Source organism: Pinus tabuliformis, chromosome Q (assembly GCF_031772625.1).
Source record: "Pinus tabuliformis cultivar Carrire ecotype Pingquan chromosome Q, CPIR1, whole genome shotgun sequence".
Lineage (NCBI taxonomy): Eukaryota > Viridiplantae > Streptophyta > Pinopsida > Pinales > Pinaceae > Pinus > Pinus tabuliformis.
In genome coordinates, this window is record NC_142296.1 from 1181856320 (window position 1) to 1181928408 (window position 72089).

Consider the following 72089-nt stretch of genomic DNA (forward strand, 5'->3'; position numbering starts at 1 on the left):
ATCATATCTTCCTCTATGAGCATCAAATTTGAATTTGTAAAAATTGAATAAATGTGCATGGAATTCGTTATCTTGTATATTGTTTTCAGGGCTAAAGGCTGAAACAATGACACGTGGCACTCCGTACAAGCTCGCTCTACTGATCCAGTCCATTTTCAGGTCATTGTGGGAGATTGGACATACCTTTACCTTGACGAATCCAAATTTAGTATTACTTTCAGAATTAGAAATAAGACCTAGAGGGCTATCACAAGACCGAATTTTAGACCTCATAGATCTGAAATTACATAGATACAATAATTTCAATATTGAGCTCCTAAAAACCAAGGAAAAGGTGTGTATTTTTTATTTTTTCATACCTTTTCTTTCAAAAATCAGTTTGAAGTGATTCAAAGGGAATATTGATGCATAGATATCAATATTTGGTTCTAATGTTAGAATATTCTGACACATAGGAAGTAGTTAAGTATAACTTGGTCTAGTGTAGAGTTAGGTAAAGTATGTTTCTTTACTATGTACTTTTGTAATTTACAATTTGACGGTCATGATATGTAGTGATCTGCCAGTTCATTCTCTCCTCGGTATTACCGACACTTGATCTGTGGCTTAACACTCGATTGGTCCATGATCTCTATTTAAAGAGCATGGAGGGTCATTTGTAGGGTAACCGTTCATGAGAGAATCTTATGTAAATTTTCATTCTTTTATTAATAAATTGCCTGAAGTGGCTACGTTGGCTCAGACTGTGGACTGTTTCCCTCTTTGAGGGTTTTAACCATGTCAACAATACTGGTGTATTGATCTGTGATCTATTTGTGAGCGGTGTCCTTTGGTGTTCTGTCTGAGGAACTTACCCTGTACATGCCTACATGGTATCAGAGCAATTTGAGGGCCGCATCCATTGGTGATCCAAATCTGAAGCCGGTAGAACTGCATCCGACTGCTGTTTCATAGATCTACTTTTTTTGACCGCTTTTAGGCCGAGAGGACTGCTCTATTGTGTTAGGAGCATCTGTTCCAATGAGGAACCCCTTTCATTTCACGCGAAAAGGTTTCCGGTAGCCCTAGCTACGTCATTTTTAAGATCTGGAGGTATACAATGTTTATTTGCAGTTTTTAGTTATTTTCTCTCTGTTCATTTTGGTTTATTTAGCTCTTTTTTTGTTCATTACCGGATCTATAACTTTCATTTCTACGTATTCTCTTTTCCCCATGACTCTGTGCGATCTGGGCAAATCAGAAATAGAAAGGAAGGATTTTTCTCATGCGTATACTCTTTTCCGCCGTGCCTTAGTGTGATCTTGGAAAATCAGAAACATTGAGGAAAATATTTAGTTTCGGGCTAAAGCTAACTTCAAGCCGTAAGGTTTGTTTTTTTTGTATGTTCGTGTTGGGTTTTGTGTTTTTTGTTTTGTAGGCAAAGAGAAAGCTTTTTCAAGTAAGCACACACCCCAAAGCTTCAGTGACCTAAAAAAAAAAAAAACAACCCTTCCTCTTTTCCAAAAATTACTAACCTTTTAATCTAGCTCACTTGGTCCAAAGCTACTTTATGAGAATAAAGGTCTTCAGTTCAAGTCTTTCTTGGTCCAAAGCTACTTTATTAGATTAATTTTGCAAAGGGGGTGGATTTTTTTTTTAAATATAAAATTATCATTCATTTCTGCACATTCCCGCACTTCGTCGGCATCTTCAACAAATTTTCTTCAAAAAGCCATAACTTCTTCATCCGAAAGCCGTTTTTTTCAATCAGCCTATTTTTTCGAGATCTTTCCATTGGAACACTTATTTTCAACATATAAAACTTCAGTTTCTGTTAAAATGGAAAGTCCATGCCAAGTTATTCTTGACAGCACCAACTCCTTCCAATGGTGGTCCTACATTGTGGATTTACTTAGAAGTAAAGGTCTTTACAGAATAGCCTCAGGCCAAGAAACCAAATTGAAAGATGAAGATAAGGTAGCCAAATGGGAAAATAGGAAAGATCAAGCACGTGGGTTGATAGGGATGTCTATTTCTGCAGACCTTAGATTCCATATCGCAAAACTTGATACTCCTAATGAAGCAATGGAACAGATCACAAAAGTTTTTGGAATTAAAAATGAACTTAGATCCCATAAACTAAAAAATGAGTTGCTTACATTCGACCCCAATAATTTTTCTTCCATTGAAGATTTTCTGTCCAAGTTCAAGACCCTTAGACTTCTCTTGGAAGGTATTAAGGTTAAGAAAGAAGATGGTAACCTTATCTATTCCATTCTTACTAAGTTGGGACTAACCTAATCTGTGTTTGTTTCCACCTTCCATTCTACAAGAGAAGCCTTCATTTCTCAAGGACAAGACTACAAGTCCCCTTCCTTTGATTCCTTTTGTGATTCTTTAATAAGAGAACAAGAAAAACTCTTACACCTTGGTCTTCTTAATCTTGGAAACTCTTCTAAGAAAGCCTTAGCCGCCCAGCAACAAACAAATTCAAAGAATCCTACGAAGACGTATCCTAAAAGGAATGGTCCTAAACCAAACAAGGGTCCTAAGCAATTTCGGCCTCAAAATGACAAATCATTTCAACAAAATGATAAGACAAATAAAAACAAAGGGAAGAAGACTGATCAACATTTCCACTTTTGTAATCGAGATGGCCACTTAGAATCCAAATTCTTTAAGAAGATGGAAGCCTTAGAAGCAGCAATGAAGAAGCATAACATACAATAGGTGATCTTGCCGGTGATCCTACAGATCAGCGATGTACACATTCTCAGTTCGATAGAGCCTCTTCTTTACTGGCTCAAGCTTCAACGAATTATGATCCTGACACCTTTGCAGAAGCTTCAGGCCATCCATATTGGGACGCAGCTATGAATGAAGAATATTGTTCATTATTGGAAAATGATACATGGGATCTTGTTCCTCTAACAAAGGGACGAAAACTTGTTAGATGCAATTGGGTTTACATAACCAAGTATGGACCAGATGGAAAAGTTGATAAACATTAAGCTCGTCTTGTTGCTAAGGGTTTTTCACAAGTTGAAGCCATTGACTACACTGGAACCTTCTCCCCTGTTGCCAAAATGAACTCTATCCGCCCTGTGCTTTCCCTTCCTGCCTCTTTCAAATGGGAAGTCCATCAGATGGATGTTAAATCTGCCTTCTTACATGGGGACTTGCATGAAGAAATCTATATGGAACAACCTACTGGCTTTATACAAACAAACTCCAACCTTATATGTCGGCTTAAGAAATCCCTTTATGGTCTCAAGCAAGCTCCCCGGGCTTGGTATGCCAAAATGGATAATTTTCTTTTAGAAACTGGCTTTTCTAGGTGTCATTCTGACAATACTGTCTACACCAAGAAAGTGGGAAAGTCTCTTATCATTCTTGTTATTTATGTTGATGATCTTATCCTTACTGGTAGTGCTCCCAACCTATAAACCATGTGAAGTCTAGCCTTAAAAAGAAGTTTGAAATGATAGACTTAGGACATTTGCATTATTTTCTTGGTCTTCAAGTCTTGCAATCCAAGGAAGGTATTTCCCTTTCCCAGTCCAAGTATGCCTATGATCTTCTACGCCATTTTCACATGGAAGAATGTAAGCCAACCCCTTCTCCCTTTCAGTCTGGAGCCAAACTTTCAGTCACTTTTACTTCCCCTGAAGTTGATGCTACCTTATACCATCAACTTGTAGGAAAACTTTTGTATCTGACCCATACTCATCCTGACCTTTCCTTTGTTGTTGGCCTTATTGCTCGGTTTATGCAAAACCCACATGAAAGTCATTGGAAAGTAGCTAAAAGAATACTTCGTTATGTTCAAGGCACAGTTCAGTTTGGGATTCATTATAGTGCAGAAGCATCTCCTCTATTGGTTGGTTTCACTGATTCTGATTGGGCTGGTGACCCTGATGATCGAAAGTCTACTGCAGGTTATGTGTTCACTCTTGGTTCAGGACCTATTACATGGGCTTGCAAGAAACAAAGTGCCATTTCTCTTTCTTCAGCAGAAGTAGAGTATCATGGTGCCGTAGAAGCTAGTAAGGAAGCCCTGTGGCTTCGTCAGATCCTGTCAGAGTTTGGCTTTCAACAGTAGCATCCGACTACACTTTGGTGTGATAATCAAAGTGCCATTCAACTATGCAAAGATCCAGTACAACATCAGCGCAACAAACACATTGAACTGCACATGCAATTCATCAGAAAGCTCATTCATGACCATGTTCTTGAAGTGCAATATTGTTCAACAGATGATCAAGTTGTAGACATCTTTACAAAGGTTCTCACAGAGGCGAATTTTACTAAACTTCGATTTATGGTTGGAGTTCAGGAAGTTGTCACTAAGGGGGGATAGGCTCTAATGCCTCCTTCCTTCTCCTATTGTGTCATATTTGTACATCCTTCAATCCTATCCCAAGTTGTTCTTAAGGGGGGATGTTAGGATATTCCGACACATAGGAAGTAGTTAAGTATAACTTGGTCTAGTGTAGAGTTAGATAAAGTGTGTTTCTTTACTATGTACTTTTGTAACTTACAATCCGACGGTCATAATATGTAGTGATCTGACGATTCATTCTCTCCTCGGTATTACCGACACTTGATCCATGGCTTAACACCTGATTGGTCCATGATCTCTATTTAAAGAGCATGGAGGGTCATTTGTAGGGTAACCGTTCATGAGAGAATCTTATGTAAATTTTCATTCTTTTATTAATAAATTTCCTGAAGTGGCCGCGTTGGCTCAGGCCGTGGACTGTTTCCCTCTTTGAGGGTTTTAACCACGTCAACAATACTGGTTTATTGATCTGTGATCTGTTTGTGAGCGGTGTCCTTTGGTGTTCTGTCTGAGGAACTTACCCTGTACATTCCTACATCTAAAATTCCCCAACAAAAATAATTCTTCACCCATTAAGCCCTTAGAAATATCTACTATGACACATGAAGAGAAAGAATTGCAGCATGATATATCAAAATTACGGGACTAAGTTCAAAAAATTTTACTCTCACAAAAAGGAACAAGAGATGAACTAAAAGGAGACATCGATGGCTTAAAAGTAGACATGGATCGTATAAAAGGAAACATGGAGGTTTTTAAATTAGATATGGATGCAATGAATGTCAAGTAGGAAGGGTTGACAAAGTTTTTGCAAGAAAGGCTTCCCGATGATGACAAGGTAATCCATGAAAATTATGATGAGGATAAAAGGAATTTGAATTATGATTTTAGAGACTTATATGTGGGGTTTAAGAACCACCGCATTCAAAATATAGATATGAGGTAGTTTGATGGCAAGGATCTGGTAACATGAATACTATAGATGGATCAATATTTTGATTTACACAAAGTGAAACCTTCGCAAACCCAATCAGTTTGTATGGTATAGATGAATTTTTTCTCATAAACCACTTGTCACTTGGTCAATTTTTATGGAGGAAATGCTAACACATTATGGAGATACAAATAGCAACACCTTCTTTAGCCAATTTATAAATATCAAACAAAATGGTTATATGGCGGAGCACATCGAAGACTTCCAAAAATTGAATGTTAGGGTAACTAATATTCTAGAGGAGAATAGGAATGATGTCTTCATAGGGAATTTAAAAAGTAAAATCCAACATGAAGGTTTATCTTTGGGAACTTGCTTCATTGGAGAAGGCATTTAGGGTGGCAAGAAAAGTTGAAAGAAAAATTATGGAAACAAGGAAGTCTACCACTCACAATTATAAAGATGGAAGTGTTGTTTCTCCTTGTCTTCCACAACCTACAAGGTTGAAACCACAACAATTGGAGGAAAAAAGAGAAAAATGGCTTCGATATAGTTGTGATAGAAAATACACTAAAGGTCACAAGTTTGATGAGAAGAAATTATTCTACTTAGATTGTGCAGATGAGGAAGAAAAGGAAAAAGAAAAATCAAACGAGGAGGATATACACCAAGAACCAACCCCAGACAAAGAAGAAATGAATCCAACCATATCCTGTAATGCATTGGTAGGAATTACCACTCCTCAAACTCTCAGGAGAGAAGGATATATCAAGAAGAAAAAGGCAATAGTACTGATTGATTCGGTAGTACCCATAATTTTATTAATTGTAAGATAGCCAAGAAATTGAATTGCTTCCTATATCCAACACCAGTGTCAAGTGATGGTTGAAAATGGAGGAACTATAAATTGCTTGGGAAAGTGCCATAATATCAAGCTAACCATGGGGGAATATGTATTTAATATTCCAATGCTTTCCATTCCAATAGGTGGTGTTAATGTTGTATTAGGAGTCCAATGGTTACAATATTTGGGGACGATAACTTTCAATTTTCAAGAACTTTTTTTGAATTTTTTTTGGTAAGGAAGGGAAATTGAATTAATGGGTATCTTAGGGAAACCAAGAAATATAATCAGCTCTAATGGCGTGAAAATGATTCTGAAGAAAGAACAACTTGGCATAATTGCACAATTCTGTTCATTAGAGGTTCAAACATCAAAATCATCTATTTCTCCAAATCTCCAAAAAGTATTGGACAATCATTCCAAGGTGTTTGAGACTCCCAAAGGCCTCCCACCTATTCATGATCATGATCATTCTATTCATTTGATTCCAGGAAGTGTTCCTCCAAACATCAGGTGTTACAAATACCCTTATGCCAAAAAGAGTGAAATTGAACGTATGCTTGCAGAAATGCTAGAGGCATGTATATTTCAAACTAGTCAAAGTTATTTCTCTGCTCCAGTAGCATTGGTGCACAAGAAGGATGGATTATGGTGTATGTGTCCAGATTGTAGGGAGCTCAGCAAGCTTGCTATTAAAGATAAATTTCCCATTCCTATCATTGATGAATTTTTGGATGAATTACATAGAGAAATTTAATTCACCACGTTGGATCTTTGTTCGGGATATCATAAAATTAGAATGAAGACTGAAGACATTCTGAAAACAACATTCATAACTCATGAGGGTCATTATGAATTTTCGGTCATGCCTTTTGGCCTTACTACTGAACCTTCCACATTTCAAGGTTTGATGAATTCCATTTTCAAAGCCTTCCTTAGAAAATTTGTGTTAGTATTTTTTGATGATATACTAATCTACATCAAGTCATGGAAGGATCATGTTCAACATGTTGACAGGGCACTCAAACTATTGGAGGAGAAATAATTATATGAATAAACCTCCAAATGTTTCTTTGGAGTACAAGAGGTGGAATATTTGGGTCATATTGTATCTCATGAGGGTGTTATGGTAGGCCCTAAAACAATTAAAGCCCTTAAGGAATGGAAAATCACCACAAACATAGAGCATATTTAAGGATTTCTTGGGTTGACAGGGTATTATCGCAAGTTTTTAAGGAAGTATGGGAGAATAACGATACCTCTAACATCATTACTAAAGAAAAATGCATTTTCTTGGACTCCAGAAACAACTAAGGCCTTTGAACATATTAAAGAGGCAATGTGCCAAGCACCGATCTTAGCTGTGCCAGAATTCACAAAAATGGAATTGGTGCTGTTTTAATGCAAGAATGAAGACCCATTGCTTTTGAAAGTCATCCAATAAAAGGAAGTATCTACACAAACCTATTTATGAGAAGGAAATGTTGGCAATACTACATGCACTAAAGCAATGGCGACCTTACCTAATGGGAAGACACTTTAAGGTAAAAGTAGATCATGATAGTCTTAAATAGTTTTTGGAACAAAGATTATCTTCTGAAGAGTAACAAAAATGGGTGAAAAAGATGTTGGGTTATTACTTTGAAATCATCTACAAAAAAGGTAAGAAAAATATTTTTGCAGATTCACTCTCAAGAAAGGATGAGGACATGGAAGCATTTTTTTGTGCCATTTGTATTATCCAACATGAGTGGCTAACCGAAGCAAGGGACGAATGGAAGAATTATGAAGAGGTGTGGACAATCATCCAAAATTTGCAACAAGATCCCAGTACATCTGATATATTTAGTTGGAAAAATGGTTCATTATGGTACAAAGATCACTTATATCTTTGTAAGAATTCCTAACTCAAAAAAATATTCTTTTGGAATTGCACACCTCTACTTTAGGAGGGCACTTAGGATTTTTAAAAACTTACCATAGGGTCAAGAAGAATTTTTTTGGGATGGAATTAAATAAGATATTTATAAGTTTTTGGTAGAATGATTGGTTTTCCAACAGAATAAAGTTGAGACAATTAAGACCCTAGGTTTGTTACAACCTTTAGCCATTCCAAGGCAACGTTGGGAGGAGGTATGAATGGATTTTATTGCTGGTGTAACCAAGTATGACAGTGTCATCATGGCGGTAGTTGATATAATTACCAAGTATGCACACTTTTGTGCATTATCTTATCTTTTTAAATCTAATACAATTGCTATTGTATTTATGGAAACAATTCAAAAACTTCATGGAAACCCAAAGATTATAGTAAGTGACAAAGATCCCATTTTCACTTGAAACTTTTGGATAAAATTATTTTCTTGTCTTGGTACTCAATTAGCTCATAGCTCATCTTCTCATCCTCAATATGATGGTAAAACTGAGATACTGAATAAATTTTTTGAAGGATATTTTCATTTCTTTGTATTTGATAAACACACATAAAGGGTCAAGTGGTTACCTCTAGCTGAATGGTGGTATAACACTTCCTTCCATACTGTAGCAAAAATGAACCCATTTATGGCACTTTATGGAAATCATCCACCATCCATCACATCATATTTATGAGAAAATTCTAAGGTTCAAATAGTGGAAGATCACATCGAGAATCAACAACAAGTTCTCCAACTCTTAAAGGATAACCTCACTCTGGTGCAGAATTGAATGAAACAACATGTATATTAGCGTCAAAGTGAAATATTCTTTGATGTAGGTGACTGGGTATTATTATGGCTACAACTATACAAACAAATGTCTCTCAAGCAAGCTAAGAAGGATAATAAACTATCACCCAAGTACTATGGTCCTTACAAGGTGTTGAAAAAGATTGGTACTATGGAATACAAGTTGGAGTTGCCTGCATCTTCCTGAGTATACCTAGTTTTCCATGTTTCATGCTTAAAGAATCTTATCGGTGACAAGCTTCTAGTTCAAACAGTGTTGCTAGAACTTGAGGAAGAAGGAAAACTCATATTTGAACCTCAAGCAGTCATGGAAACAAGAACTCAAAAACTACGAAAGCAATCCATTTCAGAGTACCTCATTAAGTGGAAGAACTTTCCTGTTGAATATTCCACATGGGAGGAATATAATTTTATACAGAAGCATCCATAACTACTCAAGCATTGAGGACAATTATTTTTTGAAGGAGAGGGGCATAATAGGTCCCTATAATACTAGTGTAGCCACCTTATTGTTATTGTTAGTTTAGCCCCCTTATTGTTATTGTTGTGCCCATGTAGCCCCCATATTTCTATTGTTGTGCCCCATATAAGCCCACTATTTTTATTTTTTCACCCTTACATTAATAATGTTATGTAGGCTCTGATTATATTATGACCCGTTAGACTCTTATATATAGAAAGGAGGTCTTGTCATTTGTATCATTCAAAGATTTTTTCATTTATGTAATGTAGAGGAGGTTTCCCCCTTGAAGAGGATAATTTTTAAGCCATTGATATATCTTTTCTATGAGTTGGTTGCATAATATTTGGTATCAGAGCTTTGGATTCTAGGGTTTTGCTGCTGCAAACAGGTCATCATGTAATTTTCACTATATTTCTTTTTCTACGAAGGTTCAAAAGCTGAAATGTTTATCACAAGGAGCCTAAATATCGATGAACTTCATGTTAATGCCTAATTACATATCTATTCATTATATTAATTCAAGCAAACATTAGGGTTTTTATCATATTGCTTTCCCTAGGAAAAATAATGTGTGCATGTGTGTTATTTCTTATTGCATGTCTGGATTTTTTGTTCTAAATTGTGAATAAATTTCAATAGAGTAGTAGATTAGGTTTGTGTCTTGTGATTATGATTAAAACTTCATGATCAGTTGCAAATATACACCATAATTTCTTCACTTACTACTCCTTCAAATAGGTTAAACACATACCCACTTTAAACCTAGGTCTCCAACTTAGTTTGCATCAACAAAGCCACATATTTCCAACACTCTGTCCAATCTTGGACTTCCTTGGTAGCAAAAACCATAATCACTAGTGCCACACAAATACCTAAAAACCCGCTTCACTTCTATCCAATGATCCTTCCTTGGCTTTGACATAAACCTACTCAATACTCCCACTGCATGTGCAATGTATGGTTTGATACAAACCATTGCATACATTAGGCTTCCAACTGAACTTGCATATGGAACATAGGACATGACTTCTTCCTCTTCCTATGTCTTGGGACACTGTTTAGCAGATATGTTCCTGCATATTAAACCTGTACAATATTGTCTTAACATACTTCCTTTGGTTTAACCATAATTTCCTCTTTTCTCGATCTCGTTTAATTTCCATGCCCAAAATATAGTTTGCAACACCAAGACCCTTCACGTCAAATTTAGAGGACAATTGGGTCTTCAAATCCTAGATAATTTCTTTTTCATTTCGAATAAAAAAAATGTCATCCATATACAAGACCAAATAAATAACACGATCACCAATTAATTTAAAATATACATAGTGATCTACTTTTCTCCTTTTGAAGCCAAGTTCCCATATATATATATATATCAAAATTTTGATACCACATCCTTGGTGACTACTTTAACCCATACAAGGACTTTTTTTAACCTGCATACTAATTATTTCTTATCCTTCACTACAAATCCCTCTAGTTTGTTCATGTATATATCTTCTTCTATATCCCCATGAAGAAATTTTGTCTTCATATCCATCTATTCTACCTCAAAATCAAAAGAATCAACAACAAATACAAGTAATATAATATAAACTAACTTGGCAATAGGTGAAAAATATCACAAAAATCAATTCCCAACACATGGGAATAACCTTTTTCTACTAACCGAGCTTTGTATTTATCCACCTTGCCTTCTACATTTGTCTTCTTCTTAAAAACCCATTTTATGCCAATGGGTTTCCTTCTAGTTGGAAACTCCATCAGAGCCCAACCCTCATTTTTGTCCAAGGATTCCATTTCTTCAACCATGGCCTTTTTCTAAAGTTTGGCATCCTCTGAATCTACTGTCTCCCTAACAGTTCTGGGATCATCATCACTAATAGATAAAAAAAAATTTGAACAAAAGACAAATGGATTATACCTCTCCAGCTACCTTCTCTCTCCAACTAATCTTCTCAAAATAGGAGTGTGGAACTCTTCCTCTTCTAATTCTTGTTCTTCTATAGAGTCTGATTCTTCCTCCTTAATTTCAAACTTTATCTTCTTTGGTTCCTTTTCCTTTGGTAGGACTTCATGTTTAATAACATATTTCACTTCTCTAAACACCACATCTCGACTGTAGACAACCTTCCTTATTTATAGGTTCCAATTCTTGTAACCCTTTAAACCATCATTATACCCAATAAAGATACGCCTTTCATATTTACTATCCAGCTTGGTTCTTTTATCCTTTGGAACATGTACATATACATCACAACCAAATACCCTGAGATGTGAGAGAGAGGGTTTATTACTAGTCCATACCTCATGTGGAGTCTTATCTTCCAACACTGATGAAGGTGATCTATTAAACATGTAACATGCAATATCCACTACATCTGCCCAAAATTCCTGTCCTAATCCAGCATCATTGAGCATGTTTATTTATTTTTTCCATCAACGTCTTGATCATTATTTCTACAAATCCATTTTACTGAGGTGTGTATGGAGTACTATTCTTCCATGCTATACCACACTTCTTACAATACTCTTCAAATTCCTTCTTGTAGAAATCTCCACCATTATCTATCCTTAAAACCTTAATCTTCTTCTCTGTTTGATATTCCACTAGAGCCTTAAATTCTTTAAACCTGTCAAAGACTTCAAATTTCTTCTTGAGGAAATATATCCATGTATTACTCAAGAAGTCATCTATAAATGAGAAATAATACACAAAATTACCGAGTGATGGAATTGACATAGGTTCACACACATCACTGTGCACAAGCTCTAATGTCCCTTTCATCCTCTTAGTACTAGAGGGGAAACTCACTCGATACTTCTTCCCATATAAAAAATGTTCACAAAAATAAAAATCCAGAGAGAAAGTAGACATAGCTTCTACCATACCATTACCATGCAGTATTCCAAGGCCCTTCTCTCCAATATATCCAAGTGTTTGATGTCACAACATGGTATTTTCTCTAGAGACCACTATATTTTTTGCTCCACTCTCAAGAACCATAAAATTGTTGCACACATCAATAACAATGATACCTAGAAGCTTGTAGAGAGTTCAAAACCTAACTCCCCACATCAATACTAGTGCTCCCCAAACCATCTTGCAACAATCTTTCTCAAACAATGTTTTTACACCTGCATCATCCATCTTGCTTATAGAAATTAGATTTTTGTCCAATATAGGAATGTGTAGAACACCAAGAAGTCTTCTAATCCTTTCACCTTGCAACTTTATCTTGAATTTTCCACGTCCAATGATTTTGGCCTTCTTGTCATCCCTTAGGAAGACATCACCACCATTATATTTCTCGTACTCACAGAACCACTCCTTATGGGGAGTCATATAAAAGGATGTGTTCGAGCCAATCAACCATGCCTCATGATATACATGTGTACTTGAAGAAGAATATAAGTACACATCCTCACCTTCATATGAGGTGGTTTTCACCTCTGTAGAAGGAGCATCATCAAAGGCTTGTCCTTTTTCATGAGTTTTAGATCTACTGTCCTTTTTGTAGTGCCCTTCTTTTTCGCATTTCCAACATACCTTTAAAATTTTTCCTGGATATTTATATCTCCGTCTAGATTTAGATATCCCACTTGAGGACTTATTTCTATTTCTATTTTTGGGTCTGTCCTCTTATAGATAAGGTATCTCCATTTTTTCTCTCCATATTTTTACGTCTCATCTCCTCCAACAATAAGGATGATACTATTTCATCAAAATTCAAGGTAGTTGTATTTCTACCTATAGCAACAACCATACTATGCCATGAGTCTGGTAGAGAACAAAACGAGTGTGGAAAGAATATAACACATACCTAACATTTCTCGCCTTCAATTGAAAGAAAATGAGCTCACTCATGACATTCATTTGTACCTAATTTTTTTTCATTTTTAGGGAAAATACCAACACCTTAGTATTACTTGTGTTCACATTCATTCCTACCTATTTGCATAACCATCCCAAAAAATTTCAAACCTACATTATTGCAAATGAAGCATTCCAGATCCAATACACAATCCCTTGCCTCATGTCCAACATTTACACTAACATAAAAAACACATCCATGCCACTCAATGCAAGACACATGAACTATAAAATCATATACTTGCTTTCCATGTCTTTAAGGAACACTATTGGGGCTTCTCTGCCCCTTAGGTGCTTCACACTACAAGATTTCTACTCTACTAAAAACACAGTTGGGACAATTATTTGATCTAAAAGAGAAACTAACTAACACACATTAAACTGTCAATCCAAGGTTTCGTCTTTCTATTTCTAGGTTGTATGCAAAGTTTATGCAAGAGGAAGTGCTACTAGCTAACTAAAGTAGTAACCAAAGGAACATCATTAAAGAAATCATTTCTGAAAACACACATTCAAGGATCTAACTCACAAGAAACTAGTACTTCCTAGAAATCATCTGCAAATATTAAATTCTAAATACTATCTGACAAGAAACAACAAATAAATCGATCTAATACTAAGCTGCTAATTTAGGAAAAAAAATCTATAAATTGAAGAAACAACACCACGAAACTTTATTCTAAGTAATGGAAAGAAACAAATAACATGAAGAGATATTATACTACTGCAAGAATATCAATGATCTAACAATAACCCGTAAGGAACAATAAGAAAGAAATAGTGAATGGAAACTAAATTATCAAACATCAATCTCTATAAACTAATATCACGATTATCAAGTAAACATTCAATTTCAAAATTAATCTAATAGGAAAATATAATCAATAGCAAAATGCAAAACTAATGATACAACTGAAAACATATCCTCTTCCATAAGTGGGCTCGAACCACTGGAGTCAGACTGCCTTGAAAGAGAGATTAGAACAATTAGCTAACCTTTGATGACAAAAACTTTCATTCTATTTAGAAGAGAATGATTACAATGCTGAATGAGTTCTTCAGAGTATGTCTCAAAAAAATTACATTCACCAAGCATCTATTCGGGACATAAGTCCTTATCTTTATACTAGAATCATAAACGACAAAAAAAACAATTCTTCTCAAACAATCAATCAGAATCATCTAGAATCTAAATAGAAATAAAATTCACTGATATTTCTAAATTTAGCAGGGACATCATCGCGTTGTCCGATTATGCTGGGAACATGTCAAGAAAAAAACAGCGAATTCCAAGTCACATAATCCCTGTTTTCAGTAACAATCAAGACGTGAGAAAATAAGTTCTTTTATAACTGAATCAATGTATCAAAGAAACGAAATGATAAAAATAAATTAATTACTTCAAAAGTCTATATTATGCATATCGATATATTAAAACATACGAAAAAGATAGAAAAATAATATTAGAATTAAGAAATAGGACAAGAAAATTATGGTATTTATGAGGCCCAACACCACCCCTGGCTGAACTTTTTGCATGTCCCGATGAAAACAAATTATTAACATGCAAATGAATCAAGGAGTAGGCTACATATGGATCTTCTCCTCTGAGCCTAAATCCATTCCTACTTTTTATTTCTTAGAAGGCCACATACTTAGCTGCTTCTGACAGTTCATAATCAGATTGGTGATAGGACCGAGGGCACCAAATCATTGGCCACCTTTTCTTCCATCCCATCCAATTAACCCGTACTTGCCTTATAATGCTGATATAAAATTTCACTCTAGTCATAACTTGCTAGAAGTTATACAAGCCAAAAGGCTCCCTATTTTTGATCTCCCTAGATGTCACTTGCCATCTCATCTTGGCTCCACGGATAGCCTCATCCCTTATATCCTCCACTTGTTCCCACCCTGAGTGCAATACCTCATTGTGAATGTGACTAAGTGAGGAAGCAACATTGGGTTTTTCTACAAAAGAGTTATGATGTAGAAGTGTGGTGAAGTGATTTTCTGGTTCACCCCTAACCTAAAAGGTAGATATTATGTTCCCTTCTTTGAAAAGTATGATATGCTTTTTACCATTTAATATGATTTAATAAGAATGATATGAAGGCCTAAAACTAAATGTCCCCAATAAATGGGACAACATTCTCATTCACTTGTTATTCCTGGAAAAAAATGTGCACATAAGGCTCACACATAAGGTATCTAGTGTGCTCATCTTGCCTATGGAAAGCATTTATGAAATACAAGACAATGTTAAACTCATGTGGCTGACCATATTGCATGGCCATAGCTTTGAGAAAAATGTATTTTTCAAGTAAGAACAAGGCATAGTTTCTAGCTAGAGACCTACATGAGGAATCATCGTGAATAGAATAAATTGTATCTCTGTTTGGAGGTTTCCGTGGATGCGTTTGAGGATTTGAGAGTCGGAGATGAATCCACAATATGCATTTTTAATCTACGTTTCGGGTCACAATCAGGACCTGTCTACTCTATGATTTTACAAATATGTTCTTTTAAAGCCTGGATCCTCTTTTTAGCTTCCCTTAAGTTTGCATAAGTATCGTCCTCTCTTGTAGATGATTCTTGAAACCATTAAACTAGCTTATGATATTTCACTTTGGGTACTACTTCCCTTCGATATCTCGCTATGGTCTCCTTATCCTATGACATAGTTTTGTTTATTACCTTTATTGTAACATCCATGATCATTGGAGTATAAGGAGGCACAAGATCCATTTGTGTTCCTTTTTCAATAGGCACAAGTGGAGAGTTTGTTTGAGTTTTAGCTTTTGCGAAAGTAGGAGGAGGATAAATCTAGATTTCTTCTTCAATAAGAATTGGTACAAAATCGGTTTGAGTTTCTACCTCAGTAGAAGTGAGGGAAAACTCAGTTTGGATACCTAGTTCCATAAGCACAGTTTCAGTTTCAGTTTCTGCATCTTGGACTTCTTCATTCCTATCAATAATCCCTTGTTTCTCTATAGCTTTCTTTCCCTGGGATTTAAGGAATTGTCTATTAATCTGCAACCATCTTCTCATCATTTTCACTTTTCAATGTAGCCAGTTATTTTATCTCCTTAGTATAAGGACTTAATCAAGAAGTTTTCTTTTCACCTTACCTCTCATGGTTTTGACACCTCTAGTTTTTCCGGCAAGGTCTCTAACCAACACTATTGAAGGAATAAGGGAAGGAGCAAAAGATGTCCTTCCTTCGGTAATAGTCCCTGAGATAGAGCCACCTATCAAGGAATTAGTAGGTGAATTATCAACTTCCATTGGAATTCCACCACCCATAGGTTTTGATGATTTGTTAAAAATAATGTTAACCTATAACCCATTCGAGGGAACACCATCATATTCTCAGTTCTCGTCAATCAGGTTTCCATAAGGAGATTGTGGGACTATGTTTTTTGGAGAAGAAGGCTCCAATTCAGTAGCAATAGAGTCCCTTGACTATTCTTGAGTAACAACATGTTTAGAGTCATATGAGGATTCTAGGATAACAATGGCTATGGATTCAAGAGAAAGAGACAAAGTCAGAGAATTAGGAAAGATATTATGAGTGGAACTGAGAGGACTGTCTAAATGAGTTGCATACTCTTCCATTACTATTTCCACTAAATAGTCCAACCCTTCTAATACCCAAACCATTTCAATTCTCTATTCCTCCATACTTACATTTGTTTTCTCAGGAATTGATGAATTTTGAGCTGAATTCTCCTCGAGGGTTCTTTGTTATGTTTCTTTCTCACGAATTAATTCCTGAATCAAATTTTCAATTTCTGACTACTTGAGGGGTTTTGAGGAACTCTGTTAGTGCTGCATTCAATCAATCTAGTTGACCTTCTCCTTTTATTAGGTAAAGAGGCCAAGAAATATGCTACCCGCTTTTATGACCGATTAGGTTTGTGAGTTGTATTCTTGGGTTGCATGGGTCCTTGTGAAGTGTCTCCTATCGTTGGGGTTCCATCTTGATTAGTATCAGTGTTTCTTCCTTCATGTCCATCATCAGATGAAGGATTTCCATATGTTCCTGTAGTTGCTTCGAGTTTTTCTTGTTCACCCCTAAGGTCTCCCAAGAATTCACCCCAATTCTATTGAATTTGACTCAAATGGCTTACTACTAACAATTTGATAGTGCATGGTGGCTAACAACTGAGGCTTTACCTTTAGACTTCCTGAGCCTACCAGTGGTTTCATGTAGTAGCTAATGCAAGAAATAGGGAAGGTTTAGAGCTACCTTTTGTCTCAGGGATGCCATTAGTTTGAGATGACAACATCGCACCACATTTTACCTTCCATCGCAGGTGATATACTACTAAGTGTTTGGAACGGGATCCCCCAAGGACAGTTTTGGGGCTAAAAGCCCATGTTTTGGGTCGAATTCTGTAATAAAATTGTAAAGTCTCCACATTTTGTGGTTGTGGAGTGCGAAGGTGTCATGAGTCATAAAGGGTTTTCTGCCCTTATTTTGTAAAATAAAGTTGGCTGTAAAAGATCTACCCATGGTCCACGGACCATGAGATTGTATAAAAGAGCTAAGTAAGCTCGCTCTAAGTAGTTTTAGGGAGTCAGATAGTCATAGATTTGAAGTGAGAAGTCTAAGTTTCGAGTCATAGTGTAGGTAGAGGCTCTGCAGTTGATCGAAGTGCACAAAGGCCTAGGGTGGAAGTCCTCAACTGAGCGCGAGGACCCCTGCAGCTGTGTGCGCAGGGAGAATAGAGTCTGTAATCGTCTGAAGATATCAATAAAGAGAAGTATTCTACAAATTCTATGTCATTGTTTCCTATTAATGCATCTTGTCATATTATGTATGAATTTCATTTATAATACTTATTTGATGCGCGAATGTATGTAATTATGTTGGATAATTGAACGCAAGTAAGAATCTTTGTTTACGTGACGCTAACTGTGATTTTTTAGTAAGATAAGTAAAAAATTAAGGATAACTTGGAAACCTATTCTATATGCTGCTTTAGCAGTGCGAAAGTACCTGGACGCAAGTTAGCGCTGTGCGAAGGTCAATCGTACATTTTTGCGGAGGTACTGTAGGGCAGAATAAAGGGCTAGTCTGGTAAAGCCCTAGAACTAAGTGACCTGCGCAAAGCAGGAATAGAAGGAATAAACAGACATCACGAACATCTCAGGGTGCGGAAACTTGGTTCCAACATCCTCCCATACTGCTTTGAGTGAGACTTTGGTCTGCACTCCACGGGCTGATGCCGAAAGGGCCAGTAGTGTAGGGATTTGTTTGGCTAACTAACGTTGAACCTGGGTCAGGACCCTCCAAGCCAACAAATGGTTTCGTAGCTGCGACCAGAATCTGAATAAGAGATGTGTGATGTCGTATCACTGGAATCCAACTAAAAAAGAGATCAGAGACTGGTTGGATAGGAAGATCCATGAATTCGCGGTGTAGGAGAACAGAAACCCACAACTAACAAAGGAATCGTGGCTGGAAAAGTACCTATATACAGTGATCCATGAGATCTTTTTCTGTTCCTTTCTAGTTGAGCTATATGAGTGGATCGCAAAGCTAACAAATAGCCAAGGAAGGTGGAGACTTGACGGTCCTATTGTTTGGACCCCAAAGCTAGTACAAATATTGGAAGCATATGAGTATACGATCGCCTGTGCTGTCAATCATTGGCTCAATCGCATCATAGGAGGATTTGTGATTGAATTCGCGGTCGATACCTCAGTCAGCTACAGTGAGGCAGAGAGACGCTTTTCCAAAGGACTGCGAGGTAAGTACTTGAAGTCTTTGAATACCTGGATTAAGATGTTATTGTGCAAAAAATAGGTTATGCATCTACCTTGATGTTTGGAGCTACGCGAAGCGGAAAAACTTACAGGAACAAAGGAATAAAGGGTCCTGAATATAGCCCATTGATTTCACCTCCATTGGATTACGAAGAGGGAGTAGCGCAAACTTCTCCGCAAAGTGCTATTTAGTTAATAGGACAAGGATTCCCACGATTGCCACCTCCAACTTCACCACCATCACTTGCGACTTCATCCGTACCACCTCCGCCTCCACTGCAGTTCAGTATGGAAAATTCGGTGAAGCTGCCTTTGTTCAAAGGCTTGGGAAATGAGGATCCGGACCAGTTTTGGTTCGTTGTGAAAGCTGTATGGGAAGCTTAGGGTGTTACAAATGATCACATGAAGAAGGAAATGCTAGTTAGTGCTATGCAGGATCCCACGCTAACCTGGTACATCAAGTACTCTAATGATAACCCAAATGCTAGAGTGGCGGACATCCAAACCACGCTGAACAAAGAATTCAGTAGGCCTAAATCTGAGTTATAGTCAATTTTTGGGTTCAAGGAAATCGCGATGCAACCAGGCGAGACACCTTGGGAACTAGATTAGAGGTTGAAGTGTAAAATCCGTGAAGCTAATATGAACTTAACAGACGGACAACACCACAAATGGTTTGTGGCTTTTCTCCTGCCACACCTAAGGGTTGTGCTGTCACAACAAAAGATAACGACTCAGGCAGAGGCCTTGGAGATTGCAATGAGACTGCATGAAACATCGATGCAAGATCCAAATCTGGGGGTTCAACAGATCCATGCGCAGTTGAAAAATCTTTGCCTTGAGATGCAAATTTTGAAGCAGGACAAAACAGTTCGACCAGAGGTGCGCGAAGAGGTATGGTGCCTGAAATGCAAGGGTCAGGGGCATGACAAAGACCATTGCCCGGTCTTCATGAACTGCATGGCAGGAGGAGGACCAATTCCCTTGAGGGTGGAAGCTCAAGCAGAACCAACCGCGGGGCCTGCATTGTGGTGTGCTATATGTCAGGTAGCAGGAAAACATGCCACGATAACTGTCATTTGTTGCAAAATTTTGTATAGACACCACAAAAACTATTCTGCAACTTCTGTAGGTCGATAGGGCATGATGAGCGTGATTGCAAAAGCTATGAATTGATGATGGATATAACTCCTACCTATAGGGTTCAGGCAGAAACACGACCCCCTGAACAAAGCGCAGGGATGGCGCGAACAAGCTTTAAGGGGCGCGGACGAGGCTGAAGTGGAGGAGGACCTAGCAGAGGTCGAGGATAGCTGATATGCTACAATTGCGGAGGACCAAGACACTATGCCTGTGATTTCACTAACCCAACACATCCATCATGCAAATATTGCACTTTGTTTGATCATGAAATAGAGGACTGTCCTACGGTGATAGTGAGGATATGTGACAAGGGGGCGCTACCACCTCAACCAACTCAGAACTTGTAGTTGATGAGGTCTGAGCCTCGTGAAGAGGACCCAAACGTGAATATAGTACTTTGAAGTGGAATCACAACAAGAGATGACAAGGGGAAACAACCCAAAGACATCACATGGGTTCGCAAAGCTTCGGTGAAGGAGGTTGAATTCGATTTGGAGCGTGCATGTGAAACATTCATGGAAGCAAAGAAGAGCTTCACTGAGGCCTCCACCTTAGGGAGCAAGGATAAGCTTGATTAGGAGATGGACCCTTCTATTCTTACAACCTTCCTGGAGACCTGCATGAAGTTACTGCATGATAGAAAGGCTGTGAAGGGCTTACAGGAGCTTATAAATAGATGCGCTGGAAACACTCTGGGTGAACCCCGTGTAGTACAAAGGATTGGTAAGAATAAAATAAGAACATGACGAGAGATGAGGCTAACTGCACAGATAGGAGAGTATGAAATGGATCAGGTCATTTTGGATCTAGGGTTAGACGCGAACGTCTTACCAAAGCAGACTTGGGAGTGGGTGGGAAGACCTACGCTACAGTGGTCTATGATTCAGTTAAGGATGGAAAATTAGTAGAAGATCATTCCCATGGGGCGGATGCAAGGGGTAACTTTAGGTATTGAAGGTGTGAGTGCACTGGCTGACTTTGAAGTAATAGAAATTGTGGATGATAGAAACCCCTACCCTGTGCTCCTTAGAATTGATTGGGATACTGATATGAATGGGGTAATAAACCTAAAGAAGCAAAATATGATATTTGAGAAGAAATCACTCCGCATAATAGTACCCCTAGATCCTGCTAAAGGATCGTGCTATACTGAACCAATCCGCGATTATGAGAGCGATGACGATCTGGACTATATCTATAAGATAACAACGCGAGACCAAGATTGGGTGAATCCAACAATGGATGGATGAATTACATGGGATCACGAGAGTTCCTGCACCTTGGACTCTGATGAAGAATTAGAGCGCTGGCAGAATCGGTTACATGAAGTAACCACACTGAGCTGTAACATGATGACCTGGTCGCTGCGCTGTGTGTCATTAGAGGTAAGAAATCTACCCACTTATGATGGATTGAATGATGTAGATATATTCTTGGATGCATTTGAGAGGGAGGTACCAAAGAAGCAGCGCTTCCAAGCTTTGGAATAGGCACTGCGTGCTACGCCCACAAGATGGTGGGGTACACACAAGGGTAGTTTTGATGATTGGTGCAAGTGTAGAAGGATGATGAGAACACGCTTTGGGAAGTCGAAGGTATGAATCACGGACAAATATGATGGGCAGGATGACCCGCATGCGCACTTGGCCAAATGGGCTCAGGCTTATGGAGAGAAGCCCCAACCTGAATGGGTGCAGTTATTCTGTCACACCCTGGATGTCATCCTGATGAACTACTAATTAGAAAAAAATCTTTGCCATGGTACAGGTTAATGGGATATTCTGCGCGAGGGATTCATAATGAGAATCAGCTTTGAAAACAGGTTTGACTGTATCGATGAGGTGCTACAAGAAGTAAAAGCAACAATCTTTAGGATACCGTAGGATCCTTTGGACCTGATTCAGCCTCATTGGTCTACTTAGCTGAGTCACGCGTTGGAATGCTATAACATAACCGTTGAAGAAGAGGATGATGAGGATTCGTGAAAGATTAACATCCCTGAAATAGAAGGTCACTGCGAGGTTGAAGGACCGCATATTGAGAATCCTGATATAACCACGCCACTGAAAACAAAACAAGTAAATATTGGTACAGAGGTAGAGCCCAAATTCGCAAAGATTGGAGATTACTGGGATGACACGACGGTGGATAAGGTCACTGAATTGCTCCACAAATACCAGGATTTATTCCCTGCCAAGTTTATAGATTTAAAAGGGATAATCGAGGACCTAGGTGTTATAAAGACCACATTGAAGCTTGACGCAAAGTCGGTTAAGCAAAGAAATTGCCATCTCAATCCGAAGTATAAGGAGAAGGTCCACTTAGAGCTAGACAAGATGCTCGCGGCAGGCGTCATTGAGGCTGTGGAAGAATTTGACGGGGTAAGCCCAATAGTGGTACAGGAGAAGAAGCAGAAGGATGAAATAAGGATATGCGTGGATCTCAGAAAGTTGAATGACGCTTGCATACATGATCCTTTCCCGACTCCGTTCACTGATGAAGTGTTGGAAAATGTAGGTGGCCAGGAAGCATATTCCTTCACTGATGGGTTCTCTGGGTACCATCAGATCAAAATCGCGTCGGAGGATAGGAGCAAGATGACCTTTGCGACTAAGTGGGGGTGTTTTCAGTACACTGTAATGCCGTTCGGATTAAAGAATGTGCCTGTGATTTTCTCACGCGTAGTCATTGCGATGTTCACGAAATTTATTCATAAGTTCCTAGAAGTATACTTTGATGACTGGACTGTGTTTGGGCTGGTGAAACGCCATGTCGCTAGTTTATGCCTGATGCTAGATACTTGTCGAAGATACCAGATCATGCTCAATATGAAGAAGTGCCTATTTTGTGTTCCTTTTGGGACCCTGCTGGGTCATGTGGTTTGTAGACAAGGACTGATGGTAGATCCCGCGAAGATCGTGGTGATACTGAACTTGGAAGCGCCAAGGAGTGTGAAACAACTGCGCGCTACCCTAGGACATACTAGATATTACAAAAATTTTATCAAAGGCTATGCCCAGATCACCGCACCTATGGAGAAGTTGTTGAAAAAGGATGTCATATTCTGCTGGAACGAGGATTGTAAGAGAAGCTTGGATGTATTGAAAGAAAAGATGGTCACCGCGCCAATTCTAGTGTTCCCGGTTTAGAAGAAGGAATTTCATGTACATGTCGACGCATCGTCTATAGCATTGGGAGCAGTACTAACGCAGGCTGGAGAAGAACACTTGGACCATCCCATAGGGTTTGCGAGCAGAAGGTTATCCAAGGCGGAGAAGAACTATTCCACCACCAAGCGCGAAGGGTTAGCCATGGTATACGCGCTCCAGAATTTTAGACACTATTTGCTGGGTGGCCATTTTAAGATGTATATAGATCATTCCGTGTTGAAATACCTGGTCAATAAGCCTGTGTTGGGGGGAGAATCTGCAGGTGGTTTTTATTGTTCCAGGAGTATGATTTTGAAGTTATTGTGAAGCCTGGACGACTGAACGTGGGACCAGACCATTTGTTGCGCATCGAAACAGGGAAGAGACCACTAATTTGGAGGAGGGATATGTGACATGCAACTATTTGCAATGCACGTTGCGGATGGTCATTTTGAAAATATCATACACTTCCTAACAACAAGAACTGCCTCGGAAGGATACACCATCCAACAGAAGAAGGATTTAGTGGTGCGCGCGGAAGATTTTTCTGTTATTGTTGGGCATCTATACAAAATGGGGTCTGATGAGATATTGCGACGATATGTACCAGAGTTTGAAAGGAGTAGCATCCTTGCAGACACTCATGGGGGTGCTGTGGCAGGACATTATGCAGGGAGAGCGACTGTGCAGAAGATTCTACGCGCAGGGTTGTGGTGGCCAACCCTCCATCAGGATTCAAAAGTGTATTGAAAAGCGTGTGATGTGTGTCAGAGGATTGGAAGGCCATCGTGGGGGGACGAGATGCCTCTGAATCCACAGATGACGTTACAACCCTTTGAGAAATGGGAAATAGATTTTGTGGGACCCATTTAGCCCCAAGGGAAGAAGACAGGAGTGAGGTACATTATCACCGCGACAGAGTATTTGACTCGATGGGTAGAGGCACAGCCTGTGAAGGATTGCACAGGCGCGACTGCTGCAAAGTTCGTCTTTGAGTATGTATTGACGCGATTTGGGTGTCCAAATATTTTGATGAGTGATCACAATGCGCACTTTCTGAATGAGACGATCAGTGCGATGACGGAGGAATTTTAGGTATATCACCAAAAGAGCATGCCTTATCACCTGCAGCCTAACGGGACGGTGGAAGCCTTCAATAAAGTGTTAGAGAATGCGTTGACCAAGGTTTGAAATGCTCAACGAAGTGATTGGGACCTACGCATACTTGCAGTACTATGGGTCTATCGAACAACATGCAAGAAGTTGATTGGAAAAACTCCCTTTAGGCTTGTCTATGGTGTTGAAGCGGTAATTCCTATGGAATACATTGTGCCTAGTATGCGCATAGCGGCATTCACGGGTATGACAGATTGCAGAGCCCTGGAGGAAAGGCTCGCACAACTGGCTGAGCTTAAGGAAGAGATATTTCTAGCTGGATTTCACCAACAGGTCCAAAAGCAGCGTGAAAAAGCATGGCATGATCGGCACATTAAGCTATGTACCTTTAAGGTAAATGACCTAGTTTTGTTATATGACAACAAGTTTGATAAATTTCCAAGGAAATTCAGAATGCACTGGTTAGGCCCCTATGTCATTAAGGATATTACCAACGGAGGAGCGGTACAACTGGTCAAATTAAATGGAGATCCCTTCCCAGGAAAGGTGAATGGCAGTCGATTGAAGCCATACACCAGCGGTCCGGCCATGTGACTATATGAAGGTAGCATAGTCTTAGCGCTCTAGGAAACTGAAAGGAGGTGCGAGACTATAAACTACACTGCCCGGGTTGGGAGTTGCTATGCTTGGTGCATGATGGGTGTTTGTGGCTGGAGGAGCCAATACCCATCACTGACAGGTTGATCCACAGGATCACGTGATTGCCTTACACAGGAGAGAATCCGACCATGATATTTGGTGGAAAAGGTGGTGATCAGGCCCTCGCGGAGGCCATGAAAGAGAAGTTTAAGTTGGTAAAGAAGCTGCATGGATATGCCATATCCATCATCTGTGACCCTGCTGTAAAGCTAACTACGCAGATTATAACAGGGAAGGTGATGAGGAAGTGTTGCACCGATGAGGTGCCGGCTCCTGTCGTCGCGCTAGCATCCAAATGCGACAAAGGTGTTCAGTTTAATTGGGCGGACTATATATGCAGTGAGTTCCTTACGAATTGCCGCGAAGCACACAAGCTCAGCGAGACTTTCCACCACGCATGGCTCTTGCTGTCGATTGTGCTAGTAGGGTGGGAGCTACGAGAGGATAGCCAATTCCCTTCGGTCACGCCAGACCTACTAGAAGCAGTGAAATACTCTTCGCTGTGGGAGACCAAGGATTTGCAGCGCGTCAAGGACAACAAGATCTTTTGGATCCATCAGGGCACGAAAGGATCTTGAGCAGAAATGGTATGAATTGCTTTACCTAGAAAGGGATGACGCCATTGATGCAGTACTTGATCAATGGCTGATAGAGTGGCGCACTACAATAGACTTGACGGTGGGAGGGAGCAAGTCTGCCGCATAGAGAAAGAAGGAGGAGGCTAAGCTAAAGATGACTCAGCTGGCCGAAAAGAGAAATAAGGAGGCCGTTGACAAGGCCCAGGCAGAGCGCGATGCCACTCAGTAGACAAAGAAGCAAATGGGTGAACATAGCGAGCCTCTAACAAAGGCGCGAGGTCGCCTTCACCTGAGACAAAGGAGGAGAAGGATGAGCAGACAGGACATCACAATGCGGACCCACAGGCGACGTCCGCTTGCATTAAGCATCCAAGGGAGCAAGAGAAAGGAGGGTCCAGGAAGAAATCAAAGGCTACTAAGACATCATTGGACCCAATCACCCTCATAGAAGGTGATATACATGACATTAGTGACACGGTGTGGGATGTCACTACGGAGGCCCTACAACAGTTTGAGCAGCAACAAAAAATAATCTTGGGGGCTATCTAGACAGGTTTGTAGGAGCTGTAGACCCGTCCGTAACAGGATGGAATGGTGTCTACCAGCTTTGCTATTGGAACTTTTGAAGTCGCCGAGATGCTGCGCTCAAAGGCCTCCAACGCAATAATTCTGCCTAAAGGAGCACTGATCATGGAGATCGAAACTAATAGGATCACTGTCAGTGCCCTAAAGGGAGTAGGTTTGAATCTCGTAGTGCTCCATGGTGAAGCACTCCACCTCTTGTAGGATGGAGTGATTGCAGAGCTGAGGGCCCATGAGCATCGCGCCATACAGGTGATTAGTGAGCAACAAATTAACAATGAGAAGATGGCACTACAACGATACTCTTCCATTGCCTCTGTGACCCAAATGACCAATTAGAACAAGCATATTATGCAGGTCGTCGAGGAGGCATCCCAAATGGTCCCAGAGTTGGCCGTTCCTGAGGAAGAACCAGTTGAAGTACACATCCCCAGGCTGGCTATAGGGGTGCATGACACCCAAACATAAATGGCGAGGGTTCAACTAGAGTTGAACCTGTAGATCACAAAGTTACAGTTGAAGGCCCAGCCTTCAACTCCATCAGAAGTAAAGGAGCAGTGGGCGACCGCTGTCATAGAAGCAATAGTGGTGGTTGACAGTGCAGTAGCAGACTACACGCAACATTTTGAGCAGTCGCTCGAGGTCCTCAAAAGCTTGCAGGAGGACCCCAATGTACAACGACTAGAGACATAAGCGTGCAAGCTACAACAATGCTACGATGAGGTCAAAGGCACAGTGTGAATCGTTGCACTCACACAGAGACTAGTGAAGCTGCAGGAGGCCAAGCAGCTGAAGGAATAGGTGGATGCAATGCTGCACAAGGGAGCAGTACTGAAGCCTTGTCTGGATGAGGCTTACATGGTGATAGGCTCTATTGAAGGAAATCTTGCGACTCTGCAAGCAACTCAGTAAAAGCTCTAAGCTAACAGTTCAGGAGTAGTGACCGAGCAGGCGGCCACACAGTGCACTGCTGAGGTTGCGGTCATACGAGTTGAGCTTGAAGGTCTTCGCACTAAGATCTCTGCGCCTGTCGAGTGACTAGAGGGTGAGTCACGATGTTTGTGTTCGGGGCCTGTTGGGAACGGGATCCCTTAAGGACAGTTTTGGGGCTAAAAGCCCATGTTTTGGGTCGAATTTTGTTATAAAATTGTAAAGTCTCCGCATTTTGTGGTCCCGGAGCGCAAAGGTGTCATGAATCATAAAGGGTTGTCCGCCCTTATTTTGTAAAGTAAAGCTAGCTGTAAAATTGTATAAAAAGAGCTAAGTAAATAAGCTCTAAGTAGTTTTAGGGAAATAGATAGTCATATCTTTGAAGTAAGAAGTCTAAGTTTTGGGTCGTAGCATAGGTAGAGGCTCTACAGCCGAGTGCGCAAAGGCCTAGGGTGGAAGTTCGTAGCTGAGTGCGCGGACCCCTGCTGCTATGTGCGCAAGGCGGACAGAGTCTGTAATCGTATGAAGATATCAATAAAGATAAGTATTCTACAAATTTTGTGTCATTGTTTCTTGTTAATGCATCTTGTCATATTATGTATGAATTTCATTTATAGTACTTATGTGATGCGCAAATGTATGTAATTACGTTGGATAATTGTATGCAAGTAAGAATCTTTGTTTACACAGCGCTAACTGTGATTGTTTAGTAAGATAAGTAAACACTTAAGGATAACTTAGAAACCTATTCTATACGCTACTTTAGCAACGTGAAATTACCTGAAACGCAGGTTAGGGCTGCGTGAAGGTCAATCGTACCTTTTCGTGGAGGTACTAAAGGGCAGAATAAAGGGCTAGTCTGGCAAAGCCCTAGAACTAAGTGACCTGCGCGAAGCAGGAATAAAAGGAATAAACCGACATCATGAACATCTCAGGGTGCAAAAACTTGGTTATAACATCCCCCCATATAGCTTCAGGTGAGACTTCGGTCCGCACTCCACGGGCTGATGCCGAAAGGGCCAGGAGTGTAGGGATTTGTTTGGATAACTAACGCTGAACCTAGGTCAGGCCCCTTCAAGCCAACACTAAGTGATTCCTGCTAATTCTCTTCAGAGGCTTGGAAGTGAACTGGGGTTATAACCTTTCCCTTTTATAACCAATTATTCTCCAAAGTTTGCAAACAAAAGAGATGCATTATGAAGTGAAGTGTGCACTTCATACCATTTTTTTCCTTCTAAAGAAAGATCTGTTATTTCTACTATTAATTCCTTGTTCACCTAGATTTGGTCGTTCTTTACCATTGCAACTCCTTCATTCTAACTCTGCGTAAATTTGAGTGCAATATCCTTATCAAATCCTTGCAAACACTTGAAGTATTCCAACCCTCCTGCCCGATTTAGAATGTCGTGGGCCTCCTCTGAGGCCAATAATTGAGTTGGTTCGTGGTGCACTGAATGGCCTCCCATCTCGACTGTTCAAAAAGGAGAAATTTGTGACTGAAAGAAACAAAGTTCAAAAATAGTAATGTTGTGAAGGGTATGGAAGTTTAGTGAACATGCAATGATGTTTTCTCGAAAATTCAATAAACATACCATGCAATGAAACCTTATCGCCCCCCTAATAAGATTTGAGGGCCATCCACAGTCATTGGTCAAGTTGATGAGGTGAAATAATTTTTCATAATTAATGGATAAGGCCATATTAATTAAGTATAAAAGGACAACCATAAAAAATAGCAACGGGAAATGAGAAACATTGGTAATGCACCAAGCAATGATTAAAGCCGATGGTCAATCATAAAATGAAATAATTACAAAATCATGGCAAAATCTCAAAACATTAATATCATAAAGGAATGAAGCGTGAGGAAATTTAAATGGATGGTTGGAAACACGGACGGATTAAAAGAAATATCACATAGAGAAAAAGAATAAGAGTCATTAAAGAAATATGATCAAAATTATCAAATTCAAAATACCTTATAGTTTTGTTTCCCTAATTTGTGGAATTTAGTGATTAATCCTCATTAATAATTAGTGGTATCACATTATAGGGTTATTTTAATGATACTCCATGAAATATTCTAACAATTGTAACAATTTTCATTTGGCAATTATTTATAGTAGGGAAGCAAACTAGCCAATTTGATTGTATTATTTAAATTAACTTTAATACCATAGGCATATCCACTGCTTCTAGTAGGCATCCATAGCCTCGACAAGGTTTCCTTTTAACCCTTTGAGATGCCCATGTCCCAATTATTAGGAATGAATTCATACCTCATAAATTTATTTTGAGTTTATTTTCTACAAAAGGCCATTGTTCTAGTGTGGTGGTTAGTTAGTAACAATTCCATTCATGAGAACTAATAAAGTGAACAAGCCGGCTCGTTATGATACCTCTTTTCATTCGACCTTAAGACTGAAGGCCATCACCCTGGCTTAGTGACTAGAAATGGTAATGTCACTTCACTAGGTCCTATGATCATGGTAGGTTGGCTCGTGATGAGACCTCCTATCCATTGTTGATTTTATACTTTTAGTTTTTCTATGATTCTTGTTAACCATAAAAGGTTACTTAATAGATGGGGTGGAATATTGACTCCTTAAGAGCTAGGGGTAGTGTGAAAAGTTTTATAATAACTATTTTTTTGGCTGGCTAGTCTTGTCCCCCAAAATTAATTTCTTCAAAGGAATTGTAGTGTTGTTTGAAAATTTGGAGTCAGAAATGATTCCCTATGTAGTGATGGAAAAAAAAAATTGTAATGAGGATTTTTATGTTTTACTACAAAGTCAAGGAATTAAAAGTTTTAGAAAAGTTCATGAATCCGTAAAACAAAATAATCTTTTTAGAAAAGATTCTCCTTTATAAAGGAAATTATGATGTGATAAGTATTAGCTAACCTAGTGATCCAACCATCATATTAAAAAGGAATCCAAATGTTGCTTGTAATAAAAGAAAAAAAATATGGGCAAACAAATCACATATAAGGAAACAATAGTTTCTTCTAAAGAAACTGTAACTGTGACCAAGGAAACCACAATTGTGATAATGATGTTGTGACTAAGGAAAAAACAATTGTGATAATGATGTTGTGACTAAGGAAACAACAACTGTGATAACGATATTGTGACTATGGAAACACCAACTGTGATAATGATGTTTCGACTAAGGAAACAACAATTGTGATAACGATGTTATGACTAGGGAAACAACAATTGTGATAATGATGTTGTGACGAAGGAAATAATAATTGTGATAACGATGTTGTGACTAAGGAAACATCAACTATGATAACGATGCTATGACTAAGGAAACACCATTATAACTTAGACATATTAGTTTACAATGATGATCATAGTAGAAATGTTTTTATAAGAAGTTATTCATTATGTTTCCCTTAAAAAAGAAAATACATACACCAAAAAACTATTTACATTATGTACATGACAATAAGAGGTTTCCAAATTTTTATTACCTAATTGTGGCCTTGGGGGTATTCCCCTATTTTTTTACAACTAGAAAATTGGAATCATTGTGAATTTCATGTAGAAAATACTCTCATGTAAGCGGTTGGTGATACAGGCGAAGTCGATAACCATTGGCAAGGAAAGAGATGCCATAATCGTCAATCATAGTGAGGCATACTGTCCCATTATCACACTAGTACAAATGGGGCGAAAATATGATGGATATTAGTCGGATATGTGACTTATTGACATCGACTATCCAACACATTTGTGCTTATCAAATCGTACCTAGAATTCTATCGAATAGTCGATAGTTTAGTTACCGTCAAATATTTGATGGTACATATGTCGATTATCTGACACATAAAAAGACCAAAATGGGCATTAAAAATTTGACGTTTATAAGTTGGAGTTGCAACTTTATAAATCATTGGAAATTCGATGGATATAATGCCAGATATCCAATAGGTCATGCACCAATTCTTAGTAAGATATTTGAAAGATAGGTATTTTTGTCCGACGGAAAAAGACGACGTTGAGGCATCAGATAATCGACATCAGAAATAAATTGTGTAACAGAAGTGTTGTCTCTTTGATGCTTTCAATCTAACGGTGAATCTTCCAATATGCAATAGATAGGTTGTTTTGTTCGATGATATAAATCGATGTTGAGGCATCGGGTAATCGACGACATAAGTAAATTGTACAACATAAGTGTTATTTCTCCAACGCTTTCAAGTCGATGGTGAATTTCCAGATATGCAACAGACGAGGCTTCTGTCTGAAGGGAGTGTTGTGGTACTAAAGCTTTTGTCTATCGATTCGGTCGTTGGGTATTTGATGAGTACTCTGAGTGAAATTCGTCGAATATTCGACGACCTGCCTCTCACGTAGAATATTCAATGGATATATGATATATATATATATATATATATATATATATATATATATATATATATATATATATATATATATATATATATATATATATATATATATATATATATATATATAATACACAATACTATTTTGAAGACTATAAGAATGCCATCACACATAACATCCTTCATTGTTGATCACCTAGAGTTGAAGCTAGAGGAGTCCACCAGCTGCAAGTGTTGTCATCAATTTTTTTTTTCTTTTATATTATCTTTACATTATACCAGTCTGCAAATACAATGAATCCCAATCCATGAAATTTTTACATCTTCCTAGAGCTTGTCAATCTACTCTTTGAAAAATTTATCTTTAAAATCTTGAATTACCTTTACACTAGAAGGCTAAGTGACAAATTTTTTTTCCATTAGATTCAAATTATGATGTGAATGCCCAACATCACAAGTCAACCCTTGATTCCATGTAGCTTCTTTAAGTGTTGCAATGAAACATGTTAGATTTCCTTTAGAACATTGAAGAATTTCAAATCCCTTCCCACCATATTGACCATCCTCAAGTTGAAAAATTCCAACAAGAGAAGAGTACACTTTTGTTCTCATCTGGCCACCTAAATCCTCTTCATGAGGCTAACCTGGAACGTTTCCTTTAATATACCACTTTTGGCATGATAATATTTAACCCTAGGATGCATGGATATTTTTTTCTTGAAGAAATAAAAAAGGAAATTTATAAGGGTGTTGTCCAAAGTACCATATGCAAACTGAGCCAGGAAAGGATTTTGCACTATTTTTGCATAACTATTTCTTTTTGTTGGAACTGTTGGGAAACATTGTAAGAAACTAGATCATGGTGACTAAAAATTCATAAGTGGATAATGTGGAATAACATGGAATATTAGTTAGATATTTACTATCCATGTCATTATTCATGGTTCTCTTGCATATCAAGGTATATATGCTCCAAAATTAGACCTTCTCACCTACATGATTTTGAAGAATCTACTATGGCTTCTCATTGAGAAGTCCTTGTAATTTCTATTCATATCTTAACATTTAGAACTCTGTCTCCTATAAAATTTCTTTCATACCTACTATAAAGACCTTATATATATATATATATATTTATAGGGATCAATACCTTCTAGTGGAAGTCCATAATGGAAACTCATAGAAATGATGAGTATTGATCTTGATATTAAATAGTTTGAGTGTAAGGTATCATCCATACATCAGTGCCTACATCTCACAAATAGGTTCATATTTGTTTCCTTTAAATATTTAGACTTGTGGAACTCTTCTTTATGGTAACTAATTTCCATAGACAATAAATGCTTAGTCAATTCTAGAATGGTGCATGACAAGGTTATATCTAATACATTTAAGGGTATAGATACATGGACACAAATAAAAAACATGTATGTTGGTCCTTCACTTCAAGACATGTTGACATCTATTGTTGCACGGAGTTGTTGTCTTAGTCCTCTCTACCACTATATCTAATGATAAAATTTGTAGTCTCATATTGGAGTTTCACTATTAAAAGTGTGTATTCAGTCAAGCATTTTTCGATAATGGCTTCTTTGTTGAATGTTGTGGATATGTCTAAAGAAGAGATAGGGAAAACCATGAAAATGATTGGTACACTTAATGGAACTTTTCACTATGATGAGGTGCTTGGATGCTTCATGATATGCCTCACTCACAAATTTGTAGGGGTCCAAATTGTATGCACCTGAGATCCAAAGGTATTGGAGACAATGGATGTCATTTTGGATGTTGTTGGAGTGTATGATCTAAGAAATGACCAATATAATCATCACCAAAGAGGTTTTGATGAAGTGTTTGGACATGGGTTTGTAACTAAGCTTAGCAGTGCTTTATATTACCTTAGATACCATGTGGAAATGTCCCCTTGATACTTAATGACATATGTTAAAAATGTATAAGGATAAAAACAATATAATGCCCAAAGAAGGTTGTTATGATAAAAGAGGGTTATAATCCACAATAGGGGAGGAAATGGATAATTGAAGGGAAAAACATTTCCTTGCAATGTGTGAACTCGTGAACTCACTAGCACTTAGACAATATGTGTCCAAATATTAATCCATTGGAATTTTTTTTGAGAACATGTCTCATACAAAAACAAAGCTATATGAAGAATGATTTTGGTTTCAACTAGGTTCAACTTCCATCCTCCATGACATTCAAATTGTTTTTCCAAGTCTACAATGTCTCCAACTTCCATCTTGAATACATAATCTTGAAACCATGTTAGCTTGTAGTGATTGAGATGATTTAGTGTCTAGTCGATGGAAATTCAAAAATCATTATAAGAAATATATGGTCGTAGTGAGAAATGCGACTTGGGATAAGATACAAACTTGGACACCCTGATCTTCATGATGTGCATTGGTTGTATCTGAGCCACATACTACCACATCATCTCTCCCAAAAGACAATTAACAACTTGGACCTGATTTGCTAACCTTGATAGGAAGGATTTACCAAAGGAAGTGAGCATATTAATGGAAAACACATGATCTTGTGTAAGGAAATGGATAAGTAGTGGTGATTCCATGACTTGAATTGTTAACTTTTGGGTTGTGAAACTATGCGGGGTGCATGGTGAAACCCTAGTTCCATAATTGTATCTTATATACCTTTTGCTAGATGACATTTAGGGAAATTTTTATTCATGGTTTCTCGACCTTGGACATGGTGCTATAAGTGATAATTTGTGCTTTTGTAGGTACAACCCTTGTAGATATGTATGCCAAATGTAGTAGTATAGATAATTCCTAGCAAGTTTTTTAGAAAAATATATGAAACAAATGTTGTGGTCAGGAGTGAAATGATTAGGGGCTATGGAGTACATGGCCATGGTTAGGCTGCTCTTTCCCTATTTTAATAAATGAAAATGTTAGTCCTAAAACCAAACCACATCACCTTCACTTCTATTCTGTTAACTGTAATCATGTAGGTTTAGTAGAAGAAGGCTGAAACTATTTTCATTGCATGAACTAAGAGTATAACATCACACCTCAAGTAAAGAAGTATGCATGCATGGTTGACCTTCTTAGCCATGATTTCCATTTATATGAGGCACTTGAATTCATCAAAAGGATGTCTGTATAACCCGATGTTTTTGTTTGGGGAGCCCTACTTGATGCATACAGAATTCACTATAATATAGATCTTGGAGAACATGTCATTGAACATCTTTTGAACAAGCAACCTAAAGATGATGGATATTATGTACTACTGTCAAACATCCATGTAGTGGTTTGAAGTTGGAATAATATGGAAAAGGTAAGGTTATTGATAAAGGAAAGTATCTAAAAAATATTCTAGGATGTAGTGTGATTGAACTAATTAATAGGGTACATGCATTTCTTATAGGGGACACATCTCATCCTCAATCTGAGCAAATTTATGCAACATTGCGAACCTTAACTGGGTAGATGGAGGATTTAGGGTACATACCTAACACAAATTTTGTGCTTAATGATGTTGAGGAGGAGGGAAAGGAACACATGTTTTTTAGTCATAGTGAAAATTTGGAAATTTCTTTGGCCTTATCAAGACATGCCCCAAGACAACTATCTGGATCACAAAAAAAATTCATGTTTGTGGAGACTGCCATAATGCCACCAAGTTCATATCGAGGATTGTCAAGTGAGAAATTGTTGTGAGGGATTACTACTAATGAAGGCCATGTGGAATTATTTATGTTGCGAGTAAAACACATTTTACGAAGAACAAGGGTGTAGAAATTTAGTAATGTAAGAGGTATTTACTGGTCATACTTGGTGAGACATTGTGTGGGATGTTCATGTGTATGGAAGGCATGTAGCTTACAATTATTTGTAACAAAACAAGGAAAGGATATTCAGTAAAGGTGACCTGGAAAATATCTAAAGATTGGTTGGGAAAATTATGAGACTCCTTCAACCAAGTTTGTTAGAAACCCTGCATGATGGACATCATGTTTTTATTGTTCAACATGCTATTCTTACAAATATCCATAGAATTAACACTAGAAGAATGGAGAGTGAGTGAATTGAAGAATGTTTCTTGCTCTTTATTAAGCACCCTAGGATTCTTCGAAGATCTAGAAGAAACTAATGCTTCCCTTAAGATATGGACTTCATAAAAAAAAGTATTCCAAAGTGAAAACCCAAATTATCCAATTTTCCACACCAAAAGTTCCAGTTCATGATTCTATCCAAAACTAAACACTTAAAAGGTTTGAAATTTGGTCCCCACATCCCCATTCAATAATCCAATTATAAATAAATAAGAATAGATGTGGAGGTGACGTGAGATCCAAACGTCTCAAATTTTCATCATTTAGATCTAATATTCATCGATGGTTTTGGATACAAGAAGTTTCAGATATTTAAATTCCCAAATACTTTTGTTTTTTACAAGATATCTGGATCAAGTATCTAGATCTTGTCTTAAAAGGGAAACTCCATATTTTTTTTTGATCTATTTAATAATATAATAAAGGATTTACAAAGGTTACAAAAAGGAAGAATCCTACATTTGGATTCTGTTTAGTGATGTGAGAGGCTATACATGCTTTAGGAGGTTTCAATAATTTACATCAACCAAAAGTTTTGTTGACTCCACAATGGGAAAGTTGGGCGCTCTTGAAATGAGGGGTTGGGTGAACATACACTAGTAAAAATGGGGCAGCATATCATATTTTTAAAATACATCTCCTATTAAGGAAGGCTAAGTATAATTTATGTTTATCAATTCAGAATCCTATGCCAACTAGACACCAACCACACTTATAACTTGTAGAAATCATAAATGTGCCATACATCCTCCTACAATCCATAAATGGAATGATTTCCAAGGAAAAAAAGGGTGTAAACATGAGCTTTTATCCCATTATGGGCTCATTCAACTACTAGTTTTCCATACTTTGGATAAGTTGGAGCACATCTTCTTTTGGATTGATTATGAGCTTATATGCTTTTCCTCTCTCTTTCCTATTGACATCAAGGGAATAATTAATGGCCTGTTTCTGTGTAAGATCTAATAGGCTCTATGTCTATATCTATCCATAGATTTTCCCCTGCATCACCCTAGGAGCATGTTCTTATTATAGATACCTATTTTGAGATTGTTGCTTTGAATTTCATTCATGGTACCCAAGGGAGGTTTTGGTCAATCCAATACGCATTCATTTATGCAAAGGAAGGCTAAGTATAATTTATGTTTATCAATTCATACTCCTATACCAACTGGACACCAACCACACTTCTAACTTGTAGAGACCATAAATGTGCCAAACTTCCTCCTACAATCCCTAAATGGAAGGATTTCCAAGGCAAAAAAGGGGGTAAACATGAGCTGTTATCCCATCATGGGCTCATTCAGATAGTAGTTTTCCATACTTTGGCTAAGTTGGAGCACATCTTCTTTTGGATTGATTTTGGGCTTATCCACTTTACCTCTCTCTTTCCTATCGACATCAATGGACTAACTAATGGCCTGTTATAGACATTTTTGTGCCTTACAGCATGAAGCATGAAATGTCCATAATCTAAGGGATCCAAAGTCCCTAAAAATGTTGTTCCTACCCCTAGAGGAACAAGGTCAGAAAACCACAGCACTGAATAACAGTTCTCCACCTGAAAACACTCAAAAACAAGGCAATTCTGGATCATGTCAACTGCTCCACTGAGCATCTGCGCTGAATGTCAACTACTCCACTGTCTACCTGCGCTGAATGTCAACTGCAAAGAAGGCTACCTGCGTTGGGCGAGTTGGGACATGTGGCACAGTCATTCCTCAAGGTGTCAACGCCCAGGAAGCTTCCAAAATGACACTTGGATCAAGGAATTCGACTGGTGATGAGTAAGAGGGTCTAGATCTCCAAGTGGAAGCAAGAACCTCCAAGTGGTCTCAAGAACTGAAGAATAACTGAAGTGAGAGAGGACACTAGTCAGCTCTCAAGCTGACTCATCCTTTCTCCAAAACTCCTATATATAGAGCTCTCTCATGAGGTCTAAGGAGGCTGGAATCTTGTGAATGTAAGGAAGTGCTGTTGGTTTGAGTTTAGAGCTATTGGGTGATTTTCTTTGAAGGAGGTGAAGAAGAGATTTCTTTCTGCTGGGAAGGTGATGCTGGATTGGGCATCTTATGGTTGTATCACTTCCTAAACTTTACTTCTTCCATTAATAAAACATTTGAGGTTCTTCTATATGCATGTGTCTCAATGATGTATTGTCATACTTGTGTATTTGATTTATTCTAATCCTTGAATCAATTATGAATGTATGCTTCTTGTAGTTTCCCTCTCTTTCCATTTTGCAGGATCTTGGTGTAGCTGGGCCAGTGAAAGAGTAAGGAGCTGGGAGCAAGCAGCAAGGAGAGAAGATTGGATCAACCATTAGCGAAAGACATCGGTTAGTGGATCTCTTTCTCCCCTATTTTACTTTCATAAAGAAGAAAACTTAGATAGCTTTGCTTCGATTGTTGCTGAGGTACTATCACCCTTAGAGTGGGATAGGGTCATTCCGTATTGGATACTTTTCCCAACAACAAATTGGCGACTCCGCTGGGGAGCGTATCTTGTTGGTTGTTTGTGTTTTTGCTATTCATTTCCTAAACACAGGGAGTACCGAATCGAACTGCATTTGGATCTTTCAAATGCAAAGTAGAGGGCAGCTACTCTAGCTCAGTTTCTGGGCATGTTTATGATTTGAAGAGCTGATCCACAAGGACTCTGAACAGCTCTTAGTGATAGCTCTTCATCCTCCTAATTACCCTTTAGTGTGTACTTGATTGATAGCTTTTGATTTGGCCAAAAACTGTGAATTTTTGAGCAATCTGTAACCCGGAGACCAAGAGAAACGAGAGTTTCTCTCTTCATTGCAGGCACTGTGAAGGTAGTCTGCATTTCATTGCAGGTCCCGAAGGGGCTACCTGCGCTGAATGTCAAACTGACAGTGTACTACCTGCACTGAACCAGTTTTGCCTTGTGCAACTGGGGTTCCCTGTTGTTTATTGCCCTGTTTTCATCCTTGTTTTGCAGCCTGTTATCAGTCAATGTACCTATCTGAAACCACCTTTCCTTGCCACTATTCCGCCTCGGTTGTATAAAGAAACTGTATTTGTTTTTTGTGTATTTCTTATATCATTTGCAGTTTCCCATAACGAAAAGTGAACTAGTCTTGCTGTGGCCTCTTAGATCTAGACCTGTGATAAGTGTCGTATTGATCTTAAGAGTTAGTTTGTTTGCTGTTCATAGCTGATTGAGCTTTTGCTTTCGTCATATGGTTTGAATTTATGTATTTCTAGTGTTGAAACAAGTAAATCTTAAGGTGTCTTTTGATTTTGGACAAAGCTTGTTTGCTTTCACTTGAAATTGAATTCAAAATTATACAACAGCTTTCTTTTTGTAATACATCAACATTAAGAAAGAGAAAAGAAATACCTGCATTGTGCATGTGCATTTTGACAGCTTGTATGTTGATTTAGGGAAAAGTGCATTAGTGTGTGCTCTATGATCTGTGTGAAAAGATGATGTCTTTCTTTTCCCTCAGTAGTTAAGATTTTCAAAGTTGAAAGATCGAAAAGCTTGCTTATCATCTTAGACTGCATTTAGGAAGTTGTATTATACATCTCGTGGTGATCCATAAAGGCAAACTGCTAAACAAGATCAACTTAAAATGAATTGAATTTACATAACAACGCTTTGAAACATAACGCAAACACATAGAGGTCTAAGCTAGAGACGTGTTTCGGCGTTGTTAAACATGATATCTTAGCGTTGAGTGGTTGGGTGATTCCTCCACGGTGAAGTGATAAGTATCAATACGGACTTGTGCTCCCACGTACCGTCGCGTATATATTGGGAGACCCCTATAGGAACAAAGCCTTTATCCATAGGAAGCCGTGTCGGCCGCCCTACTGATCGCAATGCAGTGAACACAACATTCACGAAGATCAACCACCCGTACCGTAAAACGTATTCTGTGGTTTTGCGAAAGGTTTGGCACACCCTCTGCCTAGATCTCCAGAGCAGTTTCTTTTGGCCTTTTTCAAACTCTATAACTGAAAAAGTCCATCCGAGCATTTGTCACTTCGGGCTCGTTAAAACATCGAAGGAGACTAGAGTCATCTTTAGCTTTTTCTCGACTCTTAAAAAGTGAAAAATCAAGTTGTGTCTAAAGCGTCGTTATAAAATTTATTTTAAACGGAACATAATCACCTCCTATTCCTGCGTTGATCTGTAGGTTGAGAAAATGGAACGCCCCAACCAAGGAATTCCCCATGATGGAAATCCTAGTCCTTTCTCCTCTTGGGGAGAATTTGGTGCGCCCCACATGGCCACATTGTCGCTTCCAGGACTGACAATTGGCCTGCCAATTTGGCTATTCTCAACCAATGTAGTTCAGAACACCATGGTTCCTGAACAGTCGAGTCAACGGTTAGATCAGTCTAGAGCTGCCCACCAGCCTTCTACTTCCTATAACTCTTCCTCCAATCCCTCGTCTTCGCAAGGTAGAGCCGGCAAAAGCCAAGCTCCCATGGAGAAGAAGGAGAAGAAGAAGAGAGAGAAGAAGAAGAAGGAGCCTAAGGCGATTAGGGGCAAGCAAAAGAGATCTGACAAAAATCCACACACCGCACAGACCGGGCCTAAATCGCCATGTGTCATATGTAGAGGAGACCACTTCCATAGAGATTGTCCCTGTATTCCCCGGATACTAAAGGACCGGTCCCCTCGTTTGCACAATTCGGGAGCATCAACCTCTGATAGCCATGTTGAATGCTTACCGTCAACCAGCGAAAGTGAAGGTTCAAGACAAAGAGGGGGAGTAAGATCCCCCTGCAGATTGTGTGAAGGCGATCACGCCATCCACCGTTGTCCCTTCTTAGACGAAGCGAAGAGAGTTTTGGAAGATCGTCCGGTTTCACCGTTGAGACTTCCTCCTGGATACAAAAAACTCGTGCCAAGTCCTTCGTTGGTTGAGAATACAGCTGGCCCGCTCAAGTGGTCGGCTGAAGCGTCAGTCACTGGAAATGAACCTACTGAATCCAGACCGGACGAAAGTCCAAAGGTCGAAACGGCAGTTGACCCGGCTCTCCCTTTAGAAGTTTCATCTTCAAATGACACCGTCACTGAAGACTCATCTTCAAATGACACCCTCACTGAAGAGAATAAGGATGACACCATCCAGATTCTATTCATCAACACAGAATCTGATGAGCATCAGGGCAATGCGCCCATTCCTTTATCGCAGGAAGGAACATCGTCAGGGTCATATCCGGCCGTATATTCGGTCCCACCACCAAGCAACCTGGTTGTATCCTTTGATTGGAATCAACTAGGCAGACCCCGGTTGCCAGCCAGTATACCATTCAGAATCATAGTCCAAATATACAAAATGGTAATGGCTGGCACTATCATTGATGAAGGGGCATCTGTGAGTATCCTTTCCTCTATTGCTTGGAAAGCACTGGGTTCCCCGACGCTTTTGCCTGAGATAAGAAATCTCTCGGGTTTCGATAAAGGAACCAGTCGACCATTAGGGATCCTCCCCAATGTGCCTATAACATTGAAAGGGAAGACCGTTCAAATGAACATGATGGTCGTTCAAGGACCCTTGGATTATAACCTACTCCTTGGACGAGACTATATATATTGCATGGGAGCAATAGTCTCCTCACTCTTTAGAGTAATGTGTTTTCCACACGAAGGAAGAATGGTCAAGCTCGTAGACCAACTTTCATTTCTGGGATCACGCATCGCAAATAGTCACATACCAACCCTGAATGGTCTATTCAATCAAGAAATGTCTCCACCCCCAGTCCTTCTTCCCGATGAGTGCGAGTGATTCGGAAAGATAGGACTGGAACCCAGGGGGCATGCATCCTGGTCTGCTTTGGGCAGAGAAAACCTTGGGTATAAGATAGAATTTCCGCGAGAGAATATGACTAGTCCGTACCCCGTCCATAGAGGAAGAGGGGTTGTTCTGGAATAGGATTCTTTTGTCAAAGTTACGTGTTTGACAAGAGTCATTCACCCTTGTCTATTTCGGTAGACAGTGCCGAGGAAATGTTTTTGTTTGAAGAAGTTAACGAAACAATCTTTGGGTAACCAGAAAGAGGCAAGCCTCCCTCAATAACACAAATGTTTTGTCTTTGAGTAGTGTTCTTCTCTTGTCGCAAGTGGCTGCTCTCTTGTCACAAGTAGCTGTTCTCTTGCGATCTTGCAAAAGATCTGTTAAAAGTTGGGCTGACGAGAAGACAAGTATTGCGTAAGACCCGTTAAAAATATAGAGAAGACAAGTATCGTTAACATTAGACTGGCAAGACGACAAGTAGCTGTGAACACCCAAAGAAAAACAGAGGTGGGAAGGAGGAGGGGCAGTCTTGAAATTGTATTTTATACCTGGGGGCATGCAAACCTTTTGGAGTGCAAGCAAAGAGCAGTTATTTATCTTTTTTTTGGATTAGTCGTTTCCGAACTTGCATTAAGAAAGGATATGGAGTAAAGCTTAGTGAAGATGAAACTCCTTAAAAAATAGAGATCTCACATGGGACATTTCTTATCTTATGACTGGTATATCGAGCAGTTTTAGCATAAAGTTCATGCTCGTTAAAAAATAAACGCAAGATCCGAGCAGTTTTAATGCGGTCTTCATGGCCTCGTTAATAAATAAATAAAAGCAGTGAGCAATGTTTCCCCCAGAGTTTAAGCTCATTTTTAAATAAAAAATGAACCTATTTCCGGTAAATAACCTTTGTGATCGTAAATTTATCAGCCATAAAAAGCCTTGGTCGTGTTTGCACCTGCCACCTCCACCGTCATTTGGCCGATCGTTCACCTCCATATGATTGTTTACCCATTTTGAGGAACAGCTGCGAAGAGTGATTTCACCTAGCCATCCTTGTGACACTGCCGTGATTGGAAAATTCCAACCTGTACCTGGAATCAGTTGCTATCCCTGTTTATCACTCGTTCCTCAAAAGACGAGTCTTCTTTAAGCTCTTTTCATCTGACTCGTAAAATATGAAAAGTTTGCCGAGTTTTGGCCTTCCAGCTCGTTAAAGTGACCGGAAGAGCTATCCCTCCAGATTTTAATCTTTTTGGACCTGAGGGATTATTGCACAAAAAGGTCGAGCGCTTGTTTTATTCGGCTCGTTAAAGTTATCGAAAACTCATCCCTTCTGTATTATTTTACACTTTTTCGGACTTAAGGGATTAGATGACGAAAAAGGAATTTCGGAGTTAACTTTCTGTCCCTTTTCAGACTCTCTAAAAATGAAAAGGACCGAGTTTTCCTTGTCGTTAGACTCGTTAAAATGATTAAATAGCGACAAACTTGTCTTTAGACGAGAACGAGTTTCCCTATCGCTGGGCTCGTTAAAACATAGCGATGGGCTTGCCCGAAGGGCAGGTTATAGAACAAGCATATGTTATCCTCCTCAAGCTTGACAAAAATAAAGAGGTACTGGTCAGAAATGACTGGGGAAAAATTGGGAGAACCTCAAAGATTTAATGGTAGCAAGTCGCTCTTGAACATGACACTTTTCCTCCGTACCACATCGGGTTGGGTTGTTTCATTCACCGGTCTCATCACCATGGTCTCACCAAACCATCCATTTGGGTTAATGCTACCGATCCATCACATCAGTGTCGTTATATGTTCAAGAGATGTTGTTCAGAAAGAGTCAACCGTGTCCCATCCACTGCCATACATTATCCTTCATCCATCCATGACCGCCTCCCTGAATCATATGTCATAGATTGTTTTCACCTCCACTAAAATCATTAGCTCCGTTCCATGTCACTGATGTGGGATTCATTAAGGCCCTCCTTTGACGGATTGCTTCTTGTCGACTTCAGCTCATTATCCAAGGAGTTGATCTAGGAACAAAACCCTCAGTACTTTGAAGCTTGCATGCCTCAATGGCAAGTTTCTCACTTCCGGCGACAGGTATACATCAATGACCTTCGACCGAAAGATTTTACGTGGTGTTCGATGCCGAGTCCTTTATTCACACCACGTGAATTGTACTGCAGTACCTTGAGGGTCATTATCATTATCGGTGATTCCTCTCGCGCTTGTTAACAATTTACATCATTGACCGGTAATCAAGCGATGTCTTTCCATGTTCGACTTCAGCGCAATTCTCACATGGATCGACTTGTACTTAGAGTAAAGATCGAACGAGTTTGAAGACCCCGGATCTAGTTTCATCCATCCGGGCTGCGATATATATTCAGGAAATATAAAGACATTTGACATGTACATCATTGCAGCAGATGATCATCCTACTCAAAGGATAATAATTTCAGCAGAGAATTATCAGTCTACCATCAGACGATTGTCTATTCTATGTACCAAAATGAATTTATAAAGCTGAGCATGGGAATGCCCGCCTCAGCTAGATCATGAAAGCAGAATGAAAAATAATGTATTGTATTGTATTTTATTACAGGTCATCTCTCAGCGATTGAATGAACTTCGGATCCTCCTGATAAAGCATTTCACCCGATAAACGACCTCATACTTTAGGGGGCAACTGTTATAGACATTTTTGTGCCTTACAACATGAAGCATGAAATGTCCATAATCTAAGGGATCTAAAGTCCCTAAACATGTTGTTCCTACCCCTAGAGGAACAAGGTCAGCAAACCACAGCACTGAATAACAGTTCTCCACCTGAAAACACTCAAAAACAAGGCAATTCTGGATCATGTCAACTGCTCCACTGAGCATCTGCGCTGAATGTCAACTGCTCCACTGTCTACCTGCGCTGAATGTCAACTGCAAAGAAGGCTACCTGTGTTGGGCGAGTTGGGACATGTGGCACAGTCATTCCTCAAGGTGTCAACACCCAGGAAGCTTCCAAAATGACACTTGGATCAAGGAATTCGACTGGTGATGAGTAAGAGGGTCTAGATCTCCAAGTGGAAGCAAGAACCTCCAAGTGGACTCAAGAATTGAAGAATAACTGAAGTGAGAGAGGACACTAGTCAGCTCTCAAGCTGACTCATCCTTTCTCCAAAACTCCTATATATAGAGCTCTCTCATGAGGTCTAAGGAGGCTGGAATCTTGTGAATGTAAGGAAGTGCTGTTGGTTTGAGTTTAGAGCTATTGGGTGATTTGCTTTGAAGGAGGTGAAGAGGAGATTTCTTTCTGCTGGGAAGGTGATGCTGGATTGGGCCTCTTATGGTTGTATCACTTCCTAAACTTTACTTCTTCCATTAATAAAGCATTTGAGGTTCTTCTATATGCATGTGTCTCAATGATGTATTGTCATACTTGTGTATTTGATTTATTCTAATCCTTGAATCAATTATGAATGTATGCTTCTTGTAGTTTCCCTCTCTTGCCATTTTGCAGGATCTTGGTGTAGCTGGGCCAGTGAAAGAGTAAGGAGCTGGGAGCAAGCAGCAAGGAGAGAAGATTGGATCAACCATTAGCGAAAGACATCGGTTAGTGGATCTCTTTCTCCCCTATTTTACTTTCATAAAGAAGAAATCTTAGATAGCTTTGCTTCGATTGTTGCTGAGGTACTATCACCCTTAGAGTGGGATAGGGTCATTCCGTATTGGATACTTTTCCCAACCACAAATTGGCGACTCCGCTGGGGAGCGTATCTTGTTGGTTGTTTGTGTTTTTGCTATTCATTTCCTAAACACAGGGAGTACCGAATCGAACTGCATTTGGATCTTTCAAATGCAAAGTAGAGGGCAGCTACTCTAGCTCAGTTTTTGGGCATGTTTATGATTTGAAGAGCTGATCCACAAGGACTCTGAACAGCTCTTAGTGATAGCTCTTCATCCTCCTAATTACCCTTTAGTGTGTACTTGATTGATAGCTTTTGATTTGGCCAAAAACTGTGAATTTTTGAGCAATCTGTAACCCGGAGACCAAGAGAAACGAGAGTTTCTCTCTTCATTGCAGGCACTGTGAAGGCAGTCTGCATTTCATCGCAGGTCCTGAAGGGGCTACCTGCGCTGAATGTCAAACTGACAGTGTACTACCTGCGCTGAACCAGTTTTGCCTTGTGCAACTGGGGTTCCCTGCTGTTTATTGCCCTGTTTTCATCCTTGTTTTGCAGCCTGTTATCAGTCAATGTACCTATCTGAAACCACCTTTCCTTGCCACTATTCCGCCTCGGTTGTATAAAGAAACTGTATTTGTTTTTTGTGTATTTCTTATATCATTTGCAGTTTCCCATAACGAAAAGTGAACTAGTCTTGCTGTGGCCTCTTAGATCTAGACCTGTGATAAGTGTCGTATTGATCTTAAGAGTTAGTTTGTTTGCTGTTCATAGCTGATTGAGCTTTTGATTTCGTCATATGGTTTGAATTTATGTATTTCTAGTGTTGAAACAAGTAAATCTTAAGGTGTCTTTTGATTTTGGACAAAGCTTGTTTGCTTTCACTTGAAATTGAATTCAAAATTATACAACAGCTTTCTTTTTGTAATACATCAACATTAAGAAAGAGAAAAGAAATACCTGCATTGTGCATGTGCATTTTGACAGCTTGTATGTTGATTTAGGGAAAAGTGCATTAGTGTGTGCTCTATGATCTGTGTGAAAAGATGATGTCTTTCTTTTCCCTCAGTAGTTAAGATTTTCAAAGTTGAAAGATTGAAAAGCTTGCTTATCATCTTAGACTGCATTTAGGAAGTTGTATTATACATCTCGTGGTGATCCATAAAGGCAAACTGCTAAACAAGATCAACTTAAAATGAATTGAATTTACATAACAACACTTTGAAACATAACACAAACACATAGAGGTCTAAGCTAGAGACGTGTTCCGGCGTTGTTAAACGTGATATCTTAGCGTTGAGTGGTTGGGTGATTCCTCCACGGTGAAGCGATAAGTATCAATACGGACTTGTGCTCCCACGTACCGTCGCGTATATATTGGGAGACCCCTATAGGAACAAAGCCTTTATCCATAGGAAGCCGTGTCGGCCGCCCTACTGATCGCAATGCAGTGAACACAACATTCACGAAGATCGACCACCCGTACCGTAAAACGTATTCTGTGGTTTTGCGAAAGGTTTGGCACACCCTCTGCCTAGATCTCTAGAGCAGTTTCTTTTGGCCTTTTTCAAACTCTATAACTGAAAAAGTCCATCCGAGCATTTGTCACTTTGGGCTCGTTAAAACATCGAAGGAGACTAGAGTCATCTTTAGCTTTTTCTCGACTCTTAAAAAGTGAAAAAGCAAGTTGTGTCTAAAGCGTCGTTATAAAATTTATTTTAAACGGAACATAATCACCTCCTATTCCTGCATTGATCTGTAGGTTGAGGACATGGAATGCCCCAACCAAGGAATTCCCCATGATGGAAATCCTAGTCCTTTCTCCTCTTGGGGAGAAGTTGGTGCGCCCCACATGGCCACATTGTCGCTTCCAAGACTAACGATTGGCCTGCCAATTTGGCTATTCTCAACCAATGTAGTTCAGAACACCATGGTTCCTGAACAGTCGAGTCAACGGTTAGATCAGTCTAGAGCTGCCCACCAGCCTTCTACTTCCTATAAATCTTCCTCCAATCCCTCGTCTTCGCAAGGTAGAGCCGGCAAAAGCCAAGCTCCCATGGAGAAGAAGGAGAAGAAGAAGAGAGAGAAGAAGAAGAAGGAGCCTAAGGTGACTGGGGGCAAGCAAAAGACATCTGACAAAAATCCACACACCGCACAGACCGGGCCTAAATCGCCATGTGTCATATGTAGAGGAGACCACTTCCATAGAGATTGTCCCTGTATTCCCAGATACTAAAGGACTGGTCCCCTCGTTTGCATAATTCGGGAGCATCAACCTCTGATAGCCATGTTGAATGCTTACCGTCAACCAGCGAAAGTGAAGGTTCAAGACAAAGAGGGGGAGTAAGATCCCCCTGTAGACTGTGTGAAGGTGATCACGCCATCCACCGTTGTCCCTTCTTAGACGAAGCGAAGAGAGTTTTGGAAGATCGTCCGGTTTCACCGTTGAGACTTCCTCCTGGATACAAAAAACTCGTGCCAAGTCCTTCGTTGGTTGAGAATACAACTGGCCCGCTCAAGTGGTCGGCTGAAGCTTCAGTCACTGGAAATGAACCTATTGAATCCAGACCGGACGAAAGTCCAAAGGTCGAAACGGCAGTTGACCCGGTTCTCCCTTCAGAAGTTTCATCTTCAAATGACACCGTCACTGAAGACTCATCTTCAAATGACACCCTCACTGAAGAGAATAAGGATGACACCATCCAGATTCTTTTCATCAACACAGACTCTGATGAGCATCAGGGCAATGCGCCCATTCCTTTATCGCAGGAAGGAACATCGTCAGGGTCATATCCGGTCGTATATTCGGTCCCACCACCAAGCAACCTGGTTGTATCCTTTGATTGGAATCAACTAGGCAGACCCCGGTTTCCAGCCAGTATACCATTCAGAATCATAGTCCAAATATACAGAATGGTAATGGTTGGCACTATCATTGATGAAGGGGCATCTGTGAGTATCCTTTCCTCTATTGCTTGGAAAGCACTGGGTTCCCCGGCGCTTTTGCCTGAGATAAGAAATCTCTCGAGTTTCGATAAAGGAACCAGTCGACCATTAGGGATCCTCCCCAATGTGCCTATAACATTGAAAGGGAAGACCGTTCAAATGAACGTGATGGTCGTTCAAGGACCCTTGGATTATAACCTACTCCTTGGACGAGACTATATATATTGCATGGGAGCAATAGTCTCCTCACTCTTTAGAGTAATGTGTTTTCCACACGAAGGAAGAATGGTCAAGCTCGTAGACCAACTTTCATTTCCGGGATCACGCATCGCAAATAGTCACATACCATCCCTGAATGGTCTATTCAATCAAGAAATGTCTCCACCCCCAGTCCTTCTTCCCGATGAGTGCGAGTGATTCGGAAAGATAGGACTGGAACCCAGGGGGCATGCATCCTGGTCTGCTTTGGGCAGAGAAAACCTTGGGTATAAGATAGAATTTCCGCGAGAGAATATGACTAGTCCGTACCCCGTCCATAGAGGAAGAGGGGTTGTTCTGGAATAGGATTCTTTTGTCAAAGTTACGTGTTTGACAAGAGTCATTCACCCTTGTCTATTTCGGTAGACAGTGCCGAGGAAATGTTTTTGTTTGAAGAAGTTAACGAAACAATCTTTGGGTAACCAGAAAGAGGCAAGCCTCCCTCAATAACACAAATGTTTTGTCTTTGAGTAGTGTTCTTCTCTTGTCGCAAGTGGCTGCTCTCTTGTCGCAAGTAGCTGTTCTCTTGCGATCTTGCAAAAGATCTGTTAAAAGTTGGGCCGACAAGAAGACAAGTATCGCGTAAGACCCGTTAAAAATAACGAGAAGACAAGTATCGTTAACATTAGACTGGCAAGACGACAAGTAGCTGTGAACACCCAAAGAAAAACAGAGGTGGGAAGGAGGAGGGGCAGCCTTGAAATTGTATTTTATACCTGGGGGCATGCAAACCTTTTGGAGTGCAAGCAAAGAGCGGTTATTTATCTTTTTTTTGGATTAGTCGTTTCCGAACTTGCATAAAGAAAGGATATGGAGTAAAGCTTAGTGAAGATGAAACTCCTTAAAAAATAGAGATCTCACAGGGGACATTTCTTATCTTATGACTGGTATATCGAGCAGTTTTAGCATAAAGTTCATGCTTGTTAAAAAATAAACCAAGATCCGAGCAGTTTTAACGCGGTCTTCATGGCCTCGTTAAAAAATAAATAAAAGCAGTGAGCAATGTTTCCCCCAGAGTTTAAGCTCATTTTTAAATAAAAAATGAACCTATTTCTGGTAAATAACCTCTGTGATCGTAAATTTATCAGCCATAAAAAGCCTTGGTCGTGTTTGCACCTGCCACCTCCACCGTCATTTGGCCGATCGTTCACCTCCATATGATTGTTTACCCATTTTGAGGAACAGCTGCGAAGAGTGATTTCACCTAGCCATCCTTGTGACACTGCCCTGATTGGAAAATTCCAACCTGTACCTGGAATCAGTTGCTATCCCTGTTTATCACTCGTTCCTCAAAAGACGAGTCTTCTTTAAGCTCTTTTCATCTGACTCGTTAAATATGAAAATTTTGCCGAGTTTTGGCCTTCCAGCTCGTTAAAGTGACCGGAAGAGCTATCCCTCCTCTAGATTTTAATCTTTTTGGACATGAGGGATTATTGCACAAAAAGGTGGAGCGCTTGTTTTATTCGGCTCGTTAAATTTATCGAAAACTCATCCCTTCTGTATTGTTTTACACTTTTTCGGACTTAAGGGATTAGATGACGAAAAAGGAATTTTGGAGTTAACTTTCTGTACATTTTCAGACTCTCTAAAAATGAAAAGGACGGAGTTTTCCTTGTCGTTAGACTCGTTAAAATGATTAAATAGCGACAAACTTGTCTTTAGACGAGAACGAGTTTCCCTATCGCTAGGCTCGTTAAAACATAGCGATGGGCTTGCCCGAAGGGCAGGTTATAGAACAAGCATATGTTATCCTCCTCAAGCTTGACAAAAATAAAGAGGTACTGGTCAGAAATGACTGGGGAAAAATTGGGAGAACCTCAAAGCTTTAATGGTAGCAAGTCGCTCTTGAACATGACACTTTTCCTCCGTACCACATCGGGTTGGGTTGTTTCATTCACCGGTCTCATCACCATGGTCTCGCCAAACCATCCATTTGGGGTAATGCTACCGATCCATTGCATCAGTGTCGTTATATGTTCAAGAGATGTTGTTCAGAAAGAGTCAACTGTGTCCCATCCACTGCCATACATTATCCTTCATCCATCCATGACCGCCTCCCTAAATCATATGTCACAGATTGTTTTCACCTCCACTAAAATCATTAGCTCCGTTCCGTGTCACTGATGTGGGATTTATTAAGGCCCTCCTTTGACGGATCGCTTCTTGTCGACTTCAGCTCATTATCCAAGGAGTTGATCTAGGAACAAAACCCCCAGTACTTTGAAGCTTGCATGCCTCAATGGCAAGTTTCTCACTTCCGGCGACAGGTATACATCAATGACCTTCGACCGAAAGATTTTACATGGTGTTCGACACCGAGTCCTTTATTCACACCACGTGAATTATACTGCAGTACCTTGAGGGTCATTATCATTATCGGTGATTCCTCTCGCGCTTGTTAATGGTTTACATCATTGACCGGTAATCAAGCGATGTCTTTCCATGTTCGACTTCAGCGCAATTCTCACATGGATCAACTTGTACTTAGAGTAAAGATCGAACGAGTTTGAAGACCCCGGATCTAGTTTCATCCATCCGGGCTGCGATATATATTCAGGAAATATAAAGACATTTGACATGTACATCATTGCAGCAGATGATCATCCTACTCAAAGGATGATAATTTCAGCAGAGAATTATCAGTCTACCATCAGACGATCGTCTGTTCTATGTACCAAAATGAATTTATAAAGCTGAGCATGGGAATGCCCGCCTCAGCTAGATCATGAAAGCAGAATGAAAAATAATGTATTGTATTGTATTTTATTACAGGTCATCTCTCAGCGATTGAATGAACTTCGGATCCTCCTGATAAAGCATTTCACCCGATAAACGACCTCATACTTTAGGGGGCAACTGTTATAGACATTTTTGTGCCTTACAGCATGAAGCATGAAATGTCCATAATCTAAGGGATCCAAAGTCCCTAAACATGTTGTTCCTACCCCTAGAGGAACAAGGTCAGCAAACCACAACATTGAATAATAGTTCTCCACCTGAAAACACTCAAAAACAAGGCAATTCTGGATCATGTCAACTGCTCCACTGAGCATCTGCGCTGAATGTCAACTGCTCAACTGTCTACCTGCGCTGAATGTCAACTGGAAAGAAGGCTACCTGCGTTGGGCGAGTTGGGACATGTGGCACAGTCATTCATCAAGGTGTCAACGCCCAAGAAGCTTCCAAAATGACACTTGGATCAAGGAATTCGACTGGTGTTGAGTAAGAGGGTCTAGATCTCCAAGTGGAAGCAAGAACCTCCAAGTGGACTCAAGAACTGAAGAATAACTGAAGTGAGAGAGGACACTAGTCAGCTTTCAAGCTGACTCATCCTTTCTCCAAAACTCCTATATATAGAGCTCTCTCATGAGGTCTAAGGAGGCTGGAATCTTGTGAATGTAAGGAAGTGCTGTTGGTTTGAGTTTAGAGCTATTGGGTGATTTGCTTTGAAGGAGGTGAAGAGGAGATTTCTTTCTGCTGGGAAGGTGATGCTGGATTGGGCCTCTTATGGTTGTATCACTTCCTAAACTTTACTTCTTCCATTAATAAAGCATTTGAGGTTCTTCTATATGCATGTGTCTCAATGATGTATTGTCATACTTGTGTATTTGATTTATTCTAATCCTTGAATCAATTATGAATGTATGCTTCTTGTAGTTTCCCTCTCTTGCCATTTTGCAGGATCTTGGTGTAGCTGGGCCAATGAAAGAGTAAGGAGCTGGGAGCAAGCAGCAAGGAGAGAATATTGGATCAACCATTAGCGAAAGACATCGGTTAGTGGATCTCTTTCTCCCCTATTTTACTTTCATAAAGAAGAAATCTTAGATAGCTTTGCTTCGATTGTTGCTGAGGTACTATCACCCTTAGAGTGGGATAGGGTCATTCCGTATTGGATACTTTTCCCAAAAACATGGCCTAGTTCTGTGTAATGTTTAATAGGCTTTATGTCTATAGCTATCCATATATTTTCCCCTACATCGCCCCTAGGAGCATGTGCTTATTCCAGATACCTATTTCGATATATTTTATTCACATTTCATTCATGGTACCCCAAGGGTGGTTTTGGTCAATCTAATAAGAATTCATTCATGCAAAGGAAGGCTAAGTATAGTTTATTTTTATCAATACAGAGTCCTATACCAACTAGACACCAACCACACTTATAACTTGTAGAGACCATACATGTGCCATAATTCCTCCTACAATCCATAAATGGAATGATTTCCAAGGCAAAATAGGGGGTGAACATGCGCTGTTATCCCATCATGGGCTTATTCAACTACTAGTTTGTCATACTTTAGACAATTTGGAGCACATCTTCTTTTGGATTGATTTTGGGCTTATACACTTTTCCTCTCTCTTTCCTCTTGGCATCAAGGGACTAACTAATGGACAGGTTCTGTGTAAACTCTAATAGGCTCTATGTCTATAACTATCATAGCTTTTCCCCTGCATCACCCCTAAGAGCATGTGCTTATTCCAGATACCTATTTTGATATATTTTATTCGCATTTCATTCATGGTACCCCAAGGGTGGTTTTGGTCAATCCAATAAGAATTCATTCATGCAAAGGAAGGCTAAGTATAGTTTATTTTTATCAATTCAGAGTCCTATACCAACTAGAAGCCAACCACACTTATAACTTGTGGAGACCATACATGTGCTATAATTCCTCCTACAATCCATAAATGGAATGATTTCCAAGGCAAAAAAGGGGGTAAACATGAGCTGTTATCCCATCATGGGCTCATTCAACTACTAGTTTGTCATACTTTGGACAATTTTGAGCACATCTTCTTTTGGATTGATTTTGGACTTATACACTTTTCCTCTCTCTTTCCTATTGGCATCAAGGGACTAACTAATGAACAGGTTCTGTGTAAACTCTAATAGGCTCTATGTCTATAACTATCCATAGATTTTCCCCTGCATCACCCCTAGGAGCATGTGCTTATTCTAGATACCTATTTTGAGATTGTTACTTCACATTTCATTCATGGTACCCCAAGGGTGGTTTCATTCAATCCAATAAGCATTCATTCATGCAAAGGAATTCCACATGATAACATTCTAAGACATATGTGGTCGTCATCTAAATATCTATATTGCTTTACAACTTTCCAAGATTTTGTTTCATCTTTAAGTTCATTCTAATTTTTTTCTATAGCATTGATTACAAGCTTAATAAATAAATATTTTGGAACCTCTCCATAAGTAAGCAATGCAATCAAACATCTTGAAAGGGATGTTGTGCTCGACTTATATCTCATTCCACATATTTCCAAGGAGTTGATACTTGGGTAATGAACATAATTTTCATCTCTTTCAACTTTTATCATCGACTCTTGAAAATGGATCGTTTTACATGGAAATATTCTGTTAATAAGAAATGTTCCTTTGATTGAATAGCCATTATAGAAAAAGACAACACTGAGTGAGGAAGGGGCAGGGCTATGAAATCTAATTACTTAAATGTTTTCCTTCAAATACTTTTTTTGGGCATTGTGAAGCCAAATTTTTGTTGAGTCAAAGTCAAAGTCATTTTTGTAAGAGATCCTTCTTGGGTTCCTTAAGGTCAAGAAAGGAAAAATCTTTTTGTGCATAAATATCTCTTCCACCAAATCAGTTCCTTCTCCTAAAAGGATTACCATTCATCCTTCAAATCTGGCCTCCAAACATAAGATAATCAAGTCTTCCTTCATTAAAATCCTACAAGTCGGGTTCAAGTCAAATTTTTCATGTTAGATCAAATGCACAATGATCAATAAGTATAAATAGCATACTATTTCACCATTTGAAGGAGAGAAGTGAAGCATTCATTCAACAAGTAAGAGAAACTATTACAGGGTCGAGAAATGGAGAGGAAGCTAAAAATATTAGAAGACTATTATAGAGAGGAAGCCAAAAAATATGAATTGTAGAAACAATTACAGGGAATCTGAAGTTCCTTGTTACAAAGATGATTACAGAAATGGTTGTGCTATTGCAAAAGTAAGGACGATATTTATGAGTAGGAAGGTTGATATTTCTGAAGTAGGAGGGCCGAGACTATTGCAAAAGGAGGGTCGAAATTTTGAATTTGAAACAAAAGGAGCCAAGAACCATGATTGCAAAGACAATTGTAGGAGGAACTGGTCTGGTGGTTGGAGTAATTCTATTTCTTTAGTTAAAGGGTCAAGTGTGTCTCAACTTGATTTAGTCTACTAGAGAAAGAGTTGACTGGGTTTTCTTCTTGATAGGGCTTTTTCCCTGGTTGTGTGCTTACATCTTGTGTTCTTGTCTTTGTTATATTCATGTTGGGATTTATTTGATGAAAGGAACATTAACATAATCTACATATAATTTCACAAGTAAATGTTAATATAAGATAAATCAAATTGAAGAATCTAACTCACATAATGCCCTAGATTTCTCAACAAAGGAGAGGTATTGGACCTCATTTGAGTCACACAAATAATTCGGTCCATTCAAGAAGTATAAGGAAGATTCAGAGCGAGAAAGAGGTGAAGGATATAGAATAAATCAAGAAGGTCTATTTGTTTGGCTTGTGCATCAATTCTTTGTTTGGCAAGCTCGCACGTATGGGAAGAAAGCTATCTCTGTTCAAATTTTGAGCTAGAGAAGAGAAACATACCGAGTTATAGAGAGAAGCATTGTTGTTTGGGTGGCTGGCCTATCACTTGGTGAGTTGTCTTGATCAAAGGTCTTAGAAGTCTTCCTTGAATTTCTATAAGAATAGAAGTTTTTGGGTTTTTCCCCTGTGGAGGGGTTTTTTCCTGACCTAGAGCCTATTTCTGGTTTTCTTATTTGCATTGTGATCTCCTTTATTGTCAATGTCTTGATGATGAACACAAAATAATAATGATGATGATGAAATAACATTATATCACAAGAATTGTCAATATAACAAGAGAAAACATTATAAAAGAAACCCTAATTTTGTTTACCCTAGTTTTTCTCAACATCTATGGTCTTCAAAGAATTGCAATGTAGAAATAAAAAATTGCTTGAAATCAAGTGCAACACAAAACCAGATCATGCACCTAGTATCCAAGCGCTTGGTGGGATAAATTTGAGCAGTAATTTGATGAGTTTTTTCACGTATATGACTACAACCGTAGTTAATCTTTCAAATCTAGATATGCGAATGAAAGGACCTGCAAAACAAAGGAAGTAGGAGAAGTAAGATGTGTTAAATAATTAATAAAATAAAAGAAAAATCATATTAGTGTCGTATTACCAATTAATAGAGTAGGAGTTTCTCCTACTTCCCTACATAAAAAATGATAGTTTATGGTCTTTCAGTCAAATAAAAACATAATTGTCAAAGAAAGACAAATGCTACATGATTGTTTTCCATGGAAAGTTTGTTATTTATTATAAAACATGTAACTCCCACTTAGAAAAATCATACAAGACAAATATCAAACAATTTTTTTGTCTCACCTAAACCCTTACCATTTTGAGCTATTTTCTTCAGATAATTATTCCACTTCAACATCCAAAGTGAAAATAGTTGTCCTACACATATTCATGAGACCAATGAGGCAAAATTAGATTAAATTCAACCAAATATTAAATTTAATTGCATGAATAAATAATAACTAAAAATACTTGTGTGCATGAATACTTGAATGGGATCCTCTTGCTTTTGAGAATAAATTGTTGGAGTAGTTTAATCTTGGAGCAAACCTCCCTCCACTTGACGAAGCAACATCAAAGTCAACATTGAAGTTGTTATTGCTCTGTTGGATTAAGGGTGTTTTGCTACAAGATTATCCGAATCCTAATTTATTCTCTACTGAAAAGGGCCAACCACGTGAAGGTGGAAGATCTCATGGCCCATCCCCAGTACCCAATATATCTACTATATGGGAAATAGTTGAAAGAAAGAAATTAAGATACATAAAAAAAGAGTAGAAAGCATTGATTCATTCATTCCTAAATCCACAAAATATTTCATCTCAATAAATTTTATCATAAAAAATATGTTTACATAATATGAAACAACTTCATGTACATAAAGATACATATATCAATTATTCATTAACATATAACATTCATTCATTAATCATAAACAAAAAATAGTTCATCTCAAATTTTTTTATCATAAAAAATATGTTTTGATAATATGGTACGTGATGTTTCTAATTATATAACTATTACAATCATTTCTTTTTATTTTTCTTTATTTTTGATAGCCTGTTCATGTACTCATGACGTTGTCGAGGCTGCTGCAAGAGGGGTGGATCTATATATTGGTTGCATTTTCTAATCCATATTAGTCTAACAAAATTCTAACATATATTAGTTGTTAGTTCACAACAATTTGTGATTATGATGAAAATTTAAGTACACATGAGTGTAATGTCCATTATGGGATATATGAGTTGTCCTTTGGACATTGCCCATCAATTATTATAACCTTGAAAGGGCTAGCACTGGTCTGTGATCACCATCTCAAAATGACCCTGCGGATGAAAATTTACCATGTCTATAATCATCACTTCACACTGTCTCATAGATGACCCCTTCTATAATTATATGCATGAATTTTTGGTTGACCATCCCCTCTACCTAGCCTATGATTGATTGTGAGAACATGTGATCAAAGTACAATTTATAAGTAGGGGTTCTTATCAACAAATATCTGTCAATTGTCATTTATTCACTTGTTGTCACAATAAATCATAGGATAGGTAGAAGGGAATACCTTCCATAAATTCATGCATATAATCTATAGAAATTGTCATCCATGAGATAGTGTGAAGTGATGATCACAAACATGGTAAATTTTCATCTTCCGGGTCATTTTGAGATGATGATAAAATACCCGTGCTAGCCCATTCAAGGTTATTATAATATTTGATGGAAATTTGGGGATGATTATTCATACGTCCCACCATGGAAATTGCACACATATGTACTTAAATTGTCATCATAATCACAAACCGCTGTGATAATGCATTGAAGCAAGAGTAGCTAGTACCTAAATTAGGAGTGGGGTAGTGTATGGTGGAGTGGGATAGGCATACAAATTAATAGATGCTTGACTTATCATGGGAACAGATTGTGTAAAGGCTTAGTTTAACATGGGAATCTGATTATAGGCTCTTGGTGTTCGTAACAAATTTAATTGACTTATACCACAAATTTATCAAATATATGGTATTATACACCCTCCTTTTATCACCAAAATTATGTTTACACAATATGAAACAAAACCGTTCTAATTTTCTGAAAGAGAAAACACATAAATTTTTATTAAGATAGTCTAAAGTTACATGTGCATATGCCCTGAGGCGTTCAACCTCTCAGTAAAAAAATGTGATACCAAAAAAAACAGGCTCTAAATAAACAAGTTCAATCATTTTTTATCAACTTTCTTTCTCCTTTTTAACATGCAATTAGCCAGGATGTATTGACCTTGTCCCCTTCATTTGTTGTGGTCTCTGGTGTAATATGTCTTGGTGCTGACCTAGTCATACCGCTATGCTACTACAAGTCGGGCCGAGCATCAACTGCAATAAGAAAGAAAATGTTAAATTCATATTTATAGTTTTTATTATTATTACACATGTTTTATTAATAAAAAGAGTACTATAGTGTTCTTTACCTACTTCATTATTGGAGGGAAAAATAATACTTTCGGATGTGGCCATATGTTCCTCCTCTTCTCTGGCCACATCTTGTACATGCTCTAGTGTAGAAACAAGAAATGTTATAATTAATACACCATTTTCATTTAAATATTTTTAATTTTATTCCACACTACATTTTTTTTTATAACACATGAAATACCTCCAGTACCGAGCTAAACATCAGTCTTAAGATCAGACACTCCACCGTTAGTAGGCTCATGTGTTGTATGTACATTTCTTTCCTGTTTTTTACAATCAAGCACATTACTTTATGACCAAAAATAATAACGAAGAGATTTTACAAGTAATGATTTATAAATGATATTCATTGCTTTTATTTTCATTAGCATTATGTTCAATGTCATAAGGCTGTGAAGACGCCAAGCTTGTCCTCTGTTCAACCATGACTTGATAGCTATGCCTTAAAGCAAGCTTTAGGTCTTCCTCTATGGGACCCTCTTTGAATTGTGTCCCCTATAACTTTTCATTAGAACATAAATTTTTATTCTTCTGTGATATTAAATTAAAATTATTAACAATTTATAATATGGATGTATATTAATTTTTTATATACCTACATTTTTTATGGCCAGTTTCGAGTAACCGCCTGGGCCAAGATGATGCTGCCCATGTTTGGCTATTCTAGCCTGTGTGGCTTTGGAAGTATCTAGGAGCCTATACTTAAAAAATTTAAAAACTTAATTATATGTCGTAATGATGATAAAGCATCATAATTACATTATTAAATGTGCCTCATACTTTCTTGGTCCAGGTGGGGTTTTCCTTGCTTTTCGAAGTGCCTTGTCGTGTGCATCTTCCACGAGGGCTCTCCACTCCATCTCTGGAATTGATGGAGGGTGCTCATGCAATCTGGCCCTTTCCAATTGAGACCTATACTGGTCCCACAAATATTTTAAATGTAGACATGCCTTTGACGTAACTCCAGATTTTTTGATGATACCATCACTGAATAGGCGAACCATCATGTTAATAAGTTCCTCTTTCCACATGGAACTTTGGGATTTCCAATTTGTGTGAATGGTCAACCCAAATATTTTCAAGGTTATGTCATACAAATGCCTATAAAATACATCATTTCCTGCAAAACAATGTTATCATTATTTTAAAATAATCACAGACCATACGTTAATTTCATTTAGGTTGTACTTAATATTTAAAACACTTCTTAAATACCTGTAAGTTTCTCTATTTTCATAGGGACATTGTCATCATCTACCAAAAATGTGATCGGTAGTGATTCCGTTCTAGTAACACGGTAGGATCCAGGAAATCTCATTTCAAATTGTGCAATTGTATCATACTATGCATCCACATCATCATGTGTAGATCCTGACATATGGTGTTCACGTGGTGCAAATCTTGTTGTGGGTGGTTGAGCGGTTGTACCAGTCTCAATGACTGGTGATTCAATCATAGGTGGAGGATCTACATTGCTACCAACACCAAAACAATCCATAGTCATAGCGTGAGGATCGAACTCCGCCAAAAACTCTTGTAAAATAAAGAGTTTTTTTATAAACTTGGATGAGATAAATAAATAATGAATAAATAATTGGGATAATTAAATGAGTTTCTCACCCCATACCAATGAAATTGTTACAACAAGGTTTTGATTTTGATTTTTATCTCATTTTTCTGAGGCTCAATCAAAACTAAAGAATTAAGTTTCTTGGTTGATTTGAATTTAAGCTTCCTTATTTGTTGCATTGGGTCAATGGACATAAAAATTGCATCATCAATAACTTCTTCTTCACGAGCATCTGTGGAATGATCTAAGGCTGGTGCCTTCCCCTTATCACCCTATTTATCAAATAAGTGTAATTTTTAATTCATCCACAATTAATCATCATTATGTTAATAATAAAACCACTATTGACATATTTCTAAATTTATATAGAAACTTCATGTAGTAAATGATAGTCATAACATACAACATACATTGCTTACAAGTTGGGTAAAATTGAATACATACCACCCCCGTAATAGAAATATTTTTATTTATTCATTCAAATTGTAATCAATGAGCAACTCTTCCCTTGCAACTATTGATTTAATGGCACATACGAATACACGGTTTCCTTCACGTCCCTCAAATATGAAATTGGATTGCTTATTTGTGGTGATAGGTCGTGTACTATTTATAAACCCCACAATATTCCCTGTTACTTTTTTTCTTCCATCAATGTACATAGTTGCACCTTTATTTTCCTCATTTTCTTTTAGTTGTATATAATTTGCAGCCGCTTCATATCTTCACATACTTTTGGTATATTTGACTAGTTGTACCTAATCATTGTAGTTGTAATAGGGTCTAACATACTCCATCAATTCAGTTAATCCTCTGTAACATTTCTTTATGCCATCCATAGAAAATATCCCTAAACCATGTATTGACGATGGGGAAATGCGGTATATCCTTTCATTGACAGAAAACATAGTTTTTATTTTAGGAAGATCCTTGGTTTCCCATTGTTTCACAAGATGTTTATACCTCAAGGGAACCTCAATGTCATCTATTACATTTCAGTTCAAATTACATTGTAGCAAGAGAATTTAACACCACACTTAGTCACTATGAGTAAAGTGGGGGTAGGAAAGGGGGGATGTTTTTGGATCCAATCATATATAGAATGGAGAACCAATTTCATTTCTTGATTTAGTGAATAGCTTGGTTAAAAAATAGAAACTTACATGGACCAATAAATGTCTCAGTCCTATACACATTAAGTTAGATCAATTATTGGTATATAGTTCCTTCGTATAAAGTAACATCTCTCTTTCTTCTCAAATTATATCTTATGTTGGATCATATCATTGAAACATCACCTTTTCTATGATTGAACAAGATGATTATGGTCCTCTTTCTTTTTTTCAATAATTTTTGGCTCTAAGCACCCTCCTTCTTCACCTTGTTTCTTGATTTTGGAGCAAGTGGGTGGTTGGTTCATTGGTGCACATATAGGAACCAAATATTAAAAATACGAATCTCACTCTAAAGGTTGGGATGAGGGATTGATATCAATTATTGAGTAAATATATCAACTACCTCAAATATAAACTAGGGGAAACTCAAACGCTCATGGAGTAGGAATAAGTCATTCCTTCTTTAATGATTAAACAAAAAAAAACTTCTAATGCTACAAATATACGATGAGGGAATACAAATAAAAATGGAGGTAAAAGTCCACGAGTTTGTGGCTCTAATTAAGGGATATAAACATTAATTTTTTTCAAAAACAAGTTGAAGTACAACACTAGTGTATCAATGTCAAGGAAATCACTCCCAATGAAGGAGAGACACTAAGTGTAAATGAAAAATCAAAGAAGTAACATATAACCCCTATGCCACCATATATACTAAAACTAGGAGCCAATATAGATTGAGCACAAATATTATGCAAGAAAATAATCCATGTATTATAAGAAATAAAGACAATGCTTGTCTAATGTAGGTTATATCAGAAGAGGAAATTCTTGGACATAATCAATCATTTTGAACTTGATAAGGTATCAAGTCTAGATGAATTCAACATTATTTTTTGCAACTATTTTTGTAATATTATTAAGTTTGCGTTGGTGTAGATGGTGTGAATTCTTAAATATGTTCATTAATCCTCGCACCTGAGAGGACAGGAAAATTAATCTTTCTTAAGTATAGTCCCAAAAGAGGTAATTCCATCATCCTTTGTACATTCAAGATGATATCATAGTGAAATTTGTCTTACAAGATTATGTCTAAAATAATTGCTAATATATCGAAAAGTATACTCCCTATGATTATCTTAGAAAAATGATGTGTTTTTGTGAGGAAGCGACAAATTATGGAAAATATCGTCCTTATACATGAAGTTATCCCCTTTAGCAGGAACAATGAGGAAAAGTGGATGATCCTTAAGTTTCATATGGAAAATGTATTTAATTGTGTCAACCATAACTTCATGTTTGGATTCCTTTACAAATTTGGGTTTAATCTAGGTTTCATTGCTTGATCTCCACATGTATCAACAATTTGTTGGTAACTCCTTTATGTAATGGGTTCTCCTTTGGAGCAGATTTAAGTAGATCCATGTGAATATTGAGAACAATAGGATGATCATCTTATTTTGGATAATATAAATAATATAATAGAATCCAAATGAAATATGCTAGTGTAGAGTAGAGTTGGCATTGATTGGAGAGAAAATTACTTCAAACCTTGAGGAAAGTTTTGAAGAGTTTAACTTGCATGAGAAATTGAAGGACCATTTTTCTCTCATGAATTTATATGGGCCAGAAGAATCCTTTATATTCCTCAGTGGTTATGCTATATGTGGCAGGAATATAAAGAATATTTTAAGTAAAATATATACTTTTAGTAAATGCCAAATTTTTATCACTTGTTGATCTCTTAATGAAATGAAAGAAGTTGATGTTTAGAAGCATCCAAATAATAACTGAAATTCAATTTAAAAAAATGGAAGAAAATTACTTAAATTTACCATTTTGAGTTTGTTAATCACTCCTTCACAGTGTAGGTGGTGTCAACTTATCCTTGGATGGATTTTCAAGTGGGGTTGTGTATTCTCCTATAAAAGACTGTAACAAAACTAAATATAAAGAAAACCTCAAATTAAACTCCAAGCTTGATGCAAAATGTTAACCCAAATTATATTACTTCAATGGGGTTTGAAATAATATCCAAGATGGATGAAGATTGCAGTGATGACCTGCAACATAGCGATGGTGGTAAAATTTAAATTACAATATCCCAATTCAAGTTTTAAGACCCTCAAAAATTAATGATTCAACTACAAAATGTCTAAGGAAATATTTTCACACCAGTAAAGAAGGCAGACCTCTTTAGACTTGCGTCCAAGAGAAAATGGTCCAAAAATATATGCGACATCCATAAGAATTAAGAATTGAAAAAATTCTAAAATCCCTAATCCATTTGTTGAAGAGGAGGTGCAGGATTCGTTGGTGATCGCATGAGTGTGAAAAATGGGTAGGAAGCTAAACACCACGAATAAAAAAATGGAAGCAATTAATAATTGGAAATGTTTGATGGAAATAGAACTAGAAGAGTTGTTATTTTCAGACTATTTGTTTCTCTTTTTATTTGCTCTCACCAACACCTCTAGTAAAATAAAGCTTGTACCGATGGTTTACCTAGACCTGTGGACATCCTTAGATGAGAGATGAACACATGGCTATGAGTATCCAAGCATTAGTCGATACTCTACATTAGGGGAAAGAAACCAAGTCCCCTTCTCGATTTTCCTTCGGACAACATCTCTCGAAACATGTTTTCCATGAATCAATCGTTATCAAGCATCCACCACCTCCCTTTTTGACTGGCCAATGTCAAGGGAAAAGGAAAATGGACAAAGAATAAAGGTCAAGGTAGTGGTTTGAAAAATTAGCTATTCCTATCCCAATATGAAGGGAATGGAAAGGACCAATTATTCTTCATAAAAAAAGGTTATTCATCCTAATTATCCATAGATATTTCGAGCCATACTGGATAGGTGCGAACAAGTAGTGATCTTCTGTCATCTCTGCAACCATCGATGGGTTTTTGGGGATTGTATATATATATATATATATATATATATATATATATATATATATATATATATATATATATATATATATATATATATATATATATATATATATATATATATATATATATCCAAAACTGTGCTAATTACCCATGTCTGATTATGTTTTATGATCCAAAGATGATGCATTTTCTTAAAAATAAATAAATTAAAACATAACTCTAAGGCCCACAATTTAGGAGAGCGAACCCCTTCATTCATGATATGCTGGAAGGACTAAGGAATGACTCAATCAATGTTTCTCAGGTATTTCTTCTAGTTTTGTGTCTTCTCAAGAGTTTGATGAGCGAGATCCTATATGAGAGTGAGACATAGATTCAAATATTTGAGATCCAGATGCATGACATATGAGGGTTCGAGAGCTAGAGGTGCAACGTAGGAGGCTTTGAGAGAGAGATATAGATTCATATATTCGAGATCCATAGGCGCGACGTAGCAGGGTTTGAGAGATGGAGGTGCGACGTAGGAGGGTTCAATGACGAGATATCATTTCAAATATTTGAGAAACGAAGGATGACGTAGCAGGGTTTGAGAATCGAAGGCACGACAAAGGGTTCAAGAGCCAGAGGCAGAGAGATTGAATGGTTTAATCAATAATTTGTTATGTTTTTAATTTGTATTTGTTTTTATCTTTTTTTTTTTTTTAATTTTGAATTATTAATGATTTTAATAGTAATTAAAATTTAATAATAATAATAAATAAACTTTAATAATAATAATTAAATTTTCATAATAATTGAAATAATAATTATAATAATGATCCAGGTGGATATTGGTGGCCACCCACCTATTCCACTTGGACCTCCACCATTGTTTCTTTCAGTTTTTTAGTTTCCTTATTTGTAGCACAATTTACTATTTTTGGCATTTTTTCGGGTCCTGAACTTTCGGAGCCGTTTTGAGGCCCTAAAAGACGTTTTTGGGGAAAACTGGGAGCAACATGGTTTCTTGCCCCAATTTTTATTATCTCAAAGTTATAGTCCTCGGATAGATCTTTCTAATGAGGTATTGTGCGCGTCAAACAGAGATCGTATGCCAAAGTTACAACCCTGGGAAGTTGATGTACCAATTTACCCAAAACGGGGCCCATAGTTTGGTGCTTCATCTCCTAGGGTTAGGTTTTTGGATGTTTAGGGTTTTCCATTGTTTCTCAACAATAAATGGGCCTTCGAGCCTCATTGGAAGATAGCTCAGAGGCATGTAGCCATCACATCTCTTCTCAGAGATAAGCTACCATCGCCCGAGCTAGTTTATTTCCATTTCTGTTTGAAAGCGTATTTCAGTGTTTTACATCAATGAAATGAAGTATTATTTCTATTGCATCTCTGTATTTATGGTCATATCTATAATTTTTATGTTCCTGTTTAAATTCGGATCAGTGGTATCAGAGCGGTCTGCTCTTTCTCTGTTTTTCTTTGCATGCCCCCAACGAGGTCGTGGTATAAGGATTTAGGGCTTGAACTGGTCGAACCTCTGCAAGACCAGCCTCACAAATCCTGACGGCCTCCCATGGTGGATGAAAATAAAGACGAGGGGGTAGGAGATCCTATTAAAATATTGCTCTAAGAGGCCCTCGAGCGACAAAGGAACGCGATGATGGACAACTTTGACCAGATCCTTCAGCGGCTACCCAGGGGCAACACATCTACTTCCAACAGCTACTATGGAAGTGCCACACCCCTTAAGGTACAAGTTAAGTCTGACATTCCCATATTTGAGGGTCAGGTAGATGCAGAAGCTGCAGATAAATGGTTAAATTTTCTATAAGGGTATTTTTCTGTCCATGATTTTTCCGGCCAGGAAAATATTACTTTCGCTCTTCTCAAAGTCACCCCCCACGTCAAGGACTTGTGGGAAACCTACTGCGAGCAGAAGGATGAAAGTATGACATCACCGTTTTCAGTCACACCTACTTGGAATTCATTCTAGAATTCCATCAAGGAGCAGTACTACCCTATCAAAGGCTATGAGGATAAATACATAAAGTGGACCACGCTGCGGCAGGGAAATGACCAAGACGTGCCAAAGTTTACCAATATTTTTCATACCCTTCACACAAAGTTGGGTATCAAGGATTCTGAGCTGCATTTGGTACTCAAATACCGCAGTTTCCTACAAAAGTACATCTAGGACGAGATGGAGTTCCTGGACATCTCCTCGCTTAGCACGACGTATTGATACGTTTCCAAGATTGAGCAAAAGTTTAAACAGAATAAGGGAGACTTTGGATCTGTGAATTCGAAGCAAGGGAAAGGTGACCCCAAACCACTGAACAAAAGACAAAGCCAAGGTGGGGTGGCCTAGGACAACCCTCCAAAGCCGCAAGAAAAGAATAACACCGCGAAGTTGAATGACACGGGAAAGTGGTGTGAGTTCCATAAGAGCTCCACTCACAACACAAGTGAGTGTCGGGCCAAGCAGTCACTGGTGGCCGAGCTAAAGTCTTCAGAAACAGATGCATCTTTCGACTCTGAGTCAGAACCCGATAAGGGGAATGACAAAGGGAAGCATATTATCGATGCGGAGCCCAAGGCCACTATTTCCACCACAAAGATCCAAAATAAGGAACCAGAAGATCCAGAGGAGGAGGAGCGCCTCTTCCACTCCGAGATGTGGGTAAAGGTTTCCACGCTACAGTTCGTTGTGGACAGCAGGAGCCAAAAGAACCTCATTTCAGCAAAGGTCATGATGCAGCTGGGCTTACTGACCATAGCGAATCCACAACCATACACCATTGGGTGGCTTCACCAAGGACAAGATCTTCGCGTGAGCCAACAATGTCACATTCCATACAACATAAAGCCCTTCACGGATGAGGTATTGTGTGACGTTTCTCCCCTAGATGTTTATGATGTAATATTAGGCCAACCATACTTGTGGAAGTGACATGCTGTGTATGAGTCCAGGTCTCATGCTGTTATTGTTACTTTGGGAAATACGTTGTACAGGATGTGGAGGTAGCATCGCCTACCACCATCTCTTTGGTTACTGCAAAACAATGTAGTAAGCTCATTTCCAAAACTGGGAATTTTTTTTTCCTGATGATATGCCCTCAAGGAAAGAAGAAGACGGTGGCCATGACCTCCAGACAGGGCCCCTCTACATGACAACAACAGATGAACAAGGTCATGGTGGAGTATGAGGACATCTTCACCTCCCCCGCAGGGTGCCTCTGCACTACCAGTTCACACACTCCATCGATCTGACCCCAGGTGCACCACTGCCCAATGGACCAATCTATCGACGTTCCGTTCCGGAGAACAACGAAATCAAGAGGCAGATTCAGGAACTGTTGCAGAAAGGTCACATCTGATCGAGTTCATTGCCTTGTGGGAGCCCGATCATGTTGGTACAGAAGAAGGATGGGACTTAGAGACTCTGTATTGACTATGGGGCAGTGAAAAAGATCACTGTCTAGAATAGGTACCCGATCCCACGAATTGATGACCTTCTAGACCAACTAAAGGGGGAAAAATATTTTAGCAAGATCGACTTGAAGTCAAGATATCAATAGGTACCAATCAAACCCTCCGATGTGTGGAAGACTTCCTTCAAAACTAAGGAGGGCCTTCTTGAATGATTGGTTATGACTTTCGGGTTGACGAATGCTCCTGCAACCTTCATGAGGTTGATGGATGACATCTTGCGTCCATTCACCAACTCATTTTTAGTGGTATACTTGGATGACATCCTGATCTTCAACCAGAGTTGGGAAGAGCACCTCCATCACATCCAACAGGTTCTCCAAACACTGCAACAACATAAGCTATGTGTCAATTTTGAGAAATGCACTTTTGGCATGACCCAAGTTTAGTATCTGGGATACATCATTGATGAACAGGGGGTGCACATGGATCCAACCAAGATCCAAGTCATTCGGGATTGGCTAGCTCCAACCACTTTGACAGAGCTTCACAACTTTCTCGTCTTGCCAATTTCTACCGCAGGTTCATGTTGGGATTCTCTCATATCACTTGGCCCTTGAGTCAAGTCACCAAGGGAGGAGCGAAAGGAAAATTCTTTTGGTCTGAATCTCAACTGAATTCATTCGCAGAGTTGAAAGATTGCCTCTGCTCAGCACCATTGCTCGCATTACCAGACTTGCAACAACCATTTGAGGTCGAGACAGATGCCTCTGACTATGCTATTGGGGCAGTCCTTACTCAACACGGGCATCTAGTGGCATATCATAGTGATACACTTTCAGACACAATCCGGAAGTATCCCACTTATGAAAAAGAGATGTATTCCATTATGCAGGCCTACCGACAATGGAAGCATTACATTTTGGGGAAGGAAACGATCATCCACACAGACCACCGCCCTTGTAGTTCATACAGATGCAAGGGAAGTTGCAGAATAATTGCCATCAGAAGTGGTCCACATACCTGCAATAGTTCCATTTGAATATCAAGTATAAGAAGGGAAACACCAATAATGTTGCAGATTGCCTCAAATGAGCACCGATCATGGCGTTAACCACTGTGTTTAACTCTTGTGGGCACGAGACTTTTTATTGGATACTTCTCTACAAAAGCGACCCAGAATTCAGCCACATATACTAGATTCTCTTGGAGGGTCAACATGTTCCAGATTTTCACCTCCAGGATGCCCTGTTATGCCACCTGGGTCACCTTTATGTTCCTTCAAGCGAGCATGCCAAGATGATTTGGGAAGCGCACTATAGTCAGGCTGTGGGCATTTCAAGGTTGAGAAAACAGTGGCAATACTACAGAAGTATTTCTATTGGCTGAATCTTCGACAGGATGTCGGGAAGTACATCAGATCCTGCACTGCCTACACCATTACCAAACCAACCATCAAGAAGCAAGGCCTCTATACTCTGCTACCTACCCCTAGTCGAGCTTGCAAATCCATCTCCATGGATTACATGTCGGGCCTTCCTTCTACTAAGCATGGCAACGACTATGTTTTTTTGGTCGTCGACAGATTTTCGAAGATGGCCATTATGGCGATTTGTAAGAAGAATATCACAACAGAAGCTACTGTTAAACTCTTCTTTGAACGAGTGTGGGTACACTTTGGGATTCCACAATCTATCATCTAAGATCAGGACAACAGGTTCCTTAGTGCATTTTGGTTCAATCTCTGGTCGATGTTGGACACCAAGCTCACTAAGTCCACAACTTTCCATCCCCAAACTGATGGCGAGAAAGAGGCTGTCAACAAGATGATCGTAAACATTCTGTGCATGTACAACTCAAAGAATCCACACACATGGGATGAAAACCTCCCCTATGTCTAGCACAGCTATAACCAGACTCTCCACATCTCGAATGGCCATATCCCCTTTCAGGTGGGCTTGGGATCGCAGCCACTATGTAACATTGATGTGGCCATGCCATTTGTAGCTACTCAGGCAGATTCGGCTCATGTCCAGTCCAAAACCGATAAGGAAAACAACTTTATTGAGCACATCCAACATATCCACCAACAGGTACATGACATTCTAGAGAAATCAAATGCCAAATATAAGCAGTGACATGATCAACATCGGGTGCCACACAAGTTTTAGGTGGGTGACAAATTCTGGTTGCATTTGCAAAAGGAACACCTTACCAGAGCCTATCGGAAACTCAGACCACTCTGATATTGTCCGTACACCATTACCAAGGCTATGGGAGACAATGCATTTTATCTCAGCATTCCCCCATTGCTTGTCCTGCACCCAATGTTCAATGTGTACTATCTTCGACCATACTTACTACCATTGCTAGACACACCAGACATTGCAGAACAACTCACACCTATAGAGTTAAACCCAGATTGCATGGAACAAGCCACAACTGAATGGATCATGGACACACATAGCAAGAACACCCAACATCAAAGGATCCAACTATATCGAGTTGTCAAAGCAGGCCAACTCCTTCACCAGGGCAAGTGGCTCATGTCGAGAATGCAACAAGATGATGGAGCTTAGTGGAAAGGAGTCGCCTTCACTAAGTGGGCCCGCAGGCAAATTATGGTGCAAAGTCTATTTTTAGACTATGTCTATTTTTAGACATATGGATCATGGTCTATGAGTTGCAGAATTCTGCTTATGGATGATTGGTCATGTTGGGAAAAATAGACAGACTTCTATTTTTGGATCACAGCAGGAGTGATCAGAGTCTATTTTTAGACTGCTAGTCAAAAATAGAAAAGTAAAATATTATTGTCTCATAATAATATTTAGACTATAAACATTATCTTATTCTCTTGGAGCACTTCAGTTTGAGCTACAGATGTGGCACATGCAGCTGTCAGAGGGAAATACACTTTTCTTATGAGTCAGTTGAGCTATTGCATGCATGACATCAGTTAGAACTCATGCATGTGAGTTCTGTGGAGTTGGACGTGGAGTTGCTGGAGTTGTGTTCAGTTTGACTTGGTTAAACTAGTTGTAATTAGTCTAACTGAAAATAGACTAATTATGAGTTGTGTGAATTAATTATTAACTCATAATGCAACTGAAGAATACATCAGTTAACTCAGTGCATGTACAGTTCAGTGGAGATAGGTGTTAGAGATTGAGATTGCTATCAGTTGTGACTATAGTTGTGCATGAGATCTTGCACAATCAATGGGATTGAGTTATGCCAATGAGAATTGGCCAATACCAAGTGAAATATAGCCTCTTATCACGTGATTTCCAGTGTGAGTGATTTCTTGCAGCATTGTGCATTGGAGGCAGGCAAAGTAGCGGAGGAGATTTGAACCTGTGACTTGTTCGGATTTGAGCTAGTTTTGTGTGTAACAGGTGGAGATAGTACTAAGTACTTGTGAGGAGTATTGTACTATGTATTGTTACATGTTCTCAATCATTATAATATACAGATAGTGTGGGGTTTTCAACTGCATGCTTTCCCCATGTTACATACTGTGTTAATGTGTGCATGCGATTGATGTTTCATTGTTTTTGATGCTGCTAAATTAATGATCAACGTAGAGGAGCTTATGTATTATGCATGTATTCCGCAATAGTGTATAATCAGGATAATATTTGTTGAATAAGTGTTTATTATTCAAAATTTCTACATGGTATCGGAGCTGTTGATCATCAGATCTATTATTCAGAAACTGTTTACATTTTATTTCTTCAGGCAGAGTCTGTAATCGGGCCAGGTAGCCTCTGGATTCATCCTTCTTTTGGAAGGTGAGATATTTGGTGAATGCCCATACAGTCAATCTCTGTATGAGAAATATTTTGTTCTCACGAATTTTAGATCAGAAGTGGTTGAGTTTTGAGTTGGTGGAATTCGAATTTGCAGTAGTGTTTTCTTGGTGTCAAAGTTGCAATGTCTTTCAACGAATTGCGATTGGAGTACGCTCTTGAGGGCAGCTTGAACTATATTGCATGGAAGGACAGGATGGAGGCGGTGTTAGATGATAATGGGCTGAAGGAGTTCATCAATGCTGATGTCCCAAAGCCTACTGATGCTGCTTAAGTTGATGCTTGGCAAAAGAAGACAAAAAAGTGTCGAAGGATTCTGTTGGAGGGAGTGAAGGATCACATTGTGTCCAACCTGCATGGAAAGGCTTCTCCATTCTTGATGTGGAAAGTGTTGACATAATTATTCCAAAGCAAGAGCAATCAGAGGAAGCTGGCACTCAAGGATAAACTCAGAAACATCAAATGTGAGAAAGGCGACAGTATACCCAAGTATCTCACGAAATTCACCCAATGCAGGGATGAGCTGGGAAGTGTGGGGGTGATTGTCGATGATGAGGACTTGGTGAGCTTGGCTCTCCTTGGTCTTTCGAAGAGTTGGCATTCCTATCAGGACTCTGTCAATGTTCAAGAAAAATTGCCAAGATGGGAGAGACTTTGGTCGGATCTTGTGCAAGAGGAGATCAGGCGGAATACCAGGGACGAATCTTCATCAAAGGCAACTGATGAAGAAAATTGCGCTTTGGCTGCCAAAGCAAAGAAGGGGAAGAACAAGAGAGCTTCTCATTCCGGTGCAAAAGGCAAGAAGCAGGACATGTCCAAGGTGAAGTGCCTTCACTGTCACCATCACGGACATTATGCCACAAATTGTCTGCAGAAGAAGAAGAACAAGCAAGCTGCTATATCTGCAGTGGGAGAGGCCTTAGCCTTGTAGTTTGAGCTTTATTTTTCGTTGATCGCATGCTTGGTATCAAGTGTGATGGGATTGGTATGGTTCTTGGATAGTGGTGCATATTTTCACATGACAGGAGATCGAGATTTGTTTTCTGATCTGGAGGAGAAAGATCTTGGAGTGCACATCGATATGGGCGATGATGGTAGATACAATGCGACCGGTATCGGTACCATTTCCTTTGAGAGGGAGTCTGGTAAACCCTTCGTATTGAAGGAAGTGATGCATGTTCAAGGATTGAAGAAGAATCTTATCACTGTGGCGATGTTAGAAGACAAGGGATATGATGTTGTTTTCAGCGAGGGAAAGGCTTTATTGTGCAGCAAGAGAACTGGAGAAACCCGGAAGATAGGGGTTCAAGTGAGGAGCCTTTATCAGTTGCATGTAGATGGTTGCGCAGAAATGGCATGCAAGGCAGAAGGATTGGTGAGCCGGGATGATGGC